At 35.9% G+C, this 72,089-nt stretch overlaps 1 pseudogene; it reads right to left on the minus strand.

Moving 5' to 3' along the window:
• Nucleotides 1–50,025: 50,025 nt before the first annotated feature.
• On the minus strand, nt 50,026–58,826 carry LOC113244318 (peptidyl-prolyl cis-trans isomerase D-like; annotated as a pseudogene).
• Between the last annotated feature and the right edge of the window lie 13,263 nt (nt 58,827–72,089).

Here is a 72,089-nt window from a genome sequence, read left to right on the forward strand (position 1 = left end):
GGGAGCCTGCTTCTTCCTCTCTCACTCCCCCTACTTGTGTTCCCTCTCTCGCTGGCTGTCTCTCTCCGTCAAATAAATAAAATCTTAAAAAAAATTAAAAAAAAAATAAAAAATAAAATAAAATAAAATAAAATAAAATAAACAGGCCAATTAATTATGAAGAGATTGAGTCAGTGATAAACATCCTTCCAAATAACAAAACTCCAGGCCCGGACAGTTTTCCTGGGGAATTCTACCAAACATTCAAAGAAGAAATAATACCTATTCTCCTAAAGCTATTTAAAAAAAATAGAAAAAGAAGGAAAGCTACCAAACTCATTCTATGAGGCCAATATTACCTTGATCCCCAAACCAGACAAAGCCCCCATCAAAAAGGAGAATTACAGACTGATTTCCCTGATGAATATGGATGTCAAAATTCTCAACATGATCCTGGCTAATAGAATCTAACAGTACATTAAAAGGATCATCCATCATGACCAAGTGGGATTCATTCCTGGGATGCAAGCGTTGTCAACATTTGTAAATCGATCAGCGTGATACATCATATCAACAAGAAAAGACTCAGGAACCATATGATCCTCTCAATTGATGCAGAAAAAACATTTGACAAAATGCATCATCCTTCCCTGATTAAAAGCCTTCAGAGTATAGGGATAGAGGGTACATTCCTCAATCTCGTAAAAACCATCTATGAAAATCCTACAGCAAATATCATTCTCAATGGGGAAAAGCTGGAAGCCTTTCCCTTAAGATCAGGAACACGACAAGGATGCCCACTCTCGCCACTATTATTCAACATAGTACTAGAATTCTTTGCAACAGCAATCAGGCAACAAAAAGGGATGAAAAGTATCCAAATCGGCAAAGAAGAAGTCAAACTGTCTCTCTTCGCAGATGACATGATACTCTATATGGAAAACCCAAAAGAATCCATGCCCAAACTATTAAAAGTTATACAGCAATTCAGTAATGTGGTGGGATACAAAATCAGTGCTCAGAAATCAGTTGCATTTCTATACACGAATAACGAGACTGAAGAAAGAGAAATTAGGGAATCCATCCCATTTACAATAACACCAAAGACCATGCATTACCTTGGAATTAACTTAACCAGAGACGTAAAAGATCTATATTCTAGAAACTATAAATCACTCTTGAAAGACATTGAGGAAGACACAAAAAGATGGAAAAATATTCCATGCTCATGGATCGGAAGAATTAACATAGTTAAAATGTCCATGCTACCCAGAGCAATCTACACTTTCAATGCCATCCTGATCAAAATACCGATGACATTTTTCAAAGAACTGGAACAAATAGTCCTTAAATTTGTAATGAACGAGAAAAGGCCCCGAATCGCCAAGGAACTGTTGAAAAGGAAAAACAAAGCTGGGGGCATCACAATGCTGGATTTCAAGCTGTACTACAAAGCTGTGATCACAAAGACAGCATGGTACTGGCACAAAAACAGACACATAGACCAATGGAACAGAATAGAGAACCCAGAAATGGACCCTCGGCTCTTTGGGCAACTAATCTTTGATAAAGCAGGAAAAAACATCCAGTGGAAAAAAGACAGTCTCTTCAATAAACGGTGCTGGGAAAATTGTACAGCTACCTGCAAAAGAATGAAACTTGACCACTCTCTCACACCATACACAAAGATAAACTCCAAATGGATGAAAAACCTCGATGTGAGACAGTAATCCATCAAAATCCTAGAGGAGAACATAGGCAGTAACCTCTACGACATCGGCCAAAGCAACTTTTTCATGACACATCTCCAAAGGCAAGAGAAACAAAAGACAATATGAACTTGTGGGATTTCATCAAGATAAAAAGCCTCTGCACAGCCAAGGAAACAGTCAAAAAAACTAAGAGACAGCCCACGGAATGGGAGAAGATATTTACAAATGATGCTACAGATCAAAGACTGGTATCCAAGATCTACAAAGAAGTTCTCAAACTCAATACGTGAGAAACAAATAAACAAATCATAAAATGGGGAGAAGATATGAACAGGCAGTTTTCCAATGATGACATACAAACGGCTAACAGACACATAAAAAATGTTCAAAATCATTAGCCATCAGGGAAATTCAAATCAAAACCACACTAAGATACCACCTTACGCTAGTTAGAATGGCAAAAATTGACAAGGCAAGAAACAATTGTTGGAGAGGATGTGGAGAAAGCGGATCCCTCCTACATTGTTGGTGGGAATGCAAGTTGGTACAGCCACTCTGGAAAACAGTGTGGAGGTCTCTTAAAAAGTTAAAGATTGAGCTACCCTATGACCCAGCCATTGCACTACTGGGTATTTACCCCAAAGATACAGATATAGTGAAGAGAAGGGCCATATGCACCCCAATGTTCATAGCAGCATTGTCCACAATAGCCAAAGCATGGAAGGAACCGAGATGTCCTTCAACAGATGACTGGATTAAGAAATTGTGGTCCATATATACAATGGAATATTACTCAGCTATCAGAAAGAACGAGTTCTCAACATTTGCTGCAATATGGATGGCACTGGAGGAGATAATGCTAAGTGAAATAAATCAAGCAGAGAAAGACAATTATCATATGATTTCTCTCATCTATGGAACATAAGAACTAGGAAGATCGGTAAGAGAAGAAAGGGATAAAGAAAGGGGGGGTAATCAGAAGGGGGAATGAAGCATGAGAGACTATGGACTCTGGGAAACAAACTGAGGGTTTCAGATGGGAGGGGAATAGGGAGCTGGGTTGGGCCGTTGATGGGTATTCAGGATGGCATGTATTGCATGGAGCACCGGGTGTTATACGCAAACAATGAATCATGGAACACTACATCAAAAACTAATGATGTACTGTATGGTGACTAACATAAAATAATAAAAGATTTTTTAATAATGTACATTTAAGCCAACTCTTTCAATTGCTCATAGTGTACTCAAGAATCTGATGTTCCTGTGCAATTCCCACAAACACATAGTATAAAAAGCATATTTCTTTAATATATAATTAATATTTATATTAATTATATCATATATAATTAATATTAATTATATCATATATAATTAATATTAATTATATCATATATAATTAATATTAATTATACCATATATAATTAATATTAATTATACCATATATAATTAATATTAATTATATTAAATAATTACTATTTAATATTATTCAATATTACTTTACAAAGAATATTTCATTTACCTCTACACTATATCATAAGTAGATATATATTTTATGTTCCAGTGATCCTACATATCCCTAAAATATTTTAGCTGGAGACCCCTAATTCCATTCACCAAAATCATTACGTGTTTCTACAGTTGTGTGTCAACAAATTCCTTATTGCAGAAACAGCAGTATTCACACGGTTCTTTTCAATCTTATCCTTTGCTGTGTACAAGTCACATATAGGTTTGCACTTACCTCCTAGTAGAAAATCTTGAGTTCAAAGATCAAATTGCTCTCTTGTTTATTGAACTAAACTTCTGTGGTGCCTACCAATAGCCCAACCATTCCATTATTTTGCTCAATGTTTGTCATCTGGGAGTTTAATACAATTCAATATATTATTTAGATTCAAATATTTAAGCAGTGTAGTAGACAATTCATTGGATACACATGTAAGTGAAAGAAGCACGATAATTGTACCTAAAACGTTTAAACTATGATAGTGGTAAATGACACAATGGCTTATAGATAAAACCAAGGTAGAAGTACAATTTATTACAAGGGATCTTTTTGTCTTAAAATGTGAAAAGAGGTTCTAAATTGATATATCTTCCCATAATAGTCATACAAATTAAACATCCACGAATTTAAATACTTCCTAAAACAATTTATTGTGCTTATTATCTATCACCTTCTGATTTATTTCTTTTCTTATTTTGACTCCTAATATAGTTTCTTTTAATCTTCCATTTATACCAATGTGATTTTTTAGATTACAATAAAATGTAATTTTATATATTACAATTATATGTCACCTCTACCTTAACCTTTTCAAGCTGAATAGTGCAAAATTTGCTGTCTACTCATATATGGAAGGCAGCACATCCTTTTTTTCCCCAGTGTTTTAAAATTTATTATGACAAAATTTATTATGTTAAAAGGATTCTGTGTCCAAATATAAAGATACTATAGTCACAACGCGCACAATTTATAGATTACTGTCCACATTGGAATTTATAAAATTTTAGTATTGCCATAAATAAGATTTTAAATTTAAAAGGTCTTTCACCCCAAAAAGCCTAAGTCCATCTTAAGCATTATTTAATTTCTTAGAAAGTAGAGGGAAGTGGGAGATATGCATATTCAGAGGAATCTTTTTCTTTGGCTATAGACATTAAAAAATGGCTTGAAAGGCTGGGTAAGAAACAATTTTACCAATATTCCAGGAGAATAAAGTGATATTTAAAAATATATATAACATTTCTTGTGATTACTAATTATCACAGGTGCATTCTAGAAAATTTGAAAAATATAGGTAAACATAATGAAAAATGATAAAATGATTCATATTTTCACATCTAGAAACAGTGTTATTAGAATTTTGGCCAATGTTTTCCAACCTGTGTATATGTGTGTTTGTATATGTGTGTGTATGCAGGTGTGTGCATAAGAATGTGATTATTCTGTATAAGTTTAGTATACTGCTTTTTATTTTATGTAATGAAAATTTTATCCTATAAGGATATTTTTCAAAACCCTGAAATTTATTTATTTTTTAAAGATTTTATTTATTTATTTGAGAGAAAGAATGAGAGGGAGAGAGAGAGAGCATGAGAGGGGGGAGGGTTAGAGGGAGAAGCAGACCCTTGCTAAGCAGAGAGCCAATGCGGGGCTATATCCTGGGACTCCAGGATCATGACCTGAGCCAAAGGCAGTCCCTTAACCAACTGAGCCACCCAGGTGCCCAAAATTCTGAAATTTAAATTTGGCTAATGGTCTTCTGTGTGAACATATCTCAGTGTACATAACTATTTTACTACCATTTTGCATTAGTCTTTTTCCCATTTTTTCCTCCTGTAAATAACAATGTGATTAATATTCCTGTACATAAACATGAGCTTCTATCACAAATTATTTCCTAAACCTGAATTTCTATATGTGATTTATGGGTCAAATAGTACAAATATCTTTTTGATCGCTATATATACCGCCAAACAGCTCTGTAGAAAAGTTGTCCCAGATTATACTCCCACCAGCCAAAAGCAGTGAGTCCATCTCACTATATTGCACTTAAAGTAAGATGATTATTTTCATTTCTGCAAAACAGATAAGCAAAAACAAAATTAATTTCTTATTTATACAAATGTATAAACATGTTGTCAAAATTATCCATTTCCAGGGCTAACAAGATGTTAAATTGTAAAACATGCTAAATGTGTCTTTAATGATGCCATAATCCCTATTTCTGCCATCTTTCCCTCTACATTCAGATTTTCACTTCCCATTTCCCCTAACATAAATCAAATTATTTCATTATACTAGTCTTTTCACTACTTTAAGGAAAGGTAAATTCTGATGCACAATATTCAAGAATGCTAAACTTGCTATCATTAATGGGAGAGATACCATTTGGTATGAGGCCTCACTGATGCATGCCCAAATTACAACTGTCTAAGCTATCATTTCTTTGCTTAAGGCTAAAGCCTACCTTGTACATTTCCACATGGAAGGATGAGTACATACCTCTTGCTAGACACCATGCTAGGATCATTATGTTATCTTATTCAACCATCAGCATAATCTTTGGAATTGGATAATATTTTCTTTATATTTTATAGGTCAAGAAAGTAAGGCACAGTGAGGTAAAGGAATTTGCTCAAGGTCACATAGTCTTTAAGAATAAATTCTTAACATATTAGAGAAGACATGATCTAGCTCATTCACCTCTTTGTCCTTATCTCTTTTTAAAAGATTTCATTTATTTTATTTCAGAGGGAGAAAGAGTGTGAGCAGGGGGAAGGACAGAGGGAGAAGGAAAGACTCTCAAGCAGACTCTATACTGAGTGTGGAGCCTTATGCAAGGTTGAATCTCTCAACCCTGAGATCATGACCAGAACCAAAATTAGGAGTTGGATGCTTAATCAACTGAGCCACCCAGATGTCACATCTTTGTCCTTATCTTTTACAATTCTCTTCTTAACTATAAATCCAAACACATTTTTTTTTAGTTTTCTCAATACTCAGTCTTGACCATTTGCATTTGAAATTACCAATGACTGCATAGCTCCTGAAATCCATTCCCTAACCTTCATTCTACAAGCTTTATTTTAGAGGTCATTGCTTTTGGAGAAACTTCCTTGACCCTCCCCAATCTAGGTTCAATTTTTCTGTGCGTGGTCTTAAAGTATACTTTCATGGCCCCTACTAAAGCACATATCACAATGGGTCACGGATGCTGTGCTAAACTGCTCAGCTCTCCTTCAGAACTGAGACATTTATTTCCTACCTGCTTAAGAATATTGATAGCTGATGGCTCTAAGTTGGGTCTTTCCAGAATTACCCTTCAACAGAGAAAGAGCTCTTAACTTAAGGTCACACTCCCTTCTCAGAAGTAGGTCACATCCAATGACTGGTAAATGGAAGGTTATAGAGGCCCAAGGTCATTGTCTCAAGACTACAACTTTTAAGGTTGTCTCAGCTCTAGAGTACTCAGAGGGACTGTCTGAGGTCTTTCTTGACATTTCACCTCAGTTCTTCACCCAAACTTACTGCCTTCTTTCTCATTCTGAGAAACCCCCCCAAAAAAATAATCTGGCATGAATATTAACACCACAGGGTCTTAAAGGACGTAATCTAAAACCCTTAACATTTTAATTGCTTGTTTTGGCTTTCTACTTTAATAAATTATAAATCCCAAGAAAGCAAGATATATTTCTACTCCTCTTCACTATCTTTGGAATACATAGGACAAATAATACTCATTGAATAAGTAAATGCATGAATTAAAAAAAAAGATACACATCAAATTTATGCCTGTTAGACTCAAAAGTCTGAGCTCTTTCCACTATAGAGTATTACACTGCCCTCTTAGGGAAACCACACACAAAAGGTACACTTCTGTCAAGATTATTCAACTTCATGTTGTCTCAATCCAGAAATATTCAAGAGAAAAAAATAAACCTTTTAGAAAACAGAATATTTCACTGTTTAAGCAAAGCCCATCTCTGTGAATGTAAAATATATAATTCCCTACATAATTTTCTAAACTTCACAGTGCAGTCTTACTGAATTTCATGATTGAATATGAATCAGATTTACCATGAATAATTGAAATAAAATATTTATTAAAAGGGAAGTTAAGTCTTACTTTATTATGAATATGATTTGTATATTATGCCCTTCCTACACTTAGGAACAAATGGAATTCACACTATTATCAGCTTGAATTAAACACAGGAGCAAGTCTCAGTTTTGGCCTTTAGTTCTTATAAATACAGACCAAATAATGCATTGAGGTATAGTTATATGAACAAAAAGTTCAGAAATGAGTAAGGAAGACAGGGAATGATATACATATTGAATTATTCAATCTCTATTAGAATCTGATAATCCATAATTTATAATAAGAAAATGTTATTGTATATTGTAATAATAAGCCAGAAACAAGGTAACAATAAAAATGATCATTTGAATAGTCAATCATTTTCAGGTTTATTACTTATTACACCATACTGAATCATAAAGTAATTTAATTCCACATGTAAATCAGTCATACTGTCATGATTACCAGAGAATATTTAAGTATTTCCTTCTTCTTGGAAAATGCTAATGAAATCGTATACATTGGTAAACATATCACCAAGTTCAAAACGGCTCAAACATTTTTTTAGAAAATATTTTATTTATTTATTTATTTGAGAGAGAGAGAGAGACAGATCACAAGTGGGGGAAAAGGGACACAGAGGGAAAGGGACAAGCAGAGCACAGAGCCCCATGGGCTCCTGATCCCATGACCTTGAGATCATGACCTGAGCCAAAACCAAGAGTTGGCTGCTTAACAAACTGTTCTACCCAGGTGCCCCAAAGTGGCTTAAACTTTTGAACCTAAAGACAATAAAGAGAAACTCATTTGCAACTGACTTAAGAAGCTGCCCACATCATTTGAAACTCAGATAAAAGGCCAAAAACAGGTGTCAAGAAAAAGAATCAGAGTAAAAATGGTATTTCATGATTTCAACAGTTAGTTTCTCAAATTTATTTTAAGTTAATACAGTAGAGGTTTCAAAAAACAACAAACTACCTCAAAGTTCATTTTCCCCATAAAAATCTCATTGCTATATCCTACACTGGTTTCTGAGAGTAGGGTATGCAAGAATCACCATTCTAGAACATAAGCTTTAAATTATGGACCCAAAAGACGAAAACCCTCAAGTGACCAAAGTTCAATTTACCTCCCTGCCTCTTAATTTCTAAGAATAAAATTGGTTTGAGCAGAACTGGAATATGTCAAAAAATTAATCAATTAAGACAAGAATCTCTGGATGAAGCAATTCAAAAATAAACTTTGTTTATGCATTCACTAATTACCTCATTTATATACATTTAATCAAAGCATTTGGGTGTGTTTAATGTTCACATTTTACCAATCTCTCCATTCTAGAAGAAAATTTTAAAGAAAGTATAAAAACTAGAACTCATGCCAGGAGGAGCTTGGGAAGATGGCAGAGTAAGAGGATTCTGAGCTTACCCTCTCCCACATTTACAATTAGATATCATCTACCTCAAAGTAAATAAATCTGAGAGCAATCCAAACAGGGGCAGAATAAACTCCACAACTAAATATAGAGAAGAAGATAAATCTAAAAGTTTAGAATGGTCAGAAGGACAGAGGGAGGCTGCACGAAGAAAGAAAGGAGCTATGTACACAGAGAGTGCAGAGAAATGAACCCTTGCACCAAGGAACACACATGGGGAAGACTAATCCCCATAACATTTAGCTTTGAAAACCAGAGGAGTTAAATTCTGTGAGTTCTTATTACCAGTGGGACTTGAAGCCTGGAGCTTTAAAAGTCAGCGGACTCAGCACTGGGCTAGCCAGAAGGGTGAGTGATAGCTGGGCTGCCACCCTTAAAGAGACAGCAGGCTGCATGGAGAGGCAACATAAAAATAGTAGTTTATGCAATACTGGGAACAAACAGGAGACAAATACATTCATACTGATTTCAGAGCATGTTGGGGGAATTCTCCAAAAACAAGGGAGCTGGCATGTGCCATTTTTCTTCCCCAACCCCAGCATAAACACAGGGCCACCTGTGGGAGGAGAGGCTACACAGACACTTCCTACCTAACCTGCTAGCAGTGCCCCGCAACCACAACTCCTCCTGAGGACTCACCCACTCCAGGCCTGCAAGCCTTAGACCTATGTTCAGGTCAAATTTTGTTAAAGCAATGCATGCACCCCACACAGGCACCAGATGCATAGCAGCCACCTTGCAGTACCAAGCCTCTGCATTGCACCCTGTCATGCGCCCCAAGCCACCATCTTGCACCAGGTCCAGCTACAGCCAGAATCACCACAAAATGTGCCCAACCCCCAACCACCACAATTTGGGAGATTAGGCATAGGACAAGTGTTTCAAAGAAAGACACTATATAATTACACATATGACAATCCAACAAGATCAAACAATTGTAAATATTGATGCACCCAAATGGTAGCGCACAAATACATAAAATATTTAATAACAAACATAAAAGAACTAATCAGGAATAATACAATAATAGCTTTAGCATCCCTCTTACATCATTGGACATATCATCTAATCAGAAAATCAACAAGGCAACAATGGCTTTGAATGACACACTGGACCAGATGCATTTAACATTCATATTCAGAACATTCCATTCTAAAACAGCAGAATAAACATTCTTTTCAATTACACATAGATCAGTCTCCAGAACAGATCATGTATTAGGCCACAAAACAAGCCTCGACGAATTCAAGAACACTGAAGTCTTACCGTGCATCTTTTCTGACCACAATGCTATGAAACTAGAAGTCAACCAGAAAAAAAAAAAAAGTCTGGAAAGATGACAAATACAAGCAAGTTAAATAACATGCTAATAAATAATGAATGGGACAACCTGGAAATTTAAGAAGAAATTAAAAAAATACATGGAAACAAATGAGAATGAAAACACAATGTTCCAAAACCTTTGGGATGCAGTAAAAGTGGTTCTAAGAAGGAAGTTTACAGCAATACAGGCCTGCCTCAGAAAGCAAAATAATCTCAAATCAACAACCCAACTTTACAAATAATGAGGTTAGAAAAAGACCAACAACAAAACATAAATGAGCCAAAAGCAGGAACTAATAAAGATTACAGCACACTTAAATTATATAAAAACTAAAATGAAACCCAATAGAAGAGATCATTGAAACCAGGATCTGGTTGTTTGAAAATACAATAAAATTGATAAACCTCTAGTGAGACTTATCAAGAAAAAATAAGAAAGAACTGAAAAAAAGAGAAAGAAAACCACAAATGAGAGATAACAAATAACAACCAATGGGCGCCTGGGTGGCTCAGTCATTAAGCGTCTGCCTTTGGCTCAGGTCATGATCCCAGAGTTCTGGGATCGAGCCCCGCATTGGGCTCCTGCTCAGCGGGAAGCCTGCTTCTCCCTCTCCCACTCCCCCTGCTTGTGTTCCTTCTCTTGCTGCCTTTCCCTCTATCAAATAAATAAATAAAATCTAAAAAAACAACAAAAAGAGAAAGAAAGAATATAGAAACTAAAAAAAAAAAAGAACAGATCAATGAAACCAGGATCTGATTCTTTGAAAAATTAATAAAAAATGATAAAGCCCTAGCCACACTCATCAAAAAGAAAAGAGGAAGTATCCAATGAAAAAATCAGGAATGAGAGAGGACAAATAACAACCAACTCCACAGAAACATAAACATTGTAAGAGAATGCTATGAAAAATTATACGCCAAGAGACTGGACAACCTGGAAGAAACGGATAAATACCAAGAAACATATAAACTATGAAAAGTGAAGGAAGGAAAACTTCCAAGTTCATTCTATGAGACCAGCATTAGCCTGATAGCAAAATGAGCTAAAGATGCCACTAAAAATGAGAAATACAGGCCAATATTCATGATGGACATGGGAGAAAAAAAATCTCAAAAAAATACTATCAAACCGAATACAACATTACATTAAAGAAATCATTCTCCATGATCAAGTGTTTCAAGGGTGGTTCAATATTCACAAATCAATGTGTAACAATTTAATAAAAGAAAAGATGAGAACTATATGATCTTTTCAATAGATGCAGAAGAAGGATTTGAGAAAGTATAACAACGATTCATGATAAAAACCCTCAAACAAAGTAGGTGTAGAGAGAACATAACATACCTCAACATAATAAAGGCCATATATAAAAAGCCCACAACAGATATCATCCTCAATTGGAAAAAAATGAGAGATTTGCCTCCACCAGTCAGGAAGAAAACAGTGAAGTCCACTTTCACCACTGTTATTCAAAATAGTACTGAGTCTTAACCACAACATTCAGAAAACAAAAGATAAGAATAAGTGTTCAAACTGGTAAGGAAGGAGTAAAATTTTCACTATTTGCAGATGACATGATATTATACATAGGAAAACTGAAAGATTCTATCCAAAAGCTGCTAGTATTAATAAAGGAATTAAGCAAAGTCACAGGATGCAAAACCAACATACAGAAATCTGCTACATTTCTATACACCAATAATGAAGCAGCTGAAAGAAAAATTAAGGAATCAATCCCATTTACAATTTCACCAAAACCACTAAGATACCTAGGAATAAACCAAAGAGGTGAAAGACCTATACACTGGAAAGTATAAAACACTAATGAATGAAATTGAAGAGAACAAAATGAAATGAAAAGGAATTCCATGCTCATGTTTTGGAAAAAAAAAATATTGTTAAAATATCTATACTATCTAAAGCGAGCTGCAAATTTAATGCAATTCCTATCAAAGTACCAATATCATTTCTCACAGAGAAAGAACAAATATAAAATTTATATGGAACCACAAAAGATCCCAAACAGACAAAGCAACATTGGGGGGAAAAAAACAGAAAGAACGAAAAGAAAGAAAAAAAAAAGCAAAGCTGGAGGCATCACATTCTGGACTTCAACTTTTATTGAAAACCTGAAGTAATAAAAAAAATATAGAATGGGCACAAAAATACACACATATATCAATGGAACAGAATAGAAAATCCAAAAATTAACAAGGAACTATATGGTAAAATAATATTTGACAAAGCAAGAAAGAATGTCCAATGGGAAAAAGACAGTCTCTTTAACAAATGGTGTTGAAAAATCTGGACAGCAACATGCAAAAGAAAGAAACTGCTTTCTTACACCATACACAAAAATAAATTTAAAATATATTAAAGGCCTAAATGTGAGATCTGAATAGATAAAAATCTCAGAAGAGAATGCAGGCAGTAAGTTCTTTGACATTGGCTGGGAAAAATTCTTTCCTGAGATGTGTCTCCCCAGGAAAGGGATACAAAATCAAAAATAAACTACTGGAATTTCATTAGAATAAAAAGTTACACAGTGAGGGAAACAATCAACAAAACTGGTTTTGGAATCAAGGTAATGCTGGCCTTACAGAATGAGTTTGGAAATTTTCCTTCCATTTCTATTTTTTGGAAAAGTTGGACAAGAATAAGCATTAACTCTTCTTTAAATGTCTGATAGCATTCCCCTGGGAAGCCATCTGTCTCTGGACTTTTGCTTCTTGGGAGATTTTTTTTTTTAAAGATTTTATTTATTTATGTGACAGAGAGACAGCCAGCGAGAGAGGGAACACAGCAGGCGAGTGAGAGAGGAAGAAGCAGGCTCCCAGCGGAGGAGCCCGATGTGGGACTCGATCCCGGAATGCCGGGATCACGCCCTGAGCCGAAGGCAGACGCTTTAACGACTGCGCTACCCAGGTGTCCCTCTTGGGAGATTTTTGATTACTAACTCGATTTCCTTGCTGGTTATGGGTCTGTTCAAATTTCCTATTTCTTCATGCTTAGTGTTGGTAGTTTGTATAGTTCTAGGAATTTATCCATTTCTTCCCAATTGCCCAATTTGTGGGCATACATTTTTTCATAATATTCCCTTATAATTGTTTGTATTTCTGTAGTGTTGGTTGTGATCTCTCCTCCTTCATTCATGTTTTTATTAATTTGCATTCTTTCCCTTCCTTTTGATATGTCTGGCTAGGGGTTTATCAATTTCACTTATTCTTTCAAAGACTCAGCTCCTGGTTTCATTAATCTGTTCTACTATTTTGTTTGTTTGTTTCTATATCATTTATTTCTGCTCTGATCTTTATTATTTTCTTTTTTCTGCTGGATTTAAGCTTTTATGTTGTTCCTTTTCTAGCACCTTTAGGTGTAAGGTTAGGCTGTGTATTTGAAACTTTTCTCCCTTCTTGAGGTAGGCCTGTGTTACTATGCACTTCCCTCCTATGAGCGTTTTTGCTGCATCCCAGAGTTCTGGACTTTTGTGTTTTCATTTTCATGTGCTTCCACGCATGTTTTGATTTATTCTTTAATTTCCTGGTTAACCCATTCATTCTTTAATAGGATATTCTTTAACCTCCATGTATTTGTGGTCTTTCCTAATTTCTTTTATGGTCGACTTCAAGTTTCGTAGAACTCTGGTCTGGACATATGCATGGTATTATCTCAAACTTTTTGTGTTCTGAGGCCTGATTTGACCCAGTATGTGGTCTCTTCTGGAGAATATCCCATGTGCACTCCAAAAGAATGTGTATTTTGCTGCTCATGGTTGAAATGTTCTGAATATGTCTGTGAAGTCCATCTGGTTCAATATGTCATTCAAGCCATTGTTTCCTTGTTGATTTTCTGCTTAGATAATCTGTCCATTACTATAAGTGTGGTGGTAAAATCCTCTACTATTACTATATTGTTATCAATGTGTTTTGTTATATTTGTTATTAATTGTTTTATATATTTGGGTACTCCCATGTTGATGGCATAAATATTTACAATTGTTAGAACTTCTTATTGCATAGACCCCCTTTTATGATATTGTACTCTTCTTCAACTCTTCTTACAGTCTTTAGTTTAAAATCTACTTTGCTGTGTAAGTATGGCTACTCTGGCTTTCTTTTGATATTCATTAGCATGATAGATGGATCTCCATCCACTCACTGTCAATCTGCAGGTGTCTTTAGGTCTAAAATTAATTTCTTTTAGCCTGAATATAAATGGATCTTGTGTTTTAGTCCATTCTGATACCCAATGTCTTTTGATTGGAGTATTTAGTCCATTTATGTTCACAATGATTATTGATAGGTATGACTTTAGAACCATTGTAGTACTTGTAAAGTTGGTGTTTCTGGAGATTTTCTCTGGTCCGTTCTGTTTTTGTTGTTGTTGTTGTTGTTGCCTTTGGTCTTTCTTTCCCACTCAGAGAGTTCCACTTAATATTTCTTGTAGGGCTTCTTTTGCAATCACAACCTCCTTTGATTTTTGTTTGTCTGGGAAACTCTTTATGTCTCCTTCTATTCTCAATGACAGTCTTGCTGGATAAAGCATTCTTGGCTGCACGTTTTTCCCCTTCAGCACATTGTCTATATCATAACACTCTTCTGGCCTGCCATGCTTCTTTTGGGAGATCTGCTTCTAACCTTATTTGTCTTCCCTTATAGGTTAGAGATTTCTTTTCCCTTGCTGCTTTCAGGATTCTTTCCTTACCTCTGTATTTTGCAAATTTTACTATCATTATTTCTTGGTGTTGGCAGGCTTTCGTTGATTTTGATGGGAGTTTGTACTTTCTGATTTTGGATATCTTTTTTCTTCCCCAGATTAAGGAACTTTTTGGGTACAATTTGCTCAAATATACCTTCCACTTCTTTACTCCTCTCTTCTTCTGGGACTCCTATGATATGAATGTTATTATGCTTTATGGAGCCACTGAGTTCCTTAAGTCTACATTGATGATCCTATGTTTTTCTTTCCCTGTTCTTTTCAGCTTCATATTTTCCATAATTTCATCTGCTATATCACTTATTTGTTCCTCTCCTTTTTCTAACCATATTGGTTTTGCATCTTGATTACAACACATTTTTCATTTCAGCCTGACTAGTTTTTAGGTCTTTTATGTCTATGATAGGGGACTCCCAGGTGTCTTCAATGTTTTTCTCAAGTCCGGCTAGTATCTTTATGATCACTGTTTTAACTAAGTGTGTTTCAGTCTGCTTGTTAAAAGATGCTTTATCCTATTTCCCCTAGAGCTGAAGCTTTGTAGCACTCTATGTTCAGTAGAGTTGGTGGTGGGGGGAAGGTTGTATTGGTCTTCTGGAGAAGGGGCCCACTGCTGCTCTGACTCTCAGGCACACTTGCCCTTGTTCAGAAGCATCTCTACAGTACAATGGGGCAAGGCTTGGTGTATGTGGCTGAAGCCTCCACTGTGGGCTCTGTGCTAATCACTGAAGTCCATCTGTGCTGTTGGGTGGGGGTGAAAATTGTGTCAACAGTCTCTCTTGTCCCTAGAGAGGGGAATTTGTACATGCTGTTGTTCAGGAAGCCCTCACAGAGGACCAAACAATCTCCCCTCATGTGTCCCAGTCATCCCTCAGATTCCTACCTTCACCCCCTCTGTATCTGAATCATCTGCTCATAATAGGCACCTAATGGCACAGTGCTTCTGCACTTTATCAGGCACACTGTCTGGGTTTCAAAACTCCAAATTTTAGGGACCCAGTAAGACACAGACCTTTGCTGATCTATTGGGGATGTATCTTGCCATGCTGGGGCTTGCACTAGTTTGTCCCAGAAGAGAAGTCTCACGAACATGTAGGGACTTGGAGTTTATGGTAAAGAATAGCAAAAAGCCAGCATTCAGGTTAGCTGAGCTCAGTAGATGTCTCTGCCTGTATGTTAATGTACAGGGCAGCTCAATGGTGGCTGCTGGCTCTTCAGTCCCCAGAGAGGCAGTAGTGTCACCCTCTCCCAAATGCACTCCAAGAAGGGGAACTGTCTCTCCCATTGCAACCCAGCGGATCTTCAGACCATGCCCTGCACTCCTGGGCCTCCACCCTCCTTCTCCTCTAGAGTACTTCTATGCCTATTCGGCATCACTCCAGTAATGGCACAGACTTCTAAAACTTCAGACTTCAAGCTCTGCTGCTTGTAAAAACTTGTGATTATCAGCCCCTGTCATTTTCCCCATCAGTGGTTTTGGGGAAGTGATGTTTTGTTTTGTTTTGTTTTTTGCAATGTTATGCACCTGTTCTAGCTCTCTCTATCTCTCAATCTCTCTCTCTTTCTCTCCTCTCTTCCTGATCAGGTCTTCCTCCCCTCCACAGCACACATGATCCCCCCACCCAGTCATGTCTCTGCACCTTCTACCTAGCATGATGTTGCCTCTTTTCTCCCTCAAGTTGTGCAGTTTGTTCTCTCAGTCCTCGGATCAATTTCCTGGGTGTTTAGAATGATTTGAGGGGCACCTGGGTGGCTCAGTTGGTTAAGTGACTGCCTTCAGTTTGGAAAACGATCTCAGGGTCCTGGGATTGAATGCTGCATTGGGCTCCCTCTTCAGTTGGTAATCTGCCACTCCCTCTCCCTCTGTCCCTACCCCCCACTCATTCTCTCTCTCTCTCTCTCCCCCCCTCTTTCCCTCTCTCAAATAAACAAATAAAATCTTTAAAAAAGAATGATTTGATATTTATCTACCTGTGTTCAAGGGATGAGGCAAGCATAGGGTCCTCTTACTACTCTACCATTTTAACTTCTCTCTAATTATAGTTTTGATTTGCATTTCCCTAATGATTAGTGACATTGAACATCTTTTCATATGTCCATTGGCCATCTGTATGTCTTCTCCAGAAAAATGTATATTCAGGTCCTTGACCCATTGAATCAGATTATTTATCTTTTTGCTGTTGAGTTGAATATTTTAGATAATAACCCCTTTTCAATATATCATTTGCAAATATCTCATCTTGTTCAGTAGCTTGTCTTTTTATTTTCTTGATGGTTTCCTTTGCTGTGCAACAGTTTGTGTGTGTGTGTGTGTTTATTTATTTTTTTTTGTTTCTTCTTTTTGGGTGTATTTCCAGTACTTTATTTTTGTAATTATGTTCCTTGTTTTGGGAGACATATCTAAAAAAATGTTGCTTATAGCTGATGTCAGAGAAATTACTGCTTCTACTCTCTTCTTTGGTTTTATCATTTCAGGACTCACATTTAGGTCTTTAATGCATTTTTAGTTTATTTTTGTGTATGATGTTAAAAGGTGGTCCAGTGTTGGTTGATTTCCAGGCTGCCTATGCTGTTCCATTGTTCTTATGTGCCTATTTATGTGCAAGTACCATACTGTTTTGATCACTATAGTTTTGTAGTATATTCTGAAATTTGGAAGTGTGATCCCTCCAGCTTTGTTCTTCTTTTTCAAGATTGCTTTGGCTATTTTGTGTCCTCCATAGTTCCATACAAATTTTAAGATTATTTGTATTAGTTCTGTGAAAAACGCTATTGGTATTTTGATAGGAATTGTGCTGAATCTATAGATTGCTTTGCCTAATATGGACATTTTAAAAATACTGTTCTTCCCAACCCATGAGCATGTAATATTTTTTCACTTGTTTGTGTAATCTTCAACTTATTTCATCAGTGTTATATAGTCCTCAGAGTACAGTTTTTCACCTCTTTGGTTAAATGTATTCCTAGATATTTTATTCTTTTCATGCAATTCTGTGTGGTGTTATTATCTTAAATTTTCTTTCTGCTAATTCATTATTGATGTATAGAAACACTACTGATATCTGGGCATTAATTTTGTATCCTTCAACTTAACTGAACTACTTTATTACTTCTAGTAGTTTTTTGGTGTAGTCTTTAGAGTTTTCTATGTATAGTATCATGTTATCTGCAAATAATGAGTTTAACTTTTTTACCAACATGGACATCCCTTATTTCTTTCTCTTGTCTGATTGCTGTTGCTAGTACTCCCACTACCACATTGAATAAACGTGGCAAGAGTGGACCGCCTTTTCTTATGTCTGATCTCAGAGGAAAAGCTCTCAGTTTTTCAACATTGAGTATGATTTTAACTGTGGGACTTTCAAATATGACCTTTATTATGCTGATGTATTTTCTCTCTAATCCTATTTTATTGAATTTTTATTATGAATGGATGCTGCATTTTATCAGTTGCTTTTTCTGCATCTATTGAGATGATTATATGATTTTTTTATTATGATATGTTAGTCACCACACAGTACATCGCTAGTTTTTGATGTAGTGCTCCATGATTCATTATTGATGTATAACACCCAGTGTCCAATGCAATATGTGCCCTCCTTAATACCCATTACCGGGCTAGCCCATTCCCCCAACCCTCTCTCCTCTAAAACCCTCAGTTTTTTTTCCAGAGTCCATAGTCTCTCGTGGTTCATTCCCCTTTCTGTTTAGCCTCCCTTTATTCTTTCCGCTTCTCCTACCAATCTCCCCGCTATTCCTTATGTTCCATAAATGAGTGAAACCGTATGATAACTGTCTTTTGCTGCTTGACTTATTTCACTTAGTATAATCTCCTCCAATCCCGTCCATGTTGCTGCAAATGTTTGGTAATCGTTCTTTCTGATGGCTGAGTAATAGTTCATTGTATATATGGACCACATCTTCTTTATCCATTTGTCTGCTGAAGGGCATCTCTTCTCCTTCCACAGTTTAGCTATTGTGGACAATGCTGCTATGAACATTGGGGTGCATATGGACCTTCTCTTCACTACGTCTGTATCTTTGGGGTAAATACCCAGTAGTGCAATTGCTGGATAATAGGGTAGCTCTATTTTTAACTTTTGGAGGGACCTCCACACTGTTTTCAAAAATCGCTGTACCAACTTGCATTCCCACTAACAGTATAAGAGGGTTCCCCTTTCTCCACATCCTCTCCAACATTTGTTGTTTCTTGCTTTGTCAAATTTTGCCATTCTAACTGGAGTAAGGTGATATCTCAAGGTGGTTTTGATTTGAATTTCGCTGATGGCTAATGATGTTGAACTTTTTTTCATGTGTCTGATAGCCATTTTATGTGTTCATTGGAAAAGTGTCCGTTCATATTTTCTGCCCATTTTTTCGATTTGATTATTTGTTTCTTGGGTATTGAGTTTGAGAAGTTCTTTATAGATCTTGGATACCAGCCTTTTATCTGTAGTGTCATCTGCAAATATCTTCTCCCATTCAGTGGGTTGCCTCTTTCTTTGTTGACTGTTTCCTTTGCTGTGCAGAAGCTTTTTATCTTGATGAAGTACCACAAGTTCATTTTTGCTTCTGTTTCCCTTGCCTTTGGAGACGTGTCATGAAAGAAGTTGCTGTGGCCGATGTCAATGAGGTTACAGCCTATGCTCTCCTTGATGATTTTGATAGATTCCTGTCTCACATCGAGGTCTTTCAACCATTTGGAGTTTATCTTTGTGTATGGTGTGAGAGAGTGGTCAAGTTTCATTCTTCTGTATATAGCTGTCCAACTGTCCCACACCATTTATTGAAGAGACTGTCTTTTTTCCACTGGATGTTTTTTCCTGTTTTGTCAAAGATTAGTTGAATATAAAGTCAAGGGTCCATTTCTGGAGTCTCTATTCTATTCCATTGGTCAATGTGTCTGTTTTTGTGCCAGTACCATATTGTCTTGGTGATCACAGCTTTGTAGTATAGCTTGAAATCAGGAACATGATGCCCCCAGGTTTGGTTTTCTTTTTCAACATTTTCTTGGTGATTCAGGCCTTTTCTAGTTCCACACAAATTTTAGGATTGTTTCTTCCAGCACTTTGAAAAATGTCATTGGTATTTTGATCAGGATAGCATTGAAAGTGTAGACTGCTCTGGGTAGCATAGAGCTATTTTTAACTATGCTTATTCTTCTGATCTACGAGCATGGAATGTTTTTCCATCTTTTTGTGTCTTCTTTCATGTCTTTCATCAGTGTTCTGTAGTTTCTAGAGTATAGATCCTTTACCTCTCTAGTTAAGTTTATTCCAAGATATCTTATGGTTTTTGGTGGTATTGTAAATAGAATTGATTCCCTATTTTCTCTTTCTTCAGTCTCATTGTTCCCGTATAGAAATGCAAATGATTTCTGAGCCTTGATATTGTATCTTGCCACATTATTGAATTGTTGGATGAGTTCTAGTAATTTGGGGGGGGGGTTATGTGGGATTTTCCATATAAAGTATCGTGTCATCTGCGAAGAGGGAGAGTTTGACTTCTTCTTTGCCAATTCGAATATCTTTTATTCTTTTTTGTTGTCTGAGTGCTGTTGCTAGTACTTCTAGTAGTATTTTGAACAATAACGGTGAGAGTGGGCATCCTTGTTGTGTTCCTGCTCTTAAGGGAAAGGCTTTCAACTTTTCCCCTTTGAGAATGATATTCACTGTGGGCTTTTCATAGATGGTTTTTATGAAATTGAGGAATGTACCCTCTATCCCTACACTCTGATGGGTTTTAATCAGGAAAGGATGTTGTATTTTGTCAAATGTTTTTTCTGCATCAATTTTGAGGATCATATCATTCTTGTTTCTTCTCTTATTAATGTGATCTATCACACTGATCGATTTGCAAATGTTGAACCACCCTTGAATCCCAGGGATGAATCCCACTCAGTTGTGATGCATCATCCTTTTAATGTACTGTTGGAGCCTATTAGATAGGATCCTGTTGAGAATTTTGGCGTCCATATTCATCAGGGAGATCAGTCTCTAATTCTCCTTTTTGATGGGGTCTTTGCCTGGTTTTGGGATCAAGGTAATACTGGACTGATAGAATGAGTCTGGTAGTTTTCCTTCTGTTTCTATTTTTTGAAACAGCTTCAGGAGAATAGGTATTATTTCTTCTTTGAATGTTTGGTAGAATTCCCCAGGGAATCCATCTGGCCCTGGACTCCTGTTTTTTGGGAGGTTTTTGATCACTACTTCCATCCACTCTTCATGATTAATCGGTCTGTTTAGATAATCAATTTCTTCCTGTTTCAATCTCCGTAATTTATAGGTTTCCAGGAAGGAATCCATTTCTTCCAGGTTGTTTAACTTATTGGCGTATAGTTGTTGATAATAGTTTCTAATGATTGTTTCTATTTCTTTGGTGTTGTTCGTGATCTCTCCCCTTTCATTCATAACTTTTTCTTAATTTGGGTCCTTTCTCAATTCTTTTTAATTAGTCTGGCCAGTGGCTTTCCATCTTATTAATTCTTTCAAAGAACCAGCTTCTAGTTTTGTTGATCTGCTCTACTGTGCTCCGGGTTTCTAATTCATTGATCTCTGCTCTAATCTTAATAAATTTTCTTTCCTTGTGTGGGTTAGGCCTGTTCTTCTGTTCCATCTCCAGCTTTTTATTTTATTTATTTATTTATTTAAAAGATTTTATTTATTTATTTGACAGAGATAGAGACAGCCAGCGAGAGAGGGAACACAAGCAGGGGGAGTGGGAAAGGAAGAAGCAGGCTCATAGCGGAGGAGCCTGATGTGGGGCTCGATCCCATAATGCCGGGATCACGCCGTGAGCCAAAGGCAGACGCTTAACCGCTGTGCCACCCAGGAGCCCCCATCTCCAGGTTTTTAATGTGAGAATATAAGGACTGCATTTTAGATTGTTCTATTCTTTTGAGTGAGGCTTGGATGGCTATGTATTTTCCCCTTAGGGCTGCGTTTGCAGTGTCCCATAGGTTTTGGACTGATGTGTTTTCATTCTCATTGGTTACCATAAATTGCTTAAGTTCTTCTTTAATTTCCTGGTTGACCCAATCATTCTTAAGCAGGATGGTTTTTAGTTTCCAAGTGTTTGAGTTTCTTCCAAATTTATCCTTGTGATTGAGTTCCAGTTTCAAAGCATTGTGGTCTGAGAATATGCAGGGAAACATGGACGGCACTGGAGGAGATAATGCTAAGTGAAATAAGTCAAGCAGAGAAAGACAATTATCATATGATTTCTCTCATCTATGGAACATAAGAACTAGGAAGATCAGTAGCGGAAGAAAGGGATAAAGGGGGGGTAATCAGAAGAGGGAATGAAGCATGAGAGACTATGGACTATGAGAAACAAACTGAGGGCCTCAGAGGGCAGGGGGGTGAGGGAATGGGATAGACTGGTGATGGGTAGTAAGGAGGGCACGTATTGCATGGTGCACTGGGTGTTATATGCAACTAATGAATCATTGAACTTTACATCGGAAACCAGGGATGTACTGTATGGTGACTATCATAATATAATAAAAAAAACATTAAAATAAAAAAAAAGAATATGCAGGGAATAATCTCAGTCTTTTGGTATTGGTTGAGACCTGTTTTGTGACCCAGTCTATGGCCTATTCTGGAGAAAGTTCCATGTGCATTCAAATAGAGAGTATTCTTTTGTTTTGGGGTGTAGTGTTCTGTATATATCTATGAGGTCCATCTGGTCCAGTTTGTCATTCAAAGCTCTTGTTTCTTTGTTGATTTTCTGCTTAGATGATCTGTCTATTGCTGATAACAGAGTGTTGAGGTTCCCTACTATTAATGTATTATTATCTGCATGTCTCTTTATTCTGATTAAGAGTTGCCTTATATAGCTGGCTGCTCACCTGTTGGGGGGCATAGATATTTATAATTGTTATATCCTCTTGTTAGATACACCCTTTAAGAATAATATAGCATCATGAGAGACTATGGACTCTGAGAAACAAACTGAGGGCTTCAGAGGGGAGGGGGACGGGGGAATGGGATAGGCTGGTGATGGGTAGTAAGGAGGGCATGTATTGCATGGTGCACTGGGTGTTATACACAACTAATGAATCATCAAACTTTACATCAGAAACCAGGGATGTACTGTATGGTGACTAACATAATTAAAAAAACATTAAAAAAAGAATAATATAGCATCCTTTTGTATCTCTAACTATAGTCTTTAGCTTAAAATCTAGTCTGTCTGATATGAGAATTGCTACCCCAGCTTTCTTTTGAGGTCCGTTGGCATGAAAAATGGTTCACCATCCCTTCACTTTCTGTCTGGATGTATCTTAAGGTTCAAAATGAGTCTCTTGTAGACAGCATATGTGTAGGTCATGTCCTTTTATCCAATCTGCAACCCTGTGGTGTTTTATGGGAGCATTTAGGCCCTTCACATTGAGAGTGATTATTGAGAGATATGATTTTAATGATGTCATGTTGCCTGTGAAGTCCTTGTTTCTATAGATTGTCTCTGTAAATTTCTGTTCTGTATTACTCTTGGGGTCTTTTTACTTTTATAGAACCCCTTTAATGTTTCTCATAGGGCTGACTTGGTGCTCACATATTCTTTCAGTTTCTGCCAGTCTTGGAAGCTCCTTGTCCCTCCATCCATTCTGAATGACAACCTTGCTGAATAAAGTATCCTTGGCTGCATGTTCTTCTCACTTAGTGCTCTGAATATGTCTTGCCAGCTTTTTCTGGCTTGCCAGGTCTCTGTAGACAGGTCTGACGTTATTCTGATGTTCCTCCCTCTGTAGGTGAGGAATCTCTTCCCCCTCACTGCTTTGAAGATTGTTTCCTTGGATCTAAGATTTTCAGATTGTACTATTATATGTCGTGGTGTTGGTCTGTTGTAATTGATCTTGGGAGGGGTCCTCTCTGCCTCTTGGACATGAATGCTTGTTTCCTTCACCAGATTAGGGAAGTTCTCAGCTACAATTTGTTCAAATATCTCTTCTAGACCTCTCTCTTTCTCTACCCACTCTGGGATGCCAATGATTCTGAGTGGAACGTTTCATTGAGTCAGTAATCTCCTGTAGCCTTTTTCTTAAAAGTGGAGTTTCTTTAGCCATGTTTCTTCTCTTTACTTCTTTTCTATCATCTTGTCCTCTAACTCACTAATTCGTTCTTCTGCCTCGTTTACTCTGGCCATCAGAGCATCCAGTTTAGCCTGCATTTGATTCATAGCATTCTTAATTTCCACCAGATTCATTCTCATTTCATCCCTTAGAGATTCTTTATTTTCGTTAATATTTTTTTCAAGCCTACACATCATCTTGACCATTGTGACTCTGAACTCCATTTCTGACAATTTGATTATATCCATATCCATTAGTTCTGTGGCTGAGGCCACAGTCTCTATTTTTTCCTTTGTTGGGGGTTCCTCCTCCTTGTCATTCTGATGAGGTGTTGTTGCAAGGATGTACAGAGCCCAAATTATTGACCAGGACCCAAGGAAGATGCACCTTAGGGATCTGGGCTTCTTTTTCTTTCTCCTGCCTTCTGTGGGAGGGGACTGGCATGCTGATACTCAGGCTGCCCTGTTTGTGCAAAGTTGCCCTGTCCCCTGTGGGTGCAGGATGGGCACAGTGAGAACCAGTATTTCTGTGCTTTTATTCTCTGGCGGCTTTCCCTGTGGCTTTCTGTGACTCTTCTGAGAGTCTGAGCAGCAGTGAGGATATCCAAACCTGTGTCTCAGAACAGAGAGTTGGCAGTCTGCTCTTCACTCAGCTCTCCAGGCCACTCTAAGTCCCTTTCTGTCAGTGCTGCTGAAAACCCTCAACGTCCCGGGTTGTGAGCCCCACAGCCATTCTCCCAGTCCTTGCTCCCAGGGTCGGCACATCTCTGCCTTTTGTGCTTCTAAAACCGCCAGTCATCCCCGGTTCACGAGCATGCTCCCGAGCTCCCGGTTTCAGTCCTGTTTCTTGGCAGCTACTGGTCTGCCATTCCTCTGGCTCCCCAGCGCAGGAGGCTACTGCTTCCTGGCACCCAAGCGCAGCGGCTCCCTCCCCCTTCTGTTTATCTCCCGATATTTGTGAGCAGACTCTCAGCTCCCCACTTGGTAACCGGAGATATTCATTTGTAGAGGTCCAGATATGTCTTCTTATGTCTCAGGCTGATTTCATGGGTGTTCAGTATGGTCTGGTAGATATCCAGCTCGATTGAGGTGGTGAATTGGATTGTGGTGAATGATATTTTTAATGTGTTTTATGTGATTTGCTAATATTTTGTTAGTGATTTTTGTATCTATGCTTATCAGGAATATTGCTCTATATTGTATATTTGTGTTTGGTGTCTTTGTTGGTATTGGTATCAAGGGAATGCTGGTCTTAAATAATGAATTTGGAAACATTTATTCCTCTTTTATGTTTTAAAATAGTTTGAGGAGAATAGATATTATCTTTTCTTTTATTTATTTTTTTTAATTTTCAAAGATTTTATTTATTTATTTGACAGACAGAGAGAGTACAAACAGGGGAAATGGTAGGTAAAGGTAGAAGCAGGCTCCCCATTGAGCAAGGAGCCTCATGTGGGGTTTGATCCCAGTACCCTGGGATCATCACCTGAGCTGAAGGCAGATGCGCTTAACTGACTGAGCTACCCAGGTGCCCCAGATATTAACTTTTCTTAACGTTAGTTAGAATTCAGCTGAGAAGCCATCTGGTACTCAACTTTTGTTTGTTGGGAGGTGTGTTGTTTGTTGTTGTTGTTGTTATTATTGTTTTCCTGATTGAATTTCATCACTAGTAATCATCTGTTTCTTCTGATTTAGTTTTGGAAGGTATATGTTTCTAAGAATTTATTAATTTCTTCTAGGTTGTCCAATTTGTTTTTATATGATTTTTCATCATATTCTATTATAATCCTTTGCATTTTTGTGTTGTCTTTTGTTATTTTTCCTTCATTTCCTTTTTTTCCTTCTTCATTTCTGATTTTATGTATATGAGAACTTTCCTTTTTTTTTCTTAATGATTTTTGCTAAAGGTTTATTAATTTTGAAAGAAATAAAAGACATCAATTTTGGTGATTTTTACAAAGAACCAGCTCCTGCTTTCCTCGATTTTATTGTTTTATTTTGTTTGTCTCTATTTCATTTATTTCTGCTTCAATCTTTATTATTTCTTTTCTTCTACTGGCTTTGGCTTTGTTTTTTCTTCTCTTTCAAGCTCCTGTAGGTTTAGGTTAGGTTTTTTGTTTGTTTGTTTGTTTGTTTGTTTTATAATTTCAGATTTTCCTTGTTTCTTGAGGTAGGTCTATATTGCTATAATCTCCCTCTTAGGACACATTTTGCTTCATCCCAAAGATCCTGGATTGTTGTGTTTTCATTTTCATTTGTTTCCATGTATTTTTTTTAATTTTCTCTTTGATTTCTTGGTTGACCCATTCATTGTTTAGTAGCATGTTATTTAGATGCAATATACATATATTTTGATTTAGAATGTTATTCCCTCTAATTAGCCAATTTCATACTGTTGCACCTAGAAAGTTGCATGATATGATTTCAGTCTTTTTTTTTTTTTTAATTTATTGAGACTGTGTGGCCTCACATGTGCTCTATCCTGGTGAAAGTTCCATGTGCACTTGAAAAAAATGTGTATTCCACTGTTTTGGGATGGAATGTTTTGAATATATCTGTTAGATCCGTGTGACTCCATGTGTTATTCAAAGCTACTGTTCTTGTATTGATTTTCTTTCTGGGTGATCTATGCATTGATGCAAATGGTGTGTTAAAGTCTCCTACTATTATTGTATTGCCATCAATTTCTCTGTTTACATCTGTTAATATCTGATTTATGTATTTAGTTGTTCCAGTGTTTGGTACATAGATATTCATAATTGGTATATCCTCTTGTTGGATTGATCCCTTAATCATTATGTGATGCTCTTCTTTGGCTCTTGTTAGTCTTCGTTTTAAAGTTTATATTGTGGAATATAAACATTGGCTCCCTGGATTACTTTTTTATTCCATTTGTATGGTCAATGTTTTTTCATCCCTCCACTTTCAGTCTATATGTATCTTTAGGTCTGTGGTGGGTCTCTTGCAGGCAGCATATTGATGCATCTTGTTTTTAAATCCATTCTGCCACTGTGTATCTTTTGACTGGAGCATTTAGGACATTTAAATTTAAAGTAATTATTTTTTTAATTTAAATTCAAGAGTCAACATATAGTACATCTTTCCTTTCAGATGTAGAGTTCAATAATTCATAAGTTGCATTTACCACCCAGTGCTCATAACATCACATGCCCTCCTTTTTGATAGGTATGTACTTACTTCCATTTTGTTGTTTCTTTTATGCTTGTTTTTGTAGTACTTTTATGCTCCTTTCTTTTCTCTTTGTGGTTGATGAGTTTCTATAGTGTTATGTTTGGCTTTCTTTCTCTTTTGTTTTGTTGTCACAGGTGTTTGGTTTGTGGTTACCATGAGATTCATATATAACATACTAATTAAATAGCAGTCTATATTAACTTGATGATAATTTAAGTTCAAACTCATTCTAAGGTAAAAAAACTCTTTTTGCTTTTTCCTTTTCTCATTCATTTTTTACACCACTTTTTATGTATATGCTGTCTTATTTTACATCTTTTTAGTCATAATTTTCTCATATCTTATTATGGACATTTATTTTCTACTTACAAAAGTCCCTTTAATATTTCTTGTAATGCTGGTTTAATGGTGGTAAACTCCTTTTTCTTTTGTCTTTTTCTGGAAAATGTTTTACCTCTTGTTCAAATCTGAATGATAATATTTCTGTGTAGAATTTTGGTTGTTGTCGTTATAGGTTGATTTTTTTTTCCTTTTAGCACTTCGAACAGATCATGCCACTTTCTTCTGGCCTGCAGTTTCTGCTTTAAAAATCAGCTGATAGCCTTATAAGATTTTCCTTGTAGGTGCCTTTTTTTTTAAGATTATTTATTTATTTATTTGACAGAGATAGACAGCCAGCAAGAGAGGGAACACAAGCAGGGGGAGTGGGAGAGGAAGAAGCAGGTTCCCAGCAGAGGAGCCCGACATGGGACTTGATCCCGGAACACTGGGATCACTCGCTGAGCCAAAGGCAGACGCCTAACGACTGTGCTACCCAGGCGCCCCATGTAGGTGCCTTTTTGTTACTCTCTTACTGCTTTTAAAAGATTCACTCTTTGTCTTTCACATCTGACATTTTAATTATTATGTGTCATGATATGGACCTCCTTGGGTTCATCTTATTTGAAACTCTTTGTGATTCTTGGACTTAGATGTTTATTTTCTTCTCTATGTAGGGATGTTTTTAGTGATTATTTCTTTAAAGTTTTTTTTTTTTCCCCTTTCTCTCTCTTCTTTTTCTGGGACCCCATAATAGAAATTTTTGTTCTCTTGGTGTTGTTGTCCAAGAGATCCCTTAGCCTATGAGATTATATATATATATATATATATATATATATATATATATATATATAATTATTATTATTCTCTTTTTGCTTTCAGCTTGGGTGTTTTCCCCTCCTGTCTTCCAGATCATTGATACATTCTTCTGCATCCACTAATCCACTGTTAATTCCCTCTAGTGTTTTTTTAATTTCCGTTTTAGTATTCTTCAATTTAGATTTGTTATTTTTTATATTCTCTATTTCTTTAATGATGGTCTCACGGAGATCATCCACTCTTCTCTCCAGCTGAGTGAATATCTTTACAATCATTATTTTTTTATTAGTCCTATTGCTTATTTCTGTTTCATTTAGTTATTTCTCTGCTCTTCTTTCTTATTCTTTCAAGGTGGAAGAGGAATGTAAACCATGTCAATGTTAGTTGTTTTTTTAAATGATAGCTTTTAAAGAAAAAATAATAAATATACAAATAATTTTTTAGAAGAAAAAAAAAGAAAAAAGAAAGGAAAAAAGAAAAAAGAAAACAAAAAACAAAATACTAAAATACTAATTTTCTGTGCCCCAGCATAACCAGGCTGGTGTGGACTTGCAGACCTTGAGGTCATGGAGGCAGCAAGCTCAATGTGTCAACTGGACCAGGCAGTTATGGTTCCTGGACCTTGCTCCTGTCTGGCCTGTTTAGGTGGAATGGGAACATAAACTGTATCATTCTCCAGTCTCTCTGACCTGGAGAGTGTCTCTACAGCTCCTCCACTGTTTGGTAGAGTTCTAGCATTGTCTCTTTTATGTGCTAGTTGCTCTGTTAAACCATAGCTTTTTGCGTGCGCCCAAGGATGGAGGAATATTTTCCTGGTCCTTTAGTACTAACCATCTCCACTGCTGTTCAGGGGTGAATGCTTCCTTTATTTCCATGTCTCCATTTCTCTTGCTGTTGTCTTTTGCCATTCTATGTTTGTTGTGTAGAAGCTGTTAAGTTGGTCCTCAGTTCTTCTTCAGAAGGAATTGTTCTATAAATAGGTGTAATTGGTGTTTTCTGTGAAAGTGGTGAGTTCAGGGTCCTCTTATGTTGCCATCTTGGGCCCCATATTAATAAATTTTTTAAAAAATAGGGTCATCTCAATAGGTGTGGAGAAATCATTTTACAAAATCTAGTATGTATACGTCATAAGAAATCTCAAAAGTAGAAGGAACTTCCTAAATTTATTAAAGGGCATTTATAAAAAATCTATAGCTATTATCAATTTTAATGGTGAAAGACTAATTCCTTTTCCTTTAAGATGACTCTCACTACTCCTCTTTGACATTGTACTGAAAAATCCTACCCAGTTCAATCATGGAAGAAAAATAAATAAATAAAAGGCATATAGATCACAAAGGATAAAATAAAGATGTTTCTATTTGCAGAAAATACTATAATCTGTTAGAAAATTTGATATAACTTACATAAAAAAGAGATTGGAACTAGTAAGTGAGTTTAACACAGGTTGCAAGATGCTAGAGCATATACAAATTCCAATAATTCAATCATATTTATAGTAGCAACAAACAATAAGAAATTGAAATAAAAACATTACCAATTAAATAGCACCAAACATATGAAATATTTAAGCTAAATCAGAAAAACTGCAAAATAATTGTTCACTGAAAATTGCAAAATACCAAAGAAAGAGATTTTTAAAAGGCATAAGTAAATAGAGAGGTATACCTTGTTCTTAGGTTGAAAGACTCAAAATTGTTATGATGTCATTCCTATATTGATCTACAGATTCAACTACTATACTGGAAAGAAAATTAATGAATAACACTCTATATATCAATAAAAATGACTTTAGAAATAAAATTCAAAGAGTGACAAAATCAACAAAATGGCAGGCTAGGAGGCTCCAATCCTTCATTCACTTGTCAAAAACCAACCAACAAACAAACAAAAACCAACTGAACAAAAAAACCCATAAACTGACTGAAAAAATACTATACAAAGTGTCTGGAACTTACTTAATGTTATAAAGGAAATAAGCAAAGGTCCAATCAAGAAAAAAATATTCAAACAGTAGGAAATTTCATGACATATTTATGCATCTTTGCCCCACATTCTTCCTGGTGGCGTGTCTTGATCTGGAGGTGTTAGTCTCCCAGTTCCTGAATCCTCTATCCAGAGAGACAGAGCTTATTTGCAACATTCTAATCTGTTTTTTGGGGGCTGCCTAAAGTACTTGTCTCTGTCTGTCTTATCTTGGATATCAGGTGGGAAAGGGGGCCTTATTGTTTGGGAAAGCTTCAGGGAGACTACAGAACTATAGATGCCTGGGGCAAGATGTTATGAGTAGAGACATCCAAAGAACATCTAAGACAGTAGAGAAAGCTGGAGTAAGATTCTGGGAAATTAACACTTTCACAAACACGTATGTATACCCACTAGAATGGCTGTTAAAAAGGAAAATCACAAGTGTTGGCAGGTTTGTGGAGAAACTGTTACCTTCATGTATTGCTGGTGGGAGTTTAAAATGATGAAATTGCTGTGGAAAACAGTATGATAACATTCCAGAGAAGTAAACAGAGTTACCATATGGTCCAGCAATTCCATTTTTAGGTATATACCCAAGAGAATTGAAAGCAGACTTGAACAAATATTTGTATTTCAGTGTTTATGGCAGCATTATTCATAACAGACAAATGGTAGAAACAATCTAAATATCCATGGATGGATTAATGGATAAACAAGATATGATCTATACATAGAATATTTTTCAGTCTTTAAAAAGAACAAAATTATGATACATGTTACAACATGGATGAACTTTGAACATTAAGTAAAACAAGGCAAACACAAAAGGACAAATGTATGATTCCACTTATATGAGGTACCAAAACAGGTAAATTCACAAGGACAGAAAATAGACTAGTTGGTGTCAAGAGCTGGAGGAAGGGAGTAATGAGGTGTTATTTTTAATCAGTACAAAGTTTCAATTTGGAATAATGAACTTGTTCTAGAGAACGATAATGGTGATGATTACACAATGAGAATGTACTTAAAAATGCTTCTGAATTTTACACTTAAAATGATTAAAATGATAAATTTTATGTGCATCTTTTACTACACAAAAAAAATTTAAACCATCAAATAGCAATGTGCCAAATACTAAAACAAAAGAAAAAAATTTGGAGAAACAAGTCACTGAAAAATGCATACATTTATGCTTCAACATATTGAAAGTTTAAGAATAAGCAATAATAAATAATGTTTTCTTTGGAGATACATGCATCACTGGTCAAACTATAAGGAAACCAAGATAAAGATTAATTCAGAAAAGTTCAGGGAGTGGTTACCTCTGGAGAAAGGAGTGCAATGTGAATGGGACACATAAGAATGTTTTTAAGGGGGGCGCCTGGGTGGCTCAGTCGTTAAGCGTCTGCCTTCAGCTCAGAGCGTGATCCCAGCGTTCTGGGATTGAGCCCCACATCAGGCTCCTCTGCTGGGAGCCTGCTTCTTCCTCTCCCACTCCCCCTGCTTGTGTTCCCTCTCTCGCTGGCTGTCTCTCTCTCTCTGTTGAATGAATAAATAAAATATTTTTTAAAAAAAGAATGTTTTTAAGGGATTAATGGGATAGTTTCTAAACCTATGTGTGGTAGGTGGGCAAATGTTGGGTTTTTCTTATTCTTAATCTTTCTGTATGTGTTTGATTCACACATGTGTAATATATTTCAAAAGAAAGAGGTGGGGAGAAAAGTTAAGGGAGATTAGATCCTTAATGGGTAGATAAGGACCATATATCTGACCTCTAATATTACCCAATATTGCCTAAGTAAGAAGAAAATGCTTTGTCATTAATTAAGGAAACACTATGCCTCGGAAACACTATGCCTCGCAAACACGACTCACTTTACATACAACACAAAATTGGAAGAAGTGATCTCAATATTCTGCTAACAAAAATATTTACTGCACTTAAGTCAGAACTTCTATGTTCTTTAGTCACTGTTATTAATTTTGGTTTTGCTTTTCTCTCTGAAACACTGAGATTTTTTTTTTGTTAAATGGAAAATGATTAGGGATTACAACTAAAAAAAATCAGCAAAGGCAAAAATTTTGGATTTCTGTTATTGACACTGCTTTAGACTTTACCTGTGATGCAAGTTACTACTTAGAAAATAGATTTGGCAGAATTTATCTACTTCTATAATGATAAAATGGCTTCACAAATAATTATAAAGAGTTCTTAACTCTTGTGCCATTTTCTATAATCACTTTAGTGAAATAACAACTTACTCTTTTAAAGCCCAACTCTCTTCTTTGAACCTGACCTCAGCATCATTTAACAAAGCATAAAGAAAAATGACATTAAATCATATCAGTATAATCCTAGCTGAGTTTCAGTGGATGTTTCTGAATCTGCAAAGAAAAACGGAGTGGCAGCAATGATAGCTGATTTTTACATGTAAATAAGATCTCCATCTTTTCATTATGTATAAGAGCTTTCTTCCAGAATACAAATACCTAAATTCATGTATTGAAGAAATGAGACTGTTGAGAAATAAAGCAGGCTGGTCCGCAGTAAAACAAATGAGTTAACAACAATAAAGAAAAACTGAAAAAGTCTTCAAATTTTTAATAAGATTTCAAAAAATATGACCTAGAGACTACTATCATATCTCAATGTAACAGAGAAACACAAATACTTCATTATTTGTAAAGCAGTTTATTTACAAGCTACTTCCACATTCTTATCTTACTTTATCTTTGCAACAATCTTGTAAGTCAATATATTTTACAGCTGATAAGACATCTCAAAAAGATTATGTGGCTTGTCTGATATCACACAGTTAGTAAGTCAAAACACCATATTTAAAATCAAGTCTTTTTGATCTGAATAGTTATCTACCAGATTCCACACACTGAAGGGCACAAGCCCAAGCACTTCAAATAGGAGAAAAACTGGAAGATTGTTCAGAGTAACTGTTGTGTTGAGAACTCAGTTTGATTTGCCAGATGATTAATACCACCACTAGTTGTAATTTAAAAATACTTGCTTTTGAATTCATTAAATGACTGAGTTTTTCAGAAAAGGTCTTTGGCTTTGTAATAAAATTTTAATAAAAAAAATAAAGAAGCAGCCATTAGTAACCTAATGCTCTGCAAAGAGAAAAAATTAAAAATGACAAACCAATCTCTCCTGTTCTTATAGGATCAACTCTTATAACTAAAGGTCAAGTAGTGTGTGTGAGTGCACACATATGTTGGGGAGAGAGAGAGAGAGAAGAGAAAGAGAGGAAAGAGATAATTTTGTGTACAGTAATAATGTATCATTTTATGGTGCACATTATCTATCATCAATCTATCCATTGCCAACAGGAATGATCAATAAAAGCATTCTTAAACAAATAAATTACTTTCATATCATATATTCTCACTCTGAGTAATAATATCCAATAACTATATTACGGCCTAGGTTCTGGGAAAAAGACATTTAAAAATAGTATGCACTTAGGAATCAATAAAAAATATCCAAACATTTCATGTATCTTTCACCTGTAGCCTTAAGATATTTGCTCCCTAGAAACAGTCGCATTCAATAATTTAACATCAACAGTATGAGAATTAAAGCTTTTATTTTTTATTAAATAACATTGACTATGGTTGGGAGCATAAACATATTATTCTATTTGACCAGCATCAAAAGACCTAAATGGCTTTTTAATTTTTTTTAAATTTATTTCGCTTCTGTTGTTCCCCACCCCCCACCCCTCCCCCTTGGATAGTGGTATTTCTTTGGAAACGCTAAAGGAAACTCAAAGGCAGCATCCCATAAACACATGGGAAAGTGGTCAGAATTAGACATTATTATTTGAAGGCAATAAGAAATGTATGAGGATACACATATATGTATCTTCACAAAACATTACGGTTTAGCAGCAAATATATGGAGTTTGGAAAAACAAAATGAGATGCTACTGTCTTTTCATGAAAGAGACAATGGTTGTTTAAGAGCACAATGACCTGGCTTCTGGTCCCACATGTAAACAGTTTAGAAGTTGCCACTTCATCTTAACAACAAGTAAAAACCTAACCAGTCTGAAAAGTCAACAATTGTTCTTGGATCCCTTAAACGGGGGGAGGCAGTGGACCAACTATAGCTTCCAAGATTGAAGAAACTTACAAATGAATACAGCGTGTCACAGCTTACCGGAGCAGACTCAAGAGATAAAACCACGATAGGAATCCATATTGGGGTGGGACAAATCCCTGGAGACTAAGGGATCTCATAATTCAGAGAGCTAAAATTCCAAAGGGGTTCAGTCATAAGTGGTCACCCACAATACTGTGATTTACTTTCAGAAGTTTAACCAGGTCCCCACAGTAAATAGGAGAAAAATCTCCCTTTGCTTAAAACAGGGGGAGGAGAAAGAGAACCATTTTGAAATAACACCACATAATAACAACTTCATTCTTATTAGCAAGGCCTGCTCTCAGGGGGGAAAGGACTAACAAGAACCTAACCTGTTGGGGGACTATCTAAGACTAACTGAATGGGGAAAAGTAAATACGGCTCCATTTACTTCTGTCCTTCTGTGTGGGAGAAGGGAAACACAATTCCAGCCCACTCTGGTGGAAGATGCTGGTAACGGAGGAGGGCAGGCATATGTGGAGGCAGAGGGTATATGGGAAATCTCTACACCTTCTCCTCAATTTTGCTGTGAACCTCAAGCTGCTCTAAAAAATTAGTCTTAATTTTTATAAAAGTACTCTGATCTTTCTATCCCAAATGGTATCACTAATATTTGCACTGTAGGGAAAAACTAAATGTCTTATTCAACCCACCTCCACCTTCTAATGTGTGAGTGAATAAAATGTGGATATACTACCTTGCTTTTGCTTTTCCTAGTGAATGAATAACTTATTTTCCACTCTACATTCTTGCCCTTTGTCGTCTTTTCTTGGGACCTCCATAAAATTGCTTGTTAATTTATCTTCTTAATGGCCCTGTACTCAGATTACCATTACAGACACTTTTCCACTTCCTGTCATCTACCTATTTTACCTCCTCTATCAGGCCATAGACCCCAGAAAATACAATAAGACTCACCATCACTATCGGCACCTCTTAAATAGCCTCCAAGGATGAGAATTCAAAGTACTAAAGCAGAACTGGAGTTAAAGCCCTAGAAACAAGACAACTTTGCCTTTCTTAATAAACACGTTACATTTAATCAAACGACCTGAAGGAAAGTCATCTTTTGATATGACAGCATAGATTTGTTTGTAAAGCATAATTAAAACAACAACAACAACAACACAGTTGTGTAAAAAGAAATGGCTTGATCTTTAGGCTACACCATGAAGAATTATAATCCCATTTTATTTTTCCTCATCAGTTGATTTTTACTATGTAAATGTATATACCTGAAAACGATGTCTTGCATATACTCTCATTAAAACTATCTGGTGAAGAAGGAAGTGATAAAGACCTTCCTGTGAAACATTACCTTGAAAGCTTGTCAAATTCCTATTATAGACAAGATAAAATAATTTTCATATTTGAAGTATGCTGTTTTTAAGTTAAATTCAGTGTTTTCAAATGTATTTAAAAAATTAATAAATTCATTCAGGTTGTTTCTATGCAGGCACATAAATGTAGCCACTTTGACCAAGTTTGAGAGCTGATTTATCTATGAAAATGCTACTAAAATAGACTGATAAATCCAGTAAAACCAATGAAACTAGATATAGCCTTTTAGGGGAAGAAAGGGATAAAGAAAGGGGGGGTAATCAGAAGGGGGAATGAAGCATGAGAGACTATGGACTATGAGAAACAAACTGAGGGCTTCAGAGGGGAGGGGGCTGGGGGAATGGGATAGGCTGGTGATGGGTAGTAAGGAGGGCATGTATTGCATGGTGCACTGGGTGTTATATGCAACTAATGAATCATCGAACTTTACATCGGAAACCAGGGATGTACTGTATGGTGACTAACATAATATAATAAAAAAAAATTAAAAAAATTAAAAAATAAAACTTGGTTTCAGAAAAACTAGCAAAATTTTCTACTATTTGCTTCAGTACTCCCACTAGATGGCAAGCTTTAGTCATAAATAGAGAAGTCATTTTAAAACAATATAAAACGCTTTTTTGTTATAATGCAACAAAAATGGCTAGCAAAATGTTAACATTAATTTTTATCATAATCATCATTCTGTCATGCTTAAGATAAAGAGTTTAACAAGATATTTGGAAGAGTAGCTCTAAAATACTAAATTTGAGAAAGCAAAAGAAGATAATCTCCAATGTAAGGCATAATATAAAAGGTGTGGCAATACCAGGAAAGCTTTCAAATCCCAGATAAATCTAGCAATGTTGATTTAAATTTATTCTCTTCAGAGGAAAGATTGATCTTACACAGAGAACAGAAAGGAAACCAGAAAGAAAATTCTTTGTCTTGTTTGAATTTAATTTCTGTGATGCTCGTTGTAATTTTCATATTAGTGATATTTGATTGTCAGAAACACAGAAAGTTGGTAATAGGTTTAAAAGGGGGAAACATGATAAAATTAAGCTTCAAGTTAAGTGTGAGTCCTATATAACAGAACGTAGTTTTCTGGAGAATTTTAAGGTAAGATAGACATGTTTCATTTTGCTTTGTTTTCATTTTTTAAAAATATTATTAGATGCAAATATAGCTAGATTAAATGTTTGAAAATTATTCACCACTAATGGCCAGGAATCTGGCTGATTTTTAAATTAGATTCTGTTACACTAATACAAGGGCTTTAAAAGAGTTTGAAAGGGGCACCTCGGTGGCTCAGTTGGTTAAGCATCTGCTTTCAGCTCATGTCAGGATCCCAGGGCCCTGGGATTGAACCCTACATCAGGCTCCCTGCTTGGCATCAGGTTCCCTGCTTGGCAAGGGGCCTGCTTCTCCCTCTCCCTCTGCCTGCTGCTCCCCCTGCTTGTGCTCTCTGTCTCTCTGTGTCAAATAAATAAATAAATAAATAAATAAATAAATAAATAAATAAATACAAATAAAATTTTTAAAAATAAATAAAGTGTTTGAAAGATTTCAAACAGAGATTTCTATCATAGTTCAAAGGCTAAATCAAGAAAAACATTCATGTGTTTAAGACTCATGTACAGATTTTGAAAATGATTGCCTGTGAAGAAATTACAAGCTTTCCCCCAAGACTGTCTTACTGATTGAAATAATATTCTGTGTTTAGATGAATTTTTATTGATTTTTATTATGCAAGTGTAAACAAGATAAATGAAAAAGGAAACTTGGTTTAATTGTTACTTAGAAATGTCCACTGGCCAAGTTGTTAGTTGGCAGTTTATTATATTTTCACTGTAAAGTAATTTAACCCCTGACTTTGCAGCTTTAAGTCAATTGTGCTACCTAATCAGCCACTTCATCTACAGTTCTCCATTCAGCAGATACTGAAATTATTAATAAGAGAACATGTAACAGAACTACAGAAACTCACATTTGCAGTTAGGTACAAAAGTCTTTAACAGTAATAACTGATAAGATGATTGAAACTCTATGGCTTTTTGCAACATTCAATATAACTTACAGGATGTTGCATATTGATGTGTATGCCCTAGTTTCTGGGTTCCCCTTAAAACCTCAGGGATTGCATCATTCTAGAAGAACAGTTCTTCAAAGGAATCACACACACACACACACACACACACACACAGAGAATTAGAGCAGTCTGTGCTACATGTATTTTTATAGTAAGTTTGATTAATAATATTAAATTCTATAATGCTTTGTAAATGTGTTGTATAACGTAACAGGAAACAAAATACTTAGCTATTAAATAGAGAGACTTTTACATATGGTTTATTTTATTATTATTAAGGGAATAGATAGAAAGGATTTTAATATATAGCACACTTAATCACACCATGCACCAAAAATCTGTTAAATTATGTCAATATAAAGGGTAACTATATTTGTCTACCAACCTTGACCCAAAACATGACTTTCCAAGGCTGCAATTGCAAATCCCACAAAACCTAAATTTCACAACTTTCATTTAATTAATATGAAAACCAAGTTTAGGACTAAAGATCAATGGTTCCAATCTTTATCTTCTGTTATTCTTCATATCCTTTTCACGTGCTTCAACTACCTACCCCCTCTACACTGCTGTTTATATGAACATTGAATTGTTTCTCAGGCTTAAATACTGAGTCATGATTGAAAATAAATATCTTCCATCATTACTTATTTATTCCTTCTGGATTTCAGCCATGAACATAAAATTGTCTTCAACCTAACCTTGTCAAAAATAGCTTCAATGGGATTAATTATTTCAGTATATTATTTGTGCAATTGTTGGAGATGATTTGTTTCATTGCACATTTATTGCTCGAGGAAAGAAAAAAAGATGCGTATATATTTGAAGACAATGGACTGACTTTTTCAAGGACAGAGGATAGGTACGAAGTGGGGAGCCTTTCCATGAATACCTGATGGTGTCTTCCCTTTTCTTCTGTGTACTCATTTTCTAAGTTACTTTGTGCCTTTTTTTTTTAAAGATTTTATTTATTTGACAGAGAGAGAGACAGCCAGTGAGAGAGGGAACACAAGCAGGGGGAGTGGGAGAGGAAGAAGCAGGCTCCCAGCAGAGCAGGGAGCCTGATGTGGGGCTTGATCCCAGGACCCTGGGATCATGCCTACAGCCGAAGGCAGACGCTTAACAACTGAGCCACCCAGGCGCCCCTAAGTTACTTTGTGTCTTATTTCTAGTTGGACTCAAGTTTTTGTTAATTTGGTTTTTTTATATCTTTTTTTTTGCTTTGTTTTGTCTTGTCATTGCTTTATTTCAAATCCAGTCTTTACTGTTTATTGGAATTTTAACAAATGGAGAAAGTGTAAGTATTGCTGACTCACCAGGCAAATCCTAGAAACAAAGGGACAAATATTTATGGATTTAATTGTCCACATTAACTCATCTTCTTTAGTCTTTTTTTTTCATTCTCATGCATGGAAAATGTTTTTGAACATTTGTTCCACTTTCAGAAAAACTCATATTTCTTGTTGAGAATATGAAAGAGTCGAAGTATAATACAAATAACTCTCCTCCACATTTCACCACCCCCTAAAAAACTGGTGATCAAAAATCTCAGATTACGTAACTATATAGGTTGCCATACAGCGAAAATAGCAGGAAGAATCCCTCAACTGCTAAGAAAAACTGTAGTAATTGCAAAGTACCAGATTCAGATCTGTTTTAACCAATTGAACTGCCTCCCTGATACATGCACATATTTTTCTATATGTAAATATAATCCAAAGAAAATCAGTGAGATGTCTCTGATTTATAGATACAGATTCAATGCCGTACAGATTGGTGCTGGTAATTATTATTGATAAAGCAACATGTGAAGAGAAAAAAGCATTGGACTGGAAGTATAGGGGATAAATTAACTTTACATTTTGATATGATGCATGTAAATCAATCACAATATTGATGAATAATTTACTTCCATTGGGTTGTCCTGATCTTATATAGACAGAGCCATAAATAGAAAATATCAAATAAAGCTCATGTCCCCAAAGACCCAACCTCTTTTACATAGTGCAACCATTACATAATCCCCTTTTTCTCTGTTTCATCTTCATGAGGCAAAAGGATATCTTACTCTGAATTCACTCACTGCCAGTTCCAGTGGTAAAAATCTTGTTTTAAGAAATGAGAAATAAGCATCTCTCCTGCTTTTCAATGCTGAACCAAAATAGCTTCCCACAACTAAAATTCATTAAATCCCATGAAGACTTCTCTGTTTCTTTAATGCAGAAATTAAAGGGCCATGTATAAGATGTAGTTAGAAATATACAAATTAAGCACATTATAACAGTGAACTCTCAAGAAAGACTCTAGTCATGGGAATAAAAGAATCTGAAAGATGCAGCCTTACTTTCCTGTCAGTTGAAACAGCAAGGACTCTGCTGAAAGCAAAACTCTCACAGGAATACATATACCTGTGCTTGCCTCCAATTAAAATCAGAGAAGCAGAAGCAGAAGCAAGGTCATCTCAGCTGATCCTAATTACTATGCCGCTATGAAGGGATACTTGTAAATATCTTCAAATCCACATGCTATGGTTTCAAAGAATAAATAAGCAAGCGTATGCTAGAAAGAAATAGCATAATTATACCTACTTAGGCTGTCTTAGGTGGATCTATCAAGTGGCCTTCAAGGATAAGGATCATTTTTCTGCTGCTATCCTGTCTGCTTGACAGAATGGTGTAGATTGCTGTGAAAGACACAAGAGAAGTAGCTGTAACCTTCATCTCAACAAAATTGGATGACAGCTCTCTATAGCTGCCACATGGAATTCAAGTAGCAGCTCTAAACCTAGGAATATTCTGAGATGGTAAATTTCCATAGCAAGGGATATACTAGGACCCTCAATTGAGAGAGCATGAATCAAGGCTGTCATGGGCATCTGATGTTCCTTTTTATCTTTCAGAATCATGTCTGTTTTGGAATTATCCTTAATTAGGGTTATTGCAAACTTTTAAATGAATGAATCCCTCTCCAAGCAGTCTTATTTTCAACATATATATGTATTTAGACTTTTGTTATGAAAAGTCAGTAGAATTTTTCAGTTAAAAAGGAAGACAAGATTTATAGTATGAGTCATGATCAGAATTCAAAGAATGCCAAATGTCACTTCAGAATGTAGGGGGGAGTTTTTTATTTAGCTCACTCATACTTTGAATAGTGTTACTTAAATTTCAGTTTGAGGTAGTCTTTGAGATGAAAATTGGTCATTTTCACACTGTAAATAAAGTGTTCTTATCAATTTTTGGTTTACAGACATCTTTGAAAGTCTGATGAAAATTATGAATCTTTTTTCTAAATAATACATATTTTCATGTATTCATGAAATTTTAAATGCATATATAAACTCTTCCTTTGTTCTCTTAGATCTATGGTCCTAGATTAAGAACTGCTGTTCCCAAGGCCAAATACGGAAATGAAATATTTAAGTTTAAAGGAAAGTAATTTATAATTGTTTGTTTCCTTTAGCCAAACTATTCTGAGAAAGTAGATTTTCACAATGGTGCAATGAATAAGTAAAAACACTTGTATAATCCCACAATTCAAACTACATAATTTGATTAACTCTTTGGAGAGAATATCTATTGAGTGATAAGTCTTTTGCAAACAAGCTGAAAATGTCCAACCATTTGCTTGAATCAAACACAACCAAAGAATATAAACAATTATGCTGCGGTTCAGAGAATTAATTTATGTTCCCAAAGAGTATTTAACATATGTAATTACAGGCAGTGTGAAACTTCCTAAGAGTATTTGAATTAGGAGAATGTACAATTAAATTCATAGTACTAGTTGTTACCTTGGAAGCTTAAACTTCGCCTTAACAAAATGATTATCTTCTTGTATTCCTAAGAAGACTCTGGTTTCAGGTTCCCTCAAATACTTCAGTCTGCATGATGATAACAAAAGTTTGAAAACCTGAGATTTTAAAATAATTAATTCCACTCAGTTTTACCAATTGAAGCCCTAACTTGGATAGAGTATTTTACTATGAACCATATTATAGTATTAAACTAGATGTTTGATTTAAACTTTCCTTTTAAATCTGGTTTAATCCCAAATAAAACTATGCTAAGTGCCCTCAGGAGTATCTTATTCATAAATGCATATAGAATATGGGACAACATATCTCATTTTTCATAGTGCCTTTAATAAAGTTCTGTGGCCAAGTGTCCTCTGCTTTCGGCTTTTAAAACTTAACCACTCTCCAGCTGACATATCTGTATATTGTCTTTGGTTAGTTCAAATAATTGAAACAATTCACCAAATCTAACTCTACTTCTATTTTATCTTCTCCTTGATTAATACAACACAATTAGTTATGAACTAGAGAAATCAAATCTGATTGTTACTTAATTGAACTGTGGAAGAACTCCAATAGTGATGTATATCTGAAACTGATATTCTTCTATGTAATACTTATTTAACATTTTGAACACTCACAAAAAATTAATGCTGTACATCATTCTTCCCTTATTTAACTGATTAAATATTCTAAAATATATAAGACATAAGATACTAAAAGAATTTAAATAAAACAAGATGCAAACCGAGCTGTTTTCTTTTGCTTTATTTTTTCTGGGTGTTTATGAAAAGGGTTGAGAAGTCTGTGGTAAGTGGAATGGAAACAAACCTTAGTTTTTTTCTCAATTTCCAAAGAACATAGTTCAGCCCTTTGCAGTTTGAGTCACTGATATCTATGACATGCAAGTCTAATGAGAAATCCAAAGTAACCAAAACCTGATGAATTTAATTGTCCTATAACCCTGACTTCTGAACATCAGAATGACTGCATAAAAATTCAGTACTCACAAGCTGAGAAAATACGTATGCCCACTGCCACCTTTAACTATATTGACTTTTGGGCTAGTACTTTTTTGGATTTTTCTTTGATTTTAGACTACAGTACTTGCTTTCCAGAAGGATCAATTTACAATTAGACTCACTGATTGATTGAACTTGCTTTTTCTTTTACGTGAGATTCTTTTGGCTTTAGTGAACTTTGTTTCACAATATAGCATCACAACTGTGCATTGGCTGTTGAGAGATACTCCGTTGTGCTGTTGGTTTCTTGGTTACCACCTAGCCCAGAAATTTCTCCCTCTTGTCTGAGAAACCAGAGTACAAGTTTCCCCTACTACTCAAATGTAGAGCATTCCTATGAAATTTTTGTGAGACAAAATGGAGTAAAGTGAAGAAGCAATTACTGTTTTGTAAAAGCAAAAATCCTCTTTGGGTTTCTTTCAGTTATCAAAAAGAGGGACAAACGAAGGTCTTTTGTAAAAGCAAAATTTGTGATTCATCAATTTCTCATGAATCATCTAGCCTTCAAGATTGCTTCTAGGTTCTATTAAAGGCAGTATACTTCATTTGCATTTACCTCTACAGGACAAATGATATTGTATTGTCCCAAACAATACAATTCGATTTTAAAGAAGTTAAATACAACGGTGCTTAGGAAAAAAAAAAACTGTCATGATATGGTTTTCCTGACTTCATATCCACCACACTGTTAATCCTCCCTCAGTTTCCTTGATGTCATTTTTCTTTGTTTTGACACACATTTCACCCTACTATTTCCTATATAACAATGCAATATGGATGTCAAAGCCAAATATCTTGAATTCCTAGTTTAAAAAATTATCCCTTCTTAAATATATAGGAAAAGGGAAATAGTATTTATAATACAATAAATACTAGTTCAGCACAATAAAATATTAATTCATCAATGTATTAAATCCTTATATAGTTTGTTCAGTAATTTTTTTATTATTTGAAAAATTTAGAAATTGTAACTATTTTTGGAAAATTTGATGGAAGGAAGAGTGGGACAGGGAGAGAAAAAAATAAGTAGTAAAGAAAGTAAGCAGAGAGAGGTGATTGAGATTGCTATTCAGATTAACACCGTTATTCCTGTGGGTTCAGTTCTCTTTTTTTCTAGAGTATAGAAAAAAGCTTCCCTCATAAATCTCAACCCTCATTTGAAGAAACCAATTCTAAAAAAATGAAAGAAGAGCTTCATTTCCATTGCTCATTCTGTCTTTGGATAATCTGAATTACCAATTAGTACAATTTGTGATGTGGATACAAAGTCACCTACAGTTGTATTTTCTGATGTAACTAGTTACTTATTTTATATATAGTTCCATGATCTGCTTTAAAATGATAGGCATTGGAGAACATACCATTCTGTTTTCCATTGTTTTTTTTCTCCTGTTTTTTGTTGTTTTTGTTTTTGTTTCAATGATGATATATATACTTGATGATAATCCACTTTGGCCTCTAAGCTTCTTGTCTGTATACTCATCATCTGACGAATTCTTGAAATAACTTGGCATAGCAAAACATTTTTCCATGCTTTTTCATATGTGGAGATATTCAAGGCTGACTGTGTGTTCTATTGATCACTTGGGGAAATGTGTCATGTCTAAGAAACTAATGGAAGATATTTCACAATGGAATGTAAACTGGCAGAAATAACTTATTACTAGCTAGAAATTATTTTCTTTTCTTTTTTTTTTTTAAAGATTTTATTTATTTATTCGACAGAGACAGAGACAGCGAGAGAGGGAACACAAGCAGGGGAGTGGGAGAGGAAGAAGCAGGCTCATAGCGGAGGAGCCTGATGTGGGGCTCGATCCCAGAACACCGGGATCACGCCCTGAGCCGAAGGAAGACGCTTAACCGCTGTGCCACCCAGGCGCCCCTAGAAATTATTTTCTAACCCAAGATTAAAAGGTCTTGTGCATACCAATAGCAATGGATTAAATCTTTCTGGTTTCATGCAATAATACTTGTCCTATAGTATAGTAAGTTACAAGCTGGTTAGAGTTCAGACACTTAAAGCAAATTATTGCATGATTTAAATCTGGAAAATTTGGAATGGCATTCTGGCTCTTTAAATTTTTTTAATATTGAAGAACAGAAGATTCCTGATAAAAGAAATTGTGTATAGATGAATTACCAACTTTGCAAGGTGGAAATTTGTAATAAGGATGTTGTGTTCATAAAACTATTGATATGCTAAAAGTACTTAAATGTTTTCTCTATAAGATAATGTTGCAGTGTCAAGGTGCATAAACCCCGTCCTTAGAAGATATGAGTTTAAATTATGGCTATGTCTACTTGCAGGTTGTTTATGTGACTTTAGGAAAGTTCTTGAAATTCTTTGTGCCTTAGTTTTGTCATCCAAAAAAAATGGAAATAGTACCTATCTGATAGGATTAATGTGAAAATTATATAAGTAATCCATGCAAAATGCTGAGAATGTCACACACACACATATATATATACATATATCAGTATTATTATTACTATTTTTATTAAAGCAAAAATGATTCTGTCAAATAATGAAACAAATAAAATACAATGAAACAAAATACATACATTCCAATGAAACAAATAAATACATACAATGAAACAATGAAACAAATAAAATACATACATTCCAAAATAAAAGAAGAAAGGGAAAAATGGAAATTCTATTTTTAAAAAGTTTTCTACTTCTTTATTAAAATAGTCAAAATGTCTTAATTCTAACTTTGCAATTACAAGTTGCAAGATAGCCAGGAACGTGTGACTGTTGATAATAAACATTAAAATTAATAAGAGCACTTTTATTTTTATCTATGAGTAAAATTGAACCTATAGGGCATTTCTGAATCAGAAAATATCAAATCTCTGAGGAATACTTGGCATTAATAAGTATGCTTTATGGAAAGAGTGTCTATGAATTACATTCCGTTCAAATACTCTATGGGATTTTCTCAATACTGGCTGTCAGTTGTCTATTTACACTGTATAATAAATCATATTTCTTCTAACAGACACTACATAAATTCCTCTTAGTCTGTCCTTCCAAACAAATAAATTGCACTTTTACCAAGTATTAATTTGTTTTTATGATATCCTTAATACTTTTGGAGAAGTGGCTTATTGTATAGCTAATGAAACATAAACTTTAAGGTGCTTTGTTTGTATGGGTCCTTTACAAACCCTAGGACAGAGCCTAGCAAATTTAGGTTTATAATTTTGGATTATTTTCCTTAGAAAGGACCCAACCCAAATTGTATAAACTTAAAGCCCTACAAATCCTGGGTTTCTCCCTGTCTTAAATTATTAGTAGATGCCCTTAACACTATGAAAATTAGTGAATATATGAAAGAGGTGGTAAAGAAATGTTTTCCTCCCTTATCCACTTTTTTAAATTGAGATATAATTGACATATAACATTGCATTAGCTGTAGGTGTGCAATATAATGATTTGATATATGTATGTCTTATAAATGGAAGTTTATATTTTTTTGACCACCTTCACCCATATCCCTTTGCCCTTCCCCTGGCAAACACTAATTTGTTCTCTATGTCCACGAGGTTAGATTTTTGTTTTCGTTTTAGATTCCATATGTAAGTGAGATCATACAGCATTTGTCTTTCTGTCTCACTTATTTCACTTGGCATACTGCCCTCAAAGTCCATCTATGTTGTGGTAAATGACAAGATTTCCTTCTTTGTTATGTTTGAACAATATTCCATTGTATATTATGTATGATACATGTATCATATAATAAAATACATGTAGTATATGTGGTATATGTATAATGTATGATATATGTCATATTTCCTTCTTAATTTTTTTTAATTTGGGTATAGCTGACATATAATGTTACATTAGTTTTAGGTGTAAAACATACTGATCCAACTTCGCTGTATGTTATGCTATGCCTACCCCAAATGTAGTTACCATCTGTCACCATACAACACTATTACAGTATCATTGACTATATTCTTTATTCTGTGCCTTTAACCCCATGATTTATTAATTCCATAATGGAAGTCTGTAACTTCCACTCTCCTTCACACATTTTGCCCATTCCCCCAGCCCTTTTCCCTCTGGCAATCATCAGTTTGGACTCTATACTTATAGTTCTGATTTTGCTTTGTGTTTGTTTGTTCGTTTGGGTTTTTTTCAGCTTCCACATACGAGAAAAACTGTATGGTATTTGTTCTTCTCAATCTGGCTTATTTTACTTAGCATAATACCCTTTATGTCCATCTATGTTGTCACAAATGGCACTATCTCATCCTTTTCTAAAGCTATGCAATATTCCATTACACATATATGTATATGTATATATACATACATGTATGTATATGTATATATACATATATATATACACACACCTTGGTGGCACAGTTGGTTAGGCGTCCAACTCTTGGTTGTGGCTCAGGTCATGATCTCAGGGTCATGAGATTGAACCCCACATCAGGCTCTGTACTCAGCACAGAGTCTGTTTGATAATTTCTGTCCCTCTCTCTCTGCCCTTCCAGCTCATTCTCTCTCTCTCTAAAATCTATTATCTATCTATCTATCTATCTATCCATCTATCTATCTATCATCTATCTATCTATCTATCTATCTATCTATCTATCTATCATCTATCTATCTATCATCTATCATCTATCTATCATCATCTATCTATCTATCTATATGGCTGTTTGGTTTTCCCAACACCATTTGTTGAAGAGACTATCCTTCCAAACTAGTAAGTTGTACTTTTACCAAGTATTACTTTTAAATTGTTGAAGTTTGCATATGCAAAATTGAGAAAAAAGGGTGTGAGGTAGGTGAAATGGATGAAGGTGGTCAAAAGGTACAAACTTTCAGTTGTAAGGTAAACAAGTTTTAGGAAAGTAATCTACAGCATGCTGACTATAGTTAACAACACTATATTGCATATTCAAAAGCTCCTAAAAGAGTAAATCTCAAAAGTTTTCGTTATATGAAAAAAAATGTTTTAACTATGTGTGGTGATGGATGTTAACTAACTTATTTTTGCAGTCATTTTACTATCTATCTACCTATCTATCTACCAAATCATTATGTTGTATACCATTAACTAATACAATATTCGGACCTTGTCCAGAGTGTGGCAAGTTTTAAATAGGTATGCTCTGGTCTGCTTGTTAAATGAGACCTGATGTTACTTCTGCTAGAACTGCAGCCTTGCAGAATGCTATAATTGGTAGATGTGGTGCATGTGGAGCTTTCTTCTGGTCTTCTGGGGAAGAGGCCTGTTGTGATGGTCCCTAGGCACACTTGCCAGAGAAAAGCAGTATCAGCAGAGCACAGGGAGGGTGGGACTTGGTGTAAGCAGGTAAGCCAGTGTTGGTGCTGTGCTGTTTACCGAGGTTGGGAGGGAAGTGGTACCAGCCAGCTGCATTGTCCCTGGAGAAGGAAGTCGATGCTTGCTAGTCTCAGGAAAGCACTCCCAGGAGTGGGGATAATTTCCCATTGTGCATCCCAAGCATTTTTCAGATCACCATTTTCAATCTGTCTGCCTCCAGATTGCTTGCCTACCTGGAGTGGCACAGTGCACTTTGGGGTCTACCCCAGCCAAGACTGCTGACTTTTAAAACTCCAAACTATAGGGACCTCGAAGTAATCTTGAAAAAGGAAAGCAAAGCTGGGGGCATCACAATTCCAAACTCCAAACGATATTACAAAGCTTGATCTAGTGATCAAGACAGTATGGTATTGGCACAAAAATAGACACATAGATCAATGGAACAGAATAGAACACCCAGAAATGAACCCACAACTATATGGTCAAGTAATCTTCGACAAAGTAAGAAGGAATGTCCAGTGGAAAAAATACAGTCTCTTTAACAAATGGTATTGGGAAAACTGGACAGTGACATGCAGAAGAATGAAACTGGACCACAACTTTTATACCATACACAAAAATAAATTCAAAATGGATGAAAGACTTAAATGTGAGACAGAAAATAATCAAAATGCTAGAGGAGAGCACAAGCAGTAACCTCTTTGATATTAGCCCTTGCAACTTCCTACTAGATATGTCTTCTGAAGCAAGAGAAACGAAAGCAAAAACTACGGGGACTTCATCAAAATAAAAAGCTTCTTCACAGCAAAGGAAACAGTCAACAAAACCAAAAGGCAACCCACAGAATGGAAGAAGATATTTGCAAATGACATATCTGCTAAAGAGTTAGTATCCAAAATCTATAAAGAACTTATCAAACTCAACACCCCAAAAAACAAATAATCCAGTTAAAAAATGGTCAGAAGACATAAAGAGACATTTTTCCAAAAAAAGACATCCAAATGGCCACCAGACACATGAAAACATGCTTAACATGCTTTCATCAGGGAAATTAAAATCAAAACTACAATGAGATATCACCTCACACCAGTCAGAATGGCTAAAATTAACAGCACAGGAAACAACAGGTGTTGGTGAGGATGTGGAGAAAGGGGAACACCCTTGCACTGTTGGTGGGAATGCAAACTGATGCAGCTATTATGGAAAACAGTATGGAGATTCCTCAAAAAGTTAAAAATAGGACTACCCAATGACCCAGGAATTGCACTACTAGGTATTTACCCAAAGGAAACAAAAATACTAATTTGAAGGGATACAGGTACTCTGATGTTTACAGGATTATTATCAACAATAGCCAAATTATAGAAAGAGCCCAAATGTCCATTGACTGATGAATGGATAAAGAAGATATGGTCTATATCCTCTATATGGTAGATGATAGATAGATGATTGATGATAGATGATAGATAGATAGATAGATAGATAGATAGATAGATAGATGATAGATAGATAGATGATAGATAGATAGGTAGATGATAGATATGATGGACTATTTCTCAGTCATATAAATGAATGAAATAATGCAATTTACAACTACATGGATGTAACTAGAGAATATTATGCTAAGCAAAATAAATCACTCAGAGAAAGACAAATACCATATAATTTCACTCATATGTGGAATTTAAGAAACAAAACAGATGAACATATGAGAAAAAAGGCAAGCCAAGAAACAGACATTTAACCATACAGAACAAATTGAGGGTTGCTGAAAGGGAGGTGGGTGGGAAGATGGGTTAAATGGGTGGTTGGTTGTGGATGCCACTATTAGTCATGAGCACAGGGTGTTGTATATAAGTAATGAATCACTAAATTCTACATCTGAAACTAATATTGCACTGTATGTTAATTGGAATTTAAACAAAAACTTAAAAAAGAAACACACAATTTTATATGTTAATTGTATTTCAATAAAAATGGAAAAGATAATTGAATGTAAAAAATTTAAATAATGAAATAAAACATTTTATTTTTGGTAACACTGCTTTATTAAAAGTGAAAATTTTCACTATTCTTAAACTGTAAACAATGTGAAACTGAAATATCAAAGAAATACATTATGGATCACATATCACAGCAAAAAGTCTTTAAATTTTCTTTTTGCCCATATAAAATGAATGCATAATATTTAAGTAAAACTGAATTCCTTATTAGGCAAACATTTTTGCATATGCTGCCTTCCCTTTATCTTTCTGTGCCTTTGTCTTTGGTTTGACTTTCAGCAATTCTGCCTGGATAACTTTATCTTCTCATGCTATCTCCTGAGCTTTATTTAAGATCAGCCAATGCTTGATCTTATTTTTTTTAATTTTATTATAATTATTTTTAAATTAACATATAATTTACTGTTTTTTTCAGGGGTACAGGTCTGTGATTCATCAGTCTTAAACAACACCCAGTGCTCAGCACAACACATACCCTCACCAAAGCCCATCATCCAGCACCCCATCCCCCACCCCCCGCCCCTCCAGCAACCCTCAGTTTGTTTCCTAAAATTAAGAGTTTCTTATGGCTTGTCTCCCTTTCTGGTTTCATCCTGTTTAATTTTTTCCCTCTCTTCCCCTATGATCCTCTGCCTTGTTTCTTAAAATCCACTTATCAGTGAGATAACACGATAATTGTCTTTCTCTGATTGACTTATTTCGTTTAGCATAATACCCTCTAGTTCCATTCATGTTGTTGCAAATGGCAAGATTTCATTTTTTGATGGCTGAGTAATATTCCATTGTACACATATTTACACCATATCTTCTTTATCCATTCATGTGTCAGTTGACATCTGGGCTCTTTCCATAATTTGGCTATTGTGGACATTGCTGCTGTAAACATTGGGATGCAGGTGACCCTTCCAATCACTACATTTGTATCTTTGGGGTACATACCCAGTAGTGCAATTGCTGGGACTTAGGGTATCTCTATTTTCAACTTTTTGAGAAACTTCCATACAGCTTTCCAGACTGGCTGCACCAACTTGCATTCCCATCAACAGTGTAAGAGGGTTTCCCTTTCTCTGCATCCTTGCCAACATCAGTTGTTTCCTGACTTGTTAATTTTAGCCATTCTGACTGGTGTGAGGTGGTATCTCATTGTGGTTTTGATTTGTATTTCCCTGACACCGAGTCATGTTGAGCACTTTTTTATGTGTCTGTTGGCCATTTGGATGTCTTTTTTGCAGAAATGTCTATTCGTGTCTTCAGCCCATTTCTTGATTGGATTATTTGTTCTTTGGGTGTTGAGTTTGATGAGTTCTTTATAGATTTTGGATACTAACACTCTATCTGATGTCATTTGCAAATATCTTTTCCCATTCTGTTGGTTGTCTTCTGGTTTTGTTGACTGTTTCCTTTGCTGTGCAGAAGCTTTTAATCTTAATGAAGTTCCAATAGTTCACTTTTGTCTTTGTTTCCCTTGCCTTTGGAGACGTGTCTAGCAAGAAGTTGCTGTGGCCAAGGTTGAAGAGGATGCTGCCTGAGTTCTTCTTAAGGATTTTGATGGATTCCTGTCTCACATTTAGGTCATTTATCCATTTTGAGCCTATTTTTGTGTATGGTATAAGGAAATGGTCCAATTTCATTCTTCTTTTTTTTTTTACAGGCATACTTAATTTTATTTTATTTGCCTTAATTGTGCTTCACAGATACTGTGTTTTTACCAGTTGGAAGACTGTGGCAACCCTCCGTAAAGCAAGTCTATTGGCACCATTTTTCCAAGAGCATTTGCTCACTTCTTGTCTCTGTTGTCACATTTTGGTAAATCTTGCATTATTTCAAGCCTTCTTGTTATTAATATACTTGTTACAGTGATCTGTAGTCCGTGGTCTTTGATGTTGCTATCATAATGGTTTTGAGGCAACACAAACTGCACCCATACAAGAAGGCAAACTTAATCCATAAATGTTGTGTGGGTTCTGACTGCTCCACTGCCTGGCCATTCCCTCCATCTTTCTCCCTCTCCTCAGGCCTCCCTACATCCCTAGACAGACAATATTAAAACCAGGGAAGTTAATAACCCTACAATGCCCTCTAAGTGTTCAAGTGAAAGGAAGAGTCCATTGATGTGGCAAACTTCAGTGTTGTCCTACATTAAGAAATTGCCACAGCCACCCCAATTTCATTCTTCTGCATGTGGCTGTCCAGTTTTCCCAACATCATTTGTTGAAGAGACTGTCTTTTTTCCATTAGATATTCTTTCCTCTTTGTCGAAGATTAGTTGACCATAGCATTGAGGGTCCATTTCTGGGTTCTCTATTCTGTTCCATTGATCTATCTGTCTGTATTTGTGCCAGTACCATACTGTCTTGATGATCACAGCTTTATAATAGAGCCTGAAGTCCAGAATTGTGATGCCACCATCTTTCATTTTCTTTTTCAACAATCCCCTGGTGATTCAGGGTCTTTTCTGGTTCCATAAAAATTTTAGGATTATTTGTTCCAGTTCTGTGAAAAATGCTAATGGTATTTTTATAGAGATTGCATTGAATGTGTAGATTGCTATAGGTAGCATAGACGTTTTAACAATATTTGTTCTTCCAATCCATGAGCATGGAATGCTATTCCATTTCTTTGTGTCTTCTTCAATTTCTTTCATGAGTATTCTATAGTTTTCTGAGTATAGATCCTTTGCCTCTTTGTTTAGATATATTCCTACGTATCATATGCTTTGGGGTGCAATTGTAAATGGCATCAACTCCTTAATTTCTCTTTCTTCTGTCTCATTGTTGGTTTATAGAAATGTAACTGATTTCTGTGCACTGATTTTATATCCTGCCACTTTACTGAATTCCTGTGTGAGTTCTAGCAATTTTGGGGTGGAGTCTTTTGGGTTTTCCACATAAAGTATCATGCCATATACAAAGAGTCAGAGTTCGACTTCTTTGCTGATTCAGATGCTTTTTATTTTGTTGTTGTTGTTGTCTGCTGGGGTAGGAGTTCTACTACTGTGTTGAATAACAGTGGTGATAGTGGACATCCCTGCTATGTTCCTGACTGTAGGGGAAAAGCTCTCAGTTTTTCTCCATTGAGAATGATACTCACTGTGGGTTTTTCACAGATGGATTTTATGATAATGAGGTATGTTCCTTCTATCCCTACCCTGAAGAATTTTAATTAAGAAAGAATGCTGCATTTTGTCAAATGCTTTTTCTGCCTTTACAGAGAGGACCATATGGTTCTTGTTCTTTCTTTTATTTATATAGTGTATCACATTAATTGATTTGCAGATGTTGAACCAACCTTGCAACCCAGGAATAAATCCTGCTTAGTCATGGTGAATAATCCTTTTAATGTACTGTTGGATCCTATTGGCTAGTATTTTGGTGGGAATTTTTGCATCCATGGATATTGATGTGCAATTATCCTTTTTGATGGGGTCTTTGTCTGGTTTGGGGATCAAGGTAATGATGGCCTCCTAGAAAGAGTTTGGAAGTTTTTCTTCCATTTCTATTTTTTTAAAACAGCTTCAGAAGAATAGGTATTAATTCTTCTTAAATGTTTGGTAGAATTCCCCTGGGAAGCCATCTGGCCCTGAGCTCTTATTTGTTTGGAGATTTGATTACTGCTTCAATTTCCTTGCTGGTTATGGGTCTGTTCAGGTTTTCTAGTTCTTCCTGGTTCAGTTTTGGTAGTTGATATGTCTCTAGGAATGCATCCATTTCTTCCAGATTGTCTAGTTTGTTGGCATATAGTTGGTCATAATATGTTCTTATAATTGTGCTTCTGTGGTGTTAGTTGTGATCTCTCTTCTTTCATTCATGATTTTATTTATTTGGGTTCTTTCTCTTTTCTTCTTGATAAGCCTGGCCAGGGGTTTATTGATCTTATTAATTCTTTCAAAGAACCAGCTCCTAATTTCAATGACCTGTCTACTGTTCTTTTGGTTTCTATTTCATTGATTTCTGCTCTAATCTTTATTATTTCTCTTCTCTTGTTGGGTTTAGGTTTCATTTGCTGTCCTTTCTCCAGCTCCTTTAGGTGTAAGATTAGGTTGTGTATTTGAGATCTTTCTTGTTTCTTGAGAAAGGCTTGTAGTGTTATATACTTCCCTCTTAGGACCACCTTTGCTACATCCCAAAGATATTGAGCAGTTGTGTTTTCGTTTTCATTTGTTTCAATGAATTGAAGAGAACTATTTGGATAGTTCAAGATGGTGGAGGAGTAGGAGACCTTAATTTAGTTTGCTCCCATGAATTCAGCTAAATAGCTATCAGACCATCTTGAACACCTGTGAACTCAACCAGAGAGCAAAGAAAATAAGAGCAGCAACTCTACAAATAGAACAGCAACCACTTTCTGCAAGGTAGGAGGTGAAGAAAAGTGTATCTGAGGTGTTATATGGGAAGATAGATTGCAGGGAGGGAGACTCCTTCAGCCAGCTACCAGCAAGTGATAGAGCAGTGGAGCACAAAATCAGAACTTTTAGATGTCTGCTCTTATGAGGGACATCACTCAGGTGGCTAAGCAGGGGATGGAGCCCTCACTGGGGTAGTGTAGTCTCGGGGTCACAGGAAGACGGGTTGCCTGTGTGTGGCAGAGCACCCAGGTATTGGAGCAGGGAAGCTGGCTGCAAAGAGTGAGCCCAGGAGTGGGCTCTCAGCTCAGGGTTGCCATAAACCATGATCCACAGCACAGTCGGAACTCTGCTTTTCAAGCAGGGGCCCAAGAAGCAGCAGAACCAAGGAGACTCCCCTTCCTCCCCTGGGAAGAGCAACATGGGAGTGTGCTGCAGGAGTCTGCTGGGTTTGGAGACTCCAAATGGGGTCGTGTGTTTGAGATAGAAACACTCAATCACAGGCCAGTAAGCAACTGGAGACTAGGGAGACAGTAGTGATAGATTGCTTTTCTCTGAGGGCTCATTGAGTAGTGGGGCCCCAAGCTTTTGCCTCTGGGCCCAGAGATTGGGAGGCCACCATTTTCATTCTTATCCTCTAACACTGCTTGGAAAAGGTTCAGGGAACCAAAGCCACATAGAGAAAACCAGAGCAGATTACTTAGCCTGGCCCCTGGCAAGGGCGGTGCAATTCTGCCTGGGGCAAAGATATTTGAGAATCAATGCAACAGGCCCCTCCCCTAGAAGATCAGCAAGAACATCCAGACAAGACCAAGTTTACTGATCAATCAAAACTGCAAAACTCCAGTGCTAGGGGAATACAGCACATAGAATTCATGGCTTTCTTCCCATAATACTTTAGTCTTTCAACTTTAATTTAAAAATTTTTCTTTCTTTTAATTTTTAAAAAATTTTTCTTCTTTACTTTTGAACCAACTCCTTATCTTACAAATTCATTTTTTAAAATGTTTTTTTATTTTCATTTTTTCAGTCATATTCTATCCCTTCATTGTATTTAACCTTATTTGTGTGTGTGTGTATATATATATATATATATATATATATATATATATATATATATATAAGTTTTTCTTACTTTAAAATTTTGGGATGCAGTTTCTTTTAACAGACCAGAATACAACCAAATTCTAGTGTATGGCTCTGTTCTATTCACCCACCTGATCATATTCTTTTACTTTTTTCTCTTCTTCCTTTTTTGTTTTCTTTTGTTAAAGCCTTTGTAAATTTTCACCTTTACAGTTACATTCTATCCTCTCAATGTATTTAATTTTATTTTTGTATATGTAAGTTTTTCTTTCTTTACAATTTTGAGATGTGGTTTCCTCTAATAAACTGACCAAAATACACTCAGGAGATAATGTATGGCTCTGTTCTGTTCACTTGTTTGTTTATTTCCCTTCCTTTTTGTTGTTGTTGCTGTTATTGTTTTTTCTTTCTTTTTTTTTAATTCCCATTTTTACAGTTATATTCTATCCTTTCATTGTATTTAATTTTATTTTTGTGTATATACAAGTTTTTCTTTCTTTACAATTTTGGGATCTAGTTTTCTAAAAACCAGACCAAAATACACACAGAATCCAGTGTATTACTCTATTCCACTCACCCATCTGATTATATTCCCCCTCCCATTTTGTGTCTCTTCTGATTTGTTTAGTGTACGTTTTTCTTGGGTCATTGTTGCTTTTTTAGTATTTTGTTCTCTTGTTCATCTATTCTTCTCTGGACAGAATAACAAGGCAGAAAAACTCACCTCAAAAAAGAGAACCAGAGGCAGTTCTGACTGCCAGGGACCTAATCAATATGGACATTAGTAAGATGTTGGAACTAGAGTTCAGAATAATGATTATAAAGATAGTAGCTGGGCTTGAAAAAAAGCATAAAAGACACTAGAGAATCCCTTTCTGGGGAAATAAAAGAACTAAAATCTAACCAAGTCAAAATCAAAAAGGCTATTAATGAGATTAAATAAAATATGGAGGCTCTAACTGCAAGGATAAATGAGGCAGAAGAGAAAATTAGTTATATAGAAGACCAAATGATGGAGAATAAAGAAGTTAAGAAAAAGAGAGATAAACAAATACTGGATCATGAGGGGGAGAATTCAAGAGATAAGTGATACCATAAAACGAATCAATATTAGAATAATTGGGATCACAGAAGAAGAAAGAAAGGAAAGGGCAGAAGGTATATTGAAGCAAATTATAGCAGAGAACTTCCCTAACCTGGGGAAGGAAACAGGTATGAAATTCCAAGAGGCACAGAGAATCCCCCATCTAACAGTGAAGTTTATAAATCTCAGAGACAAAGAGAAAATCCTGAAAGCATCTCAGGACAAGAGGTCTGTAACCTACAAAGGTAGAAACATTAGATTGGCAGCAGACCTATCCACAGACACCTGACAGTCCAGAAAGGACTGACATGATATCTTCAAGGTAATAAACAAGAAAAATATGCAGCCAAGAATACTTTATCCAGCTAAGATGTCATTCAAAATAGAAGTGATAAAAAGCTTCCAGGAGAAACAGAAACTAAAAGAAATTGTGATCACCAAACCAGCCCTACAAGAAATATTGAAAGGGGTCCTCTAAACAAAGAGAGAGTCCAAAAGTAACAGATCAGAAAGGAACAGAGACAAGATACAGTAGCAGTCACCTTACAGGCAATACAATGGCACTAAGTTCATATCTTTCAATAGTTACTCTGAATGTAAAAGGGCTAAATGCCCCAATCAAAATACACAGGGTATCAGATTGGATAAAAAAGCAAGACCTATGCTGTCTGCAAGAGACTTATTTTAGACCCAAAGACACCTCTAGATTTAAAGTGAGGAGGTGGAAAACCCTTTATCATGATAATGGACATCAAAAGAAAGCTGGGGTGGCAATCCTTATATCAGACAAATTAGATTTTAAACCAAAGACTGTGATAAGAGGTGAGGAAGGACACTATATCATAATGGATTAAAGGGTCTATCCAACAAGAAGATCTAACAATTGTAAATATTTATGCCCCTAACATGGGAGCAGCCAATTATATAAGCCAATTAATAGCAAAATCAAAGAAACACATTGATAATGATACAATAATAGTAAGGGACTTTAACACCCCCCTCATTGCAATGGACATATCATCTAAACAGAAGATCAACAAGGAAATAAAGACTTTGAATGACACATTGGACCAGATGGACTTCACAGATATATTCAGAACATTCCATCCCAAAGCAACAGAATACACATTCCTCTTGAGTGCACATGGAATATTCTCCAGAATAGATTACATCCTGGGTCACAAATCAGATCTTAACTGGTACCAAAAGATTGGGCTCATTCCCTGCATATTTTCAGACCACAATGCTTTGAAACTGAAACTCAATCACAAGAGGAAGGTTGGAAAGAACTCAAATACATGGAGGCTAAAGAACATCCTACTAAAGAATGAATGGGTCAACCAGGAACTTAAAGAATAATTAAATAAAATTCATGATCCTATTCTTTTAATCCTTGCCATCCTTGAGCTGTATGGTACAATGTTTTGATATTTGATGGGTCTATTTCAAGAACTTCCAAACAACTGTCAATTGCTACCTGCTGGTTTGACATCTTCTGTTAATAAGCAACAATATTCAGCACACAGTTTAAAGCTATAGGCTGTAGCTTCAAACTATCTGCTTTCTCAATAATAACATTTGAACCTTTCACATATCTTACAACTTTTTTTTTTTAATGTCTATCTCCCAGTTCTGGGATTTGGGGAAAAAAATATATATATAAATTTCTAATTTTTTTAAGTCTTCCCTTATTAATAAAATTTTATCCACATATTTTAAATCTATATCCACATCTTCAGGGAAATCTGGGTGACTGTCACCGGAACCATCTTTTGGGAATATGCTCAAACGATCTCCCTCCTTCAATTCTCTTCATTCAGCAATACCACATATTTTGACAGGTTTTTCACCTTTCACTTCTACATTTTCCAGTATCCTTACCACACCCATTCCTTTAATTACTTAGCCAAATACCATGTTTCCCATCCAAATGAGGAGTTGGAACTGTTGATAAAGTACTGAGAACCATTTGTATTGCAGCTTGCATTTGCCATGTTCCATAAACCTTCTTGATCATCCTTATAATAGAAAATTTCATCTTCACATTTTTCACCATAAATACTTTCTCCACCTGTCCCATTTTGATTTGAGAAGTCTCCACCCTGAACCATAAATTTCTTTTTTTTATAATAATATTTTTTTATTATATTATGCTAGTCATCATGCAGTACATCCCTGGTTTTTGATGTAAAGTTTGATGATTCATTAGCCGTAAATTTCTTAATAATTCATTGGAAAGGGTATCCTTTGAAATCAAGAGGTTTCCCAGTGGTGGGTCCAATGCTTTTTTTCTCCTGTAGCCTAGGCATGAACAATTTCTACAGTTTTGGGTACAATATCCGCAAATAATTCTAAGGCAATTCAACCAACTCACTCCCTTCTGATGTCCATGTCAAAGAAGACTTAGGGATTACTGTGGTTGGAGGGCTGAATCTGGGGGACAGGTGTGACATTTAAATTGCAGATGTGCTTGGGAACAGACTCAGAGAACCTCATGGACACCCTGAGCTCAACCTGAGTGGTTTTCTCTTTAAAAAACAAGATATTTTATTTCATTTTACTTTATTTTATTTATTTTAAAATTTTATTTATTTATTTTTCAGAGAGAGAGAGAAGGGGCACAAGCAAGGGGAGTGGCAGTCAAAGGGAGAAGCAGGCTCCCTGCTGAACAAGGAGCTCAATGTGGGACTTGGTCCCAGGACCCTGGGATTGTGACCTGAACCAAAGGCAGACACTTAACAAACTGAGCCACCCAGGTGTCCCAAAATAAAATATTTTAAATGAAAAAATAAAATAATCCATTCATTTTTTTAAAATGCCTTCTTCACATTATATTTTTCAAAATAAGACAGAGAACAAAATATAGAACAAGCTTTGAGATAACAGTGTGTGGTAATTAGATTTGTTACTTTTGCCTTCATTTAGGATATATTGGTAAATGTGATGTTTGAGGGATTTTACTCTTGTTTTGGTTGTGTTGATTTTTTGTTACTTAATTGTTCATTGTGGATACAACCTATTCTAACAAGTTACCTTTAGCTAACCTACCCTTTTATACTTGCCCGTTTATTCCAAATACTGTCCTTTTAGTATGATAGTTTTTTTTTCCCATAATTACTCCCTTGCTCCTAGTTTACTTGTGGAAAACATACTTGCTAGGGATGCACGGACCTCTGCTATCTTGTCAGCACTTCAGTCTTATAATGTCCAGCTAGTATGGCTGGTTCATAGGCTATATAGCAGAAAATAATGATTTTGTTCTGGTCAAGAGGAAGGTAGGAAATCCAGCTATTTTTTAAAATTATTATTTCATCTTTCTTCTGATCTTTGTAGGTTTTTTTAAATCCAATAATGCTTCATAAAGAAACATTTCTTTATTCATCTCAAAATGCTTTTTGAAAAAGTTACTGTTGACTAATCATCTCATTAGTAAACTCCGCTTAGCTTTCTCATGTTCTAAATGATATACAGCATTTTAGCTTTCAGTTCCTGACCAAAATGTTTTGATAGATTTTCTTTTTGAAGCAAAAGAATTTTGCAACAAATTAATAGGTCTTGTTGGTGAAAAGATTGGAAGTAATTGTTCTAGTTCTTTGATCTTTGAACACTTAAATTCTGGCAGCATAGCTTGGAAGTGGTCAGTCACAATTTAAAAAAGTGTTTTTATGCTCACCATTGTATATGACATTACAGATGCATCAGTCTTCTACCCATTTTGAAAATGAGGAAACTAAGACATAGCACAACCCAAATGACTTACTAAAGGTCAACTAATATATAGCACAGAATTAGAATTTGAATTCCAGTTTTATAAGCCCAAAATCTTGTTCTTGAGACTATACCTTGCTGTCTCCCACAAAAGTTTTGGCTCTGAATTTGCATTGTTAAATTTGTCTGCCTCTCATCAGTCAGGTAGTAAGTTTAGGATCATGCGACAGAGAATTAAAAACAGTGTTTCTCTGTTAATATAACTGAATTTTCTCATCTACATATAGGGAGAGGGAAAAATAGTGGTGTTTTATAAATTTCATCAAGAATAAATTTGAGTAGGTAGAGCATCTTGTTAAAAGACAATTCATTGATTTCTTCTCCTCAGTTTCTCTATATACTCAAGTTGTAAAGAACTAAATAACCACGTTCAAGAGTTACCAAATATAAAATGCAAAAGAATAGAGAAAACTGCTCTCACATTGGTGTGAAACCTTTAAGTACTTTTGCCCCATTCCCACCCATACTCCCCCATACACACATCATCAACCTGTTAAATATGAAGAGTTGTATCAATGAAGACTAACTTACCCCAAATGTTACAAAAGCAAATAATAGTAGTAGTAATAACAATAATAATAATTAATAATAATAATAATGTGAATAGAAAAAAGAAAAGAAAATCCCTGAATGACAGTGTTGGTTTTTTTTTCAAGATTGTATTCATTTATTTGAGAGAGAAAGAGGGAAAGAGAAGTGGGGGAGGGGCAAAGGGAGAGGGAGAAGCAGTAGCCCTACTGGGCAAGGAGCCTGAAGCTGGGCTTATCCCAGGATCCTGTGGTTATAACCTGAGCTAAAGTTGGCCACCCAATTGACTGAGCCACCCAGGCACCCCCCCTTTTCTTAAAATATTTTATTTATTTAGACAGTCTGTGTTTTAAGAACCCACACAAACTATGTTATTAGACCGAATTTTATTTGCTAAAGACATTATTAGGATAAACTGCAAGCCTACTTTTGCTATAAAACATTCACTCAGTTTTTCAGTCAATTGGTAGCTTCTAGTGTATAAATTCTTTTTCTCTGCCTCTTTGTATATTAATGCCACAAATTACCACATATTGACCTAAATGACAAAAAAACCCAAATAAATATATTTATATTTTTATATATATTTTATATGTATAATATATATATAACATTTATATTTAAGATAGTCACAACATCTATTATGACTGTCTTAATCATTTTGAGTCCAACATTTTAAATAGAAATTTAGCAATTTTTACTTCATAATTATGCCAAACAAAGAAATACCTCTTATCTTTATGGTGTATCAAAGTTATCGCACACAGTAAAAAATGAAATAATAATAATAAAAAGGTCAATGGTTAAGTGACACCAAATCTTTGTGATTGAAGGACAAAGGGGACATGACTAAATTATTCAATAGTTTTCATTAAAAGATAAGTTTCCATGTGTGCACTGAGATACTGCAGAAAAGGATCCTGGTAATGAAATTAGTGTCACCTTGACACCAACGGTTTCCACTTCTATTTCTTAGAACACTCACTCTTGGAGCCCTGAGCTATTATGCAATAAGTCTGACTACATTGTTAGAGACAAGGAAGGGACCTAAATACTACACTGAGACAGAGAAAGTCCCAGCTAAGCTCACCTGCCCCATCAATGTGCCAGGCCTGCGATCAAAGCTATCTTGGACTTTTCAGATAAGATGAGCCCCTAAGTGAGTATTAATGAATGACCTCATTCAAGCCAAGGGGAAAAACAAAATTATTTAACCAACTATGCCTTGTCTGAATTTTTGACACATGAAAATTTTAGGTATAATAAAAGGTGTGTTGTTTTAAGCCACTAAACTTGGGAGTAGTTGTTACATAACAGTGGGTAACCATGGTAAAGTAAATATCATATATATCCAGCATTTTACTTCACTGTTATCTCCATAAACTCAAAAAATAATTTAATGATATTTATTTTTTAAGATTTACTGTCTTAGGATTTTGAACTTTTAAAACTAAAAATATATTCAAAATCAGTAGTTTTTGTAGAAACAAAGGAATTTCAGTCCCCCAGTGCTGGACAACAGTAGTTGTATTGCAGACAACATGTGTTGTAAATGTATATATGTGGTCTAAAATAGTCACAGAAAAATCTTAAAAGTGGAAGTTAATGTTAAAATGACAAATCTGTTATTATTCATGATTATTTAGGTGAAATAACATCGTGCCTATGGCTTGAATTACATTTGTCAGTCATATATAGTCATTTTTTTTCATGCCAAATGGCAAAGGACTTCTACTTAAATAAAGATATCTACTTGTGTCTATTGGGAAATTCATTATTTCCACTTATAAACTAGCCAAGAAGCTCACAGGAAAGATCAGAGATAAAAGTAGTGTAGTAGTAAATACCACAATATCAGTCATATCATACTATTTCTAAAATGAGAGAGTTTATCTTTGGAGAAATAAGACAGTTAAACTAAAAAGTCACATGTGTCATTAAATAGGTGTAGGTTTTAAGAACACATAAGAGTCAGATAATATGCCTAGTTTCCTCATACATAATATCATGACCTCACTGTAAATTTATACTGTAGAAAAGACTTTTTATTAGGAAGTCTAAATCCCTTAGGTGTGCAGGCCATTAACTTGAACAAGGGAACATGTATTCTTAGAAAAAAGTATATTCTGAAATTAAAATTACTTTGATTTTCTTTTAGAGGTAATCTTAATTTATTTTTAATTCCAAACAGCATTAAAGGAACTTATGAGATTTGGTGTTTAGTAAATGGAAGTTGTGTTTAAAATTTTTGAATCACTGTTACATAAATTTTTCTATGATTAGATTGTAGAAATGACTACAAAATACTTAGAAAATTATTAAAGCAAGCAGACTTATAGAATTAATGCCCTCCTAGATGGCGATTTACCAGAACACTTTCCTTCTCCAATGTGGTGAGGTGGAAAGAGTTCTGTACTGAGAATTAGTAGATCTGGCATTTGGTCTTTGTTTTGCTACTAACGAGCATTTAAACCATGGGCAAGTTACCTTTTCTCCCTTAGTTTTCCCTTAGTTTCTCCTTAGTTTACTCAGTTTTGAAATAGGACATTTTCATAAAAAGATCTTTAAGGTCCATTCCAGGTGTAATATTCTATGGTTATATTTTCCTCTCCAGTCTTGTTAAAGTCCTCATATTTGTTCCTTTAAGTAAAAACACTGAGTGCTTTATTAAAAGACAAATATTGTCTGAGAAGAGTTGCACACTAAACCATTACTAACCATTAAAACCTCAAATTGATTCAGTTTATTAAATTAGCTATTAAGCACCTGAGGGAATAGAAGAAAGGGGAAGTTTGACATGAAGGGTAAAGGGCAGAAAACTAATTGCAAAGTGTCCCAACAAGCCAAGGGTTGGCATGTAGATATTGAGCACTAACCTAGACAACATTAATGTTGGCCTAAGAGCATTCTCAGGGATATGTTCATAGGTATTATGCAATAATGTTAAGTACATACCCTAATAGGGACCCCATTGGATATGAAAAAAAGGGACTAATTTGATAACTTGGGTCCTAAATATTTCATTCTGGATCTACTGTCTCAAAAATAACAAGTAACTTGTCATCATTTTATGGTGGAGTAAAATACATAATTAGAAGAGAAAAATATTAGTATTATAACAATCCCCTGGCAATTTGGGGTCTTTTATGGCTCCATACAAATTTTAGGATTGTTTGTTCCAGCTCTGTGAAAAATGCCAATAGCATTTTGACAGGGTTTGAATTGATAGTGTAGATTGCTCTGGGGCACATAGACATTTTCACAATGTTATTCTTCCAATCCATGAGCATGGAATGTTTTTCCAACCCTTTGTGTCTTCCTCAATTTCTTTCATAAGTGTTCTGTAGTTTCTATAGTATAGATCCTTTACCTCTTTGTTTAGGTTTATTCCTAGGTATCTTATGGTTTTTGGTTCTATTATAAATGGAATTGATTCCTTAATTTTTCTCTCTTCATTTACACTGTTAGTGTATAGAAATGCAACTGATTTCTTTTCATCGATTTTGTATCCTGCCACATTACTGAATTGCTATATGAGTTCTAGTAATTTGTGGGTGGAGTATTTTGGGTTTTCCACATAAAGTATTGTGACATCTGCAAAGAGAGAGTTTGACTACTTCTTTCCCAATTTGAATGCCTTTTATTTCCTTTTGTCCTCTGATTGCTGAGACTAGGACTTCTAGTAATATGTTGAAAACTTGTGGTGAGAGTGGGCATCCCTGTCTTCTTCCCAACCTTGACGGAAAAGCTCTCAGTTTTTCCACATTGAGAATGATATTTGCACTGGGCTTTTCATAGATGGCTTTTATGATATTCAGGTATGTTCCTTCCCTACACTTTGAAGAGTTTTAATCAGGAAAGGATGCTGCAACGCTTTTTCTGCATCAATTGAGAAGATCATATGGTTCTTGTCCCTTCTTTTGTTAATGTGATCTTCCACGGTGATTGATTTGCAAATGTGGAACCACCCTTGCATCCCAGGAATAAATCCCACCTGGTTGTGATGGATAATCCTTTTAATGTACTGTTGGATCCTATTGGCTAGGATCTTGTTGAGAATTTTGGCACCCATGTTCATCAGGGATATTGGTCTGTAATTCTCTTTTTTGATGGGGTCTTTGCCTGGTTTTGGGATCAAGGTAATGCTGACCTCATAGAACGAGTTTGGAAGGTTTCCTTCCATTTCTATTTCTTGAAACAGCTTCAGTAGAATAGGTGAGATTTCCTCTTTAAATGTTTTTCTCTAAAGATTTCTTATTTATTTGAGAGAGAGCAGAGATAGTGACAGAGAGCAAGATGGGGGTGGAGAGGGAGAAGCAGGCTCCCTGATGAGCAGGGAGTCCAATGTGGGACTCGATCCCAGGAGCATGGGATCATGACCTGAGCTGAAGGTAGATGCCTAATGGACTGAGCCACCCAGGCGCCCTCTTCTTTAAATGTTTGGTAGAATTCCCCTGGGATGCCATCTGGCCCTGGACTCTTGTTTTTTGACTACTAAATCAAATTCCTTACTGGGTATTGGCCTGTTCAGATTGTCTATTTCTTCCTGGTTCACTTTCGGTAGTTTACAGGTTTCTGGAAGACATCCATGTCTTCCATACTGCTTAATTTGTTGGCATGTAGTTGCTTGTAATAATTTCTAATAATTGTCTCTATCTCCTTGTTATTAATTGTGATTTCTCCTCTTTCATTCATGATTTTCTTAATTTGGGTCCTTTCTCTTTTCTTTTGGATAAGTCTGGCCAGAGGATATTGATCTTATTAATTCTTTCAAAGAACGAGCTTCTAGTTTCATTGATCTGTTCTAATGTTTTTTCCTGGTTTCTATTTCATTGATTTCTGCTCTAATGTTTATTATTTATCTTCTCCTGTTGGTTTGGGCTTTGTTTGCTGTCTTTTCTCCAGGTACTTTAGGTGTAATGTTATTTTGTGCATTTGGGATTTTTCTAATTTTTTAGAGAGGCTTGGATGGCTATGTATTTCCTTCTTTGGCCTGCCTTTGCAGTATCCCACAGGTTTTGAACCAATGTGTTTTCATTCTCATTGCTTTCAATGACTTGTTTAGGTTCTTCTTTAATTTCCTGGTTAACCTACTCATTCTTTAGCATTATGTTCTCTAACCACCAAGTGTTTGCATTCCTTCCAATTTTTTTCCTGTGGTTGAGTTCCAGTTTCAAAGCATTATGGTCTGAAAATACACAGGGAAATTTCAATCTTTTGGTATCAATTGAGACGTGATTTGTGACCCAGTATGTGATCTATTCTGGAGAAAGTCCATGTGCACTTGAGAAGAATGAGTATTTTGTTGTTTTAGAGTGGAATGTTCTGTATATATCTATGAAGTCCATCTGGTCCAATGTGTCCTTCACAGCTCTTCTTTCTTCATTGATCTTCTGCTTAGATGGTCTGTCCATTGCTGTGAATGGAATGTTAAAGTTTCCTACTATTAATGTATTATTATCCATATGTTTATTTTGTTGTTAATTGGTTTATATATTGCCCCACACTGGGGGCATAGATATTTAAAATTGTTAAATCTTCTTGTTGGATAGACCCTTAAGTATGATAGAGTGTTCCTCTACATCTCTTATTATGGTCTTTGGTTTAAAATCTAATTTGTCTGATATGAGGATTGCTACCCCAGCTTTCTTTTGAGGTCTATGGTGTGGTAAATTGTTCTCTAGCCCCTCACTTTCAATCTGGAGGTGCCTTCAGGTTCAAAATGAATCTCTTATAGATGGCATATGGTTGGGTCCTGTTTTTTAATCAAATCTGAAACCCTGTCTCTCTTGATGGGAGCATTCAACCCATTCACATTCAGAGTAATTATTGAAAGATATGAATTTAGTGCCATTGTATTGCCTGCAAAGTCCCTGTTTCTGTAGATTTTCTCATTCTTTCTGGTCTATGTGACTCTTGGGGTCTCTCTTCACTTACAGAATCTCCCTTAATATTTCTTGCAGGGCAGTCTTGGTGGTTACATATTCTTTCAGTTTCTGCCTGTCCTGGAAGCTGTTTATCTCTCAACCCGTTCTGAATGACAACCTTGCTGGATAAATTATTCTTGGCTGCATGTTCTTCTCATTTAGTTCCCTGAATATGTATTGCCAGCCTATTCAGGCTTGCCAGGTTTCTGTGGATAGGTGTGATATTATTCTGATGTTCCTCCTTCCATATGTAAGGAATATGCTCTACCTAGCTACTCTCAGGATAGTTTCTTTGGGTATAAAATTTGCAAGCTTCACTATTATATGTTGGTTTGTTGATCTATTTTTATTGATTTTAGGAGGGGTCCTCTCTGCCTTTTGAACATGAATGACTGTTTCCTTCTCCAGATTAGGGAAGTTCTCAGCTATGATTTGCTCAAATATACCTTCTAACCCTCTCTCTCTTTCCACCCCTTTGGGGATCTCAATAATTCTGACATTGGAATGTTTCATGGCATCATTAGTATCTTCAAGCCTTTTTCCATGGACTACTAGCTGCCTATCTCTGTTTTCCTCAATTTCCTTCCTTTCCCTCAGCTTATCTTCTAGATCACTTATTCTCTCTTCTGTCTCATTTACTCTGGCTGTTAGAGTACCCAGTTTAGACTGAATCTCATTCATAGCATTTTTAAGTCCAGCCTGATTCGGTCTCATTTCTGCCCTTAGAGATTCTATATTGTCACTAATACTTTTTTCAAGCCTAGCTATTGACTTCATGATTGCTATCCTGAAGTCTATCTCTGACATCTTTCTTCTATCCATATCTATTAGTTCTGTGGCAGAGGACATTTTCTCTTGTTCTTTTCTTTTTTGAGAGTTCTTCCTCCTAGTCATCTGTCAAGGGATGGTTGAGCAAAAGAACAGAGTCCAAAATATCAACCATGACTCAAGCAAAATGCCCCTAGAAAAAATCTAAAGTGGTTGGAAGCTACCACAGATTCACAAAGCCAGGATGATCCAAAACAATAAAATAAAAGAAAAGGTGGGGGAGAGACTATTTTCTCTCAGGGTGGACAAAGTAGGGTGCTCTGCCTTTTTCTGATTGTTTTTTGGTCTGTGTGTTGGAAGCACTATATCCAAAAATTGCAAAGAAATCAGAATATATATATATATATATATATATATATATATATATATATATAATCTCAAGATAAAATTGAATAGAGTGAAAAATGGGCTAGTATGGTGCATAAATCTATAAAACATAGATATGAAAAAAGTTAAAAAGTGACTTAAAAGCATAAGTTGAGAAACAAAAATCTATTTGAAATGAGAACATGGTTTAAAAAAAAAAGAAAGAAAAAAGAAAGGAAACAAAAAAGAAATGTAGAATTTTAGCCTGAAGTATAAACAAGTTGTGAGGGAACACTTGGGAGTCTCTACATTACTTTCCCCTGGTGCTGGAGTTCTACTGTCCTATGGGAAATAATCTTATCATTCACCTGTTTCTCCAGTCTGTCTTCTGGGAGAGAGGCCTGCTGCTCTGCTTCCCAGGCATCTCTGCCTGGGTGGAGTTGCCCCACCCCTTGTCAGGGGGATGGGCTTAATGTGGGCTGATTGGCTGTGTGGCTTTTTTTCTCTGGCATCTTTCCACTTCTTTTTAGAGGGTCAGAGCAAATATGGCTGCTCAGGAATCTCTGGCCCAGAGCCACAAGATCCCCTTTCTCCAATAAACCCTCCAGATCAAACTCTCCCCACTTCTGTGTGTACCAAATTCCACAGACCTGCGCTTTTCACACCTGTTGCAACTCTCCCAGGGGAGTTCCAGGGACCCACAAGAGTCTCTGTGCTCTATGCCTTTGCAATTGCTAGTGGCCATGGCTTCGAATGTCCACCCTCTTCCATGGCTCCCAGGTCATGGCTGGGTGCTGCCCCAGTGTCCTTTGGGGGGCCACACTGCCCTAAGTGCTGTTGCCCTGTCTGGGCACAATCCACTTTTTGTCTCCCCTGGGATGTTAAAAAGCCCACAGCTTCTAGTCCTTTTCAGGGTGCTCAGGCAGAGAGTGGTCTTCCTACTGGCCCAGATTGCAGTTTATGGTGACTGGAGATGAGAGTCCCTTCTGGGCTCACTGACCATAACTAGTATCCCTGTTCCACTGCTTGGGTACTCTATTGGTTCAGGCTCCCCCATTTTTTCTGAGTCTCCTGGAATCCTGACACCACAATGGTCCACCTAGAATTCTGCCCTTTTCATCCCCTGTGCCCTTTTCAGAAATGGATGCCTCTCACTGGAGCAGATTTCTGAAGTTCCTGATTTTATGCTCCAGTGTTATATCTTTTTCTGATGGCCAGCTTTTGGAGGCTCCCTCCCCCTTCCATTTACCTTCTGATATTTCCCCTGAAGAATCAAGGTTCTTCACTTCCTACCTTGCAAAATGTAGTCATTTTTCTGCTTTTAGAGATCCATATAAATCTTCTTACATCTCAGGTTGAATTCATGTGTGTTCAGAATGGTTTGATAGATATCCAGGTAAATTCAAGGGACCAGATGAAATGAGGTCCCCTACTCTCCTGCCGTCTTGAGGATCCCCCCAAGAGTGTGGATTTCTTGGAAAACTCTATAGAATGAAGCCCAAGATTTGAAACATAAAATACTAATATTTCCACTATTGTCTCTGCCATACTTTCCAGCCTCACCCTTCCATTCTTGAATCTCATTGACAATATATACTGTTAATCCAACAATTCTAAACTACATTCAGTTCCCTCACATAGACAACTAGGTTTTGCCTAATCTCCATGACTTTCTTCCTTCTTTCCCTTGACCAATTTCTGCTTGGTTTACTCTAAATTTATTCATTGCCTTTCACCTTATTTATCATTTCCTCCAGGATTATTTACCAAAAGCCCATTCTAAGTAATGTAACCTTTTCCTATACTCCTTTATACCCCTCTGCATATTCCTATTATTGTAATATAGCACAGAAAAATGACCTTTTCATATATCTGTCTCTCTTTCTAGTTCATAAGGCCCTTGAGTTTTCTTATTTGTATCTTTAACCCAGTGCTTCATTCCATTCCTGATACATAGAAGATATTCAATATATGAAGAATGAATAGACAGATGGGTGGATGGATAGACAGATAAATAGATGCATTTATAATAATAATATAATAATTATAATAATTACTTCAGTGGTGTCCTTAGACAAGTAAGTCATCAATCTAATATCTCTGGAGCACAGTATCTTAACCCAGAAAATGAGGGAAACTAAATGCTCTCTATGTTTCTTTCCAATTCCCCATTCCTATAATATCAGATCTCTATTGTGTCACATGTTAGAATTCCTAATTATTTGTTAAGGTTATATGAATAGGAAAAATATTTCAGAAAAAGACAATGACAATAGTGATGTTTCATTGTTAAAAGTGATTATATGATATGCAAAGAAATGTTAAGGGCTTGAGAAAGCCTTTTTGCATCCCATCATTGCTTATATTCCATAAGTACCAAAGAAATAATCAAATAAATATCTACAGGTTTGGCCCCTGAATCCCATATGGACAACTTATGTGTAAAATCCTACATGGTATGATTTGAAGACCATTAAAATACCCATTCAGACCCAAATTATGCTGGTTTCATTTTTCTTTTTTCTTAACTTACAGTAATTTCACTATACATGAAAAAAGTGAGAGACAAAGATAGAGATAATAAGTGCAGGTATGCAGATAATTTTTCTGCCACTGACTTCATTAAGAATTAGACCAAGAGTGAACCATTTTCATCCTTTAGTTAGTGACCTTGCATGCCTTTTAGGATCTAATTTTTTTTGACATCCTAAATGGAAATCTAAGTGTTCAAAGATGCATTATTTTATAGTCCATGGTCCCTGACAATAAGCCAATGACTTCATCTATGCTCAATCAAGAAAACAGTGATCTGTTTCAATACTGGCAGAGAAAGTGGTCATATAAGATTATATTTATTATTTTTTAATGTGATGCTTCCCTATTGTATTTCAAGAGTAAATTTGACCATATAATCCTTTCACTTTATATGCTAACTTTATGATCTATTCCTAGGTGAGATATATCTCTACCACATCTCTCATTTACCTACCTGACTCTCAGAAGAGGCATAGAAAACTGCCAGGGAAAGCCGCCAGAGAACAAAAGCCTGGAAATACTGGCTCACAGTGTGCCTATCCCCATCCCCCCTTGCAGAGGACAGGGAGACTCTACCCAAACAGGGTTGCCTGAGTATCGGTGCAGCAGGCCCCTCCCCCAGAAGGCAGGCTGAAAAATCAAGAAGCCCACATCCCTAAGATCCCTAAAACACGTACACACTGCTTGGGTCCTGGTCAATAATTTGGACTCTGGACAACCCCGCAACCTCTCCTCATCAGAATGATGAGAAGGAGAAGCCCCCACCCAGAAAAGAAAAGACAATGAGTCTGTGGCCTCTGCCACAGAAATGATGGACATGGATATAACCAAATTATCAGAAGTGGAGTTTAGAGTAACAATGGTCAAGATGATGAGTAGACTTGAAAAAAATATTAACAAAAATTTAACGAGAATATAGAATTTCTAAGGGCAGAAATGAGAGTGAATCTGGCAGAAATTAAAAATACTATGAATCAAATGCAGTCAAAACTAGATGCTCTGACAGCCAGGGTGAATGAGGCAGAAGAACGAATCGGTGAATTGGAGGATGGGTTAGTAGAAGAGAAAGCTAAGATAGAAACTTCGCTCAAAAAAATCCAATCTCAAGAATGTAGGTTACAGGAAATTACTGACTCAATGAAACGTTCCAATGTCAGAATCATTGGCATCCCCAAGGGGGTGGAGAAAAACAAAGGTCTAGAAGAGATATTTGAACAAATTGTAGCTGAAAACGTCCCTAATCTAGCAAAGGAAACAAGCATTCATGTCCAAGAGGCAGAGAGGATCCCTCCCAAATTCAACCACGACAAACCTATGCCACGTCACGTCATAGTGCAATTTGCAATTATTAGATCCAAGGATACAGTATTGAAAGTGGCCACAGCAAAGAACTTTCCCACGTACCAAGGCAAAGGTATCAGGATTATGTCAGACCTGTCTACACAGACCTGAAATGAGAGAAAGGGTTGGGGGGGGCATTTTAAAGCTCTTTCAGAGAAAAACATGCAGCCAAGGATCCTTTGTTCAGCAAGGTTGTCATTCAGAATTGATGGAGAGATAAAGACCTTCCAGAATCGCCAGTCACTGACCAATTTTGTAACCATGAAACCAGCCCTACAGGAGACATTAAGGGGGGTTGTATAAAATTAAAAAGGCCCCAAGAGTGATACAGAACAGAAAGTCACAATCTATAGAAACAAAGACCTTACAGGCAACATGGCATCATTAAAATCATATCTCTCAATAATCACTATCAATGTAAATGGCCTAAATGCTCCCATAATATGCTACAGGGTTGCAGATTGTATAAAAAGACATGACCCATCCATTTGCTGTCTACAAGATACTCATTTTGAACCTAAATATG

Source organism: Ursus arctos, chromosome X, assembly GCF_023065955.2.
Source record: "Ursus arctos isolate Adak ecotype North America chromosome X, UrsArc2.0, whole genome shotgun sequence".
NCBI classification, from domain to species: Eukaryota; Metazoa; Chordata; class Mammalia; order Carnivora; family Ursidae; genus Ursus; species Ursus arctos.